Source organism: Oreochromis niloticus, linkage group LG14, assembly GCF_001858045.2.
Source record: "Oreochromis niloticus isolate F11D_XX linkage group LG14, O_niloticus_UMD_NMBU, whole genome shotgun sequence".
Classification (NCBI taxonomy): domain Eukaryota; kingdom Metazoa; phylum Chordata; class Actinopteri; order Cichliformes; family Cichlidae; genus Oreochromis; species Oreochromis niloticus.
Window position 1 is genome coordinate 189,796 of NC_031979.2, and position 72,089 is coordinate 261,884.

General features: G+C 42.3%; 2 protein-coding genes and 1 long non-coding RNA gene across 4 annotated transcripts; all 3 read right to left on the minus strand.

The window, feature by feature from the left end:
* Positions 1-12,510: 12,510 nt before the first annotated feature.
* On the minus strand, positions 12,511-27,315 carry LOC106097324 (uncharacterized). Of its 2 annotated transcripts, XM_025897940.1 has the most exons (7): positions 27,104-27,315; positions 26,944-27,035; positions 26,727-26,841; positions 26,265-26,366; positions 18,449-18,616; positions 18,171-18,323; positions 12,511-12,717 (listed from the first exon to the last, which is right to left on the minus strand). In XM_025897940.1, the coding sequence occupies exons 1-7, from the start codon at positions 27,114-27,116 to the stop codon at positions 12,512-12,514; spliced, it is 849 nt and encodes a 282-aa protein (XP_025753725.1). In that variant the 5' UTR covers positions 27,117-27,315; the 3' UTR covers position 12,511. The 2 variants fall into 2 exon arrangements, with proteins under 2 accessions (XP_025753725.1, XP_025753726.1); XM_025897941.1 differs by lacking the exon at positions 26,265-26,366.
* On the minus strand, positions 22,893-23,645 carry LOC112842093 (uncharacterized). Its single transcript, XR_003213719.1, has 3 exons — positions 23,596-23,645; positions 23,093-23,227; positions 22,893-22,955 (listed from the first exon to the last, which is right to left on the minus strand). It is a non-coding gene; the product is annotated as an uncharacterized LOC112842093 (long non-coding RNA).
* A 14,237-nt stretch (positions 27,316-41,552) lies between the features above and the next one.
* LOC106097617 (proline-rich protein 36) lies at positions 41,553-44,069 on the minus strand. Its single transcript, XM_019355539.1, has 2 exons — positions 42,616-44,069; positions 41,553-42,450 (listed from the first exon to the last, which is right to left on the minus strand). Exons 1-2 carry the CDS (start codon positions 44,067-44,069, stop codon positions 41,553-41,555), a joined length of 2,352 nt encoding a protein of 783 aa, XP_019211084.1.
* Between the last annotated feature and the right edge of the window lie 28,020 nt (positions 44,070-72,089).

The following is a 72,089-nucleotide window of genomic DNA, read 5'->3' on the forward strand; positions in this document are numbered from 1 at the left end:
GCCTGAACTTTCTGAGGTGGCTTTCGGCTCGACTTTGTCAAACTCAACATTTTTCCACAGTTTTTGTGTGCTCAAACTGTGAAATGTACACATTTAATTTTGATTCACAACTTTTAGCACTTAAATTCACCCCATCACAGACAACCGGTTCTCACTCCCGACTCGTAAAATACTGACGATTTGTCGCGTCCCTAAACTTCTCATGCTGACGCAAAAGGTACCCTTCCACGTTTTTATGAAACGTTGTGGGTTGTCATTTCATTCCAATATAAACCCGCTCGCAGCGATAAGAGGCGCTTCAAGCAGAGGCTCCAGCCATCCATTTACTCCAATAATAACCCCGTCACGGCGAAACATGACGCCGTGAAGTACAATCTAACTGGAGAACCAAGCACCCTCTCCCCGGACGTGTTTTTCTCCCTAATTTAAGGCTTTCTTTTAATGACATCGTTAACATTTCTCAACAAAAACAAATGAAAGTATCACTGATAATTCAACAATAAAATCGCTTCATGCTGTGGCCATCACACGGTGTTTTCCAAAGTGATTCACGATCTGAAAGTGCGCTGATTTAACGTACATAATCCTTTGTAAGGTTTATTATTTTCATTTCACACGTAAAACACATTTATAGATTCATTCACCACTCCTGTTAGTTTGGGATGCGCTCGGCTCCAACCAATCAGACTAATTTACGCTAACGGTGCACTAATCCCGTAACTGCACACTATCCATAATCCTCAACCGCCGTTGCTATGGAAATAAAGATAATCAACCGCTTGGTGCTACCCGTTATTCCTTTATTTATTCTAAAATAATAACCAGCAATAATTATCATCATAATACGAAAGTAAACTGGTCCAGTGTTTAATTATGTAATTACAAATTGCAAATTTTATTTTTTTTATTTAATTTAATTTTTTTTTTTACAAATTGCAATATTTATCTACAGTGCGCCTTTAGCGACATGTCAACAGATCTTAAGCAAGGCGATTGGATGGTTTTTAATGCAATGCATCTTGGGAGTCGTAGTAAATGTATCTTTCAAGTCAAGGTCCTGCAGCGAATTTTTCGACTCGACATGAGGCAGATCCTAGCTAAGTAAGTTGTGATAAACTGTGGGTAATTTGCATGTTCACTGAAATATTAATCAGCTGATATTAAACTTGAAATGTCTTCACAGAGCAGTCTGTGTACCAAGAGAACTACTTCTGCAAAAGTTTATTTAATTTTTTCTTTTGTAATGTATTCTCATGTGTAAAACACTAGCTTGGCCACCCAGCTAATCTTAGTACTGCTCTATTTTAGCAATGTATCTTTTCTGTAATTAATTCAGTTTTTTTTAACCCTATTCTAGTAATTAACTCAATATTAACGACTTTAATCTCGTAATTGATTTTTTTTCTAAATATGGTGTAATACTGCCTCGTAATATTAGTTATTTCTTTGGTCAGAAATTATTTTTGTAATCATTTCACCAAAACAGACCTGAAATAATCCCTACATGTTCCATTTTCATTTGCAGAAATGACAAAGCGAAAAACCAAACCATGCCCTTCCTGTCAGGCTCCAAACACCTGCAACAGGAAGACATGCAGTGGATGCCTGGGCAGCCTGAACGTAAAGGAGGGATTGAAAAAAAACAAGAACAGTTTAAAAACAGCAACTGGGCTGCCTCTGTTAAAAAAAAACAGAAATGCGAGCAGGGTGGTTACTTCAGCCCAGTTGTGAGTGAGTTTAAAAGTTCTGATCTAATAAGTGGTTGGTCTGCTAGACAATTCTTTATTCATCACAGTTGTCAGTGTTTTCTTGTATATCATGAAGTAAGAAACTAACAAGACATGTATATACACATAAAATATGAAAAAGTTATTCACATCAGAATAACATCATCACACTAAAGACATCAAACTAGAAAAAACTTCAACTATTTTTATTTAAGCTACTTCTGATTTTTAATTTAATCGGCTATTAACTGAGAGACAAAACATTTCAAGATGGATTTTTATGATACATTTACAGGTTTGGTCACCATAAATACTTTTTAACTATCTACAACAATAAAACAACAAAGATGTGAAACTTAAAGGTTTGTTATACATCAATTTGCTTACATGAAAGACTGGCTGCATATGTTTTTCTTTGTTGTTCTTGCAGGTTTCAAAACTACATGCCCTGGGCTACCAGCCAATTCTGTTTCTTGGACAGTTTGACCGTTAGGGTCGTATAGTAGGGGACGTGATCACTCACATCGAACCAGCGGAAGGTGCTGCACGTGACATCCTCATTAAGATGAGGAAACTTTATAAACACCTTCTGAGAAGTAAGATATGCTTTGTCCATTATCTGTAACCAGGTATCCTTATCAGGTAGCCTATCCTAGCTGTCTTTGGGTGATACTCATGGTACACCCTAGATAAGTAGGCAGATCACCACGGGGTACATACAGACAAACAAGATGGTGAGGATGAGGATAGTTAACAGTCACCAGCTATTCTATTCTATTCTATTCTATTCTATTCTATTCTATTCTATTCTACTCTACTCTACTCTACTCTACTCTATTCTGTTCTATTCTATTGTATTATTCAGCCAAGGTTCAGACCAGTAACCTTCTTGCTGTGAGGTGACAGCTGCCCTACATGTCCTGTGGCTAACATGAAAATAGTGTTATATATGCCTTATTACCTCCCCATGTGGCGTTCACATCACCAAAGCTAGCCATACTGAACCTCTGGTGTTACCCACCTTAACAATTTTGTATGTGTGTGTGTGTGTATAGTATGGTCTTTCACACTCATGTATATACAAATGTAATTGTAAAAATCTTCACGAAAACCAGACCTGATAATTCTCTTCGAGACTTTCTAGTATAACAAATGTTATATAATGTTACCAATATGAACACCAAGATTCTTAAATAACTTATATACTTCTTAAGAGGTTACCTGATTACCTCCCTGAGGTAGTTAGCATCACCATTGTACAAAACTCTTAAGTCACAGTACTAGGTTGAAGTGTCAAATGTTATGCACTACAAAGTCAGGAAAGTAGTGTCATCAGAGGAAAAAAGTCATTAGCTATCTGGATTTATAGTCACACTCATTAATTTATTAATGTACCATGTAGAAAAGCACTACAGATGTCACACTACCCTAGAGGGCACTTGTACTGAATGATTTGGGTCAGTGAGGGTGTGAGATAACTTATTTGATGGCAATATTTACAAGTTGTAACTTTAGTAAAAACCTAACTGAAAACATGCAAATAGCTACTTATTATGTGTTTATGTGTACTGTACATTTTTTCAACCCGTTTTAATGAATATTTAATATTTAAAATTTTGCAGAATTACAAGCTTCACCTCCTGCTAAAAGTTCTACACCAGCAGCTGGACCATCCTCTGCTGACACTGTCAATGCTGGACCAGTCCCAGACCCAGAGGCTCTAAATGAGGAATTTATTCTTCATTTGCTTGTTAGCCACAATGTAAGCAATGTCGCTTTGCTGACATGCACTAGATGCTGGCAGTACAAGCATTGTAGTGGTTCTTATGTTTTTGTAAACTAATTGTATAATATATCGAGCCATTCAATAGTACACAAATGTTTATAAGCTCCTTTTTGTATGCAACTTGCATGTCTCCATCCATCCATCCATCCATCTTCATCCGCTTTATCCGAGGCCGGGTCGCAGGGGCAGCAGCCTAAGCAGAGAAGCCCAGACCTCCCTCTCCCCAGCCACCTCCTCGTGCTTATCCGGGGGAATACCAAGGCGTTCCCAGGCCAGCCGAGAGATATAATCTCTCCAGCGTGTCCTGGGTCTGCCCCGGGGCCTCCTCCCGGTGGGACATGCCCGGAACACCTCACCCAGGAGGCGCCCAGGAGGCATCCTTGTCAGATGCTAGAACCACCTCAACTGGCTCCTTTCGATGTGGAGGAGCAGCGGCTCTACTCTGAGCCCCTCCCGGATGGCCGAACTTCTCACCCTATCTCTAAGGGAGAGGCCAGCCACCCTTCGGAGGAAGCTCATTTCTGCCGCTTGTATCCGCGATCTCGTTCTTTCGGTCACTACCCACAGCTCGTGGCCATAGGTGAGGGTAGGGACGTAGATCGACCGGTAAATTGAGAGCTTCGCTTTCACACTCAGCTCCCTCTTCACCACGACGGACCGGTGCAGTGTCCGCATCACTGCAGCCGCAGCACCAATCCGTCTGTCGATCTCCGGCTCCCTTCTCCCATCACTCGCGAACAAGACCCCGAGATACTTGAACTCCTCCACTTGGGGCAGGAACTCATCCCCGACCCGGAGTGGGCACTCCACCCTTTTCCGGCTGAGAACCATGGCCTCAGATTTGGAGGTGCTGATCCTCATTCCCGCTGCTTCACACTCGGCTGCGAACCGCTCCAGTGCGAGCTGGAGGCCTTCACCTGATGAAGCCAACAGAACCACATCATCCGCAAAAAGCAGAGATGAGATTCTGAGGCCACCGAAGTGAAAGCCCTCCGCCACTTGGCTGCGCCTAGAAATCCTGTCCATAAAAATTATGAACAGAACCGGTGACAAAGGGCAGCCCTGGCGGAGCCCATCACCCACCGGGAACAAGTCCGACTTATTGCCGGCAATGCGAACCAAACTCTTGCAACGGTTGTATAGGGATCGAATGGCCCGTAGCAATGGGCCAGACACCCCATACTCCCGCAACACCTCCCACAGGACACCCCGAGGGACACGGTCGAATGCCTTCTGCAAGTCCACAATTCAATTCAATTCAATTCAATTTTATTTATATAGCGCCAAATCACAACAAAAGTCGCCTCAAGGCGCTTTATATTGTACAGTAGATAGCACAATAATAAATACAGAGAAAAACCCAACAATCATATGACCCCCTATGAGCAAGCACTTTGGCGACAGTGGGAAGGAAAAACTCCCTTTTAACAGGAAGAAACCTCCGGCAGAACCAGGCTCAGGGAGGGGCGGCCATCTGCTGCGACCGGTTGGGGTGAAAGAAGGAAAACAGGATGAAAGACATGCTGTGGAAGAGAGACAGAGATTAATAACAGATATGATTCGATGCAGAGAGGTCTATTAGCACATAGTGAGTGAGAAAGGTGACTGGAAGGGAAAAACTCAATGCATCATGGGAATCCCCGGCAGCCTACGTCTATTGCAGCATAACTAAGGGAGGATTCAGGGTCACCTGGTCCAGCCCTAACTATATGCTTTAGCAAAAAGGAAAGTTTTAAGCCTAATCTTGAAAGTAGAGATAGTGTCTGTCTCCCGAATCCAAACTGGAAGTTGGTTCCACAGAAGAGGGGCCTGAAAACTGAAGGCTCTGCCTCCCATTCTACTTTTAAATACTCTAGGAACAACAAGTAGGCCTGCAGTGCAAGAGCGAAGTGCTCTAATAGGGTGATATGGTACTACAAGGTCATTAAGATAAGATGGGGCCTGATTATTTAAGACCTTGTATGTGAGGAGCAGGATTTTGAATTCAATTCTGGATTTAACAGGAAGCCAATGAAGGGAAGCCAAAACAGGAGAAATATGCTCTCTCTTTCTAGTCCCTGTCAGTACTCTTGCTGCAGCATTTTGGATTAGCTGAAGGCTTTTCAGCGAGTTTTTAGGACATCCTGATAATAGTGAATTACAGTAGTCCAGCCTGGAAGTAATAAATGCATGAACTAGTTTTTCAGCATCACTCTGAGACAGGATATTTCTAATTTTAGAGATGTTGCGCAAATGGAAGAAAGCAGTCTTACATATTTGTTTAATATGTGCGTTGAAGGACATGTCCTGGTCAAAAATGACTCCAAGGTTTCTCACAGTGTTACTGGAGGCCAAGGTAATGCCATCCAGAGTAAGAATCTGCTTAGATACCATATTTCTAAGATTTTCAGGGCCGAGTACAATAACCTCAGTTTTATCTGAATTAAGAAGCAGAAAGTTAGCGGCCATCCAGGTCTTTATGTCTTTAAGACATTCCTGCAGTTTAACTAATTGGTGTGTGTGTCACAAAACACATGTAGACTGGTTGGGCAAACTCCCATGCACCCTCAAGTATCCTTGAGAGGATAAAGAGCTGGTCCAGTGTTCCGCGACCAGGACGAAAACCGCATTGTTCCTCCTGTATCCGAGGTTCGACTAACGGACGAACTCTCCTTTCCAGCACCCTGGCATAGACTTTCCCAGGGAGGCTGAGGAGTGTGATCCCCCTGTAGTTGGAACACACCCTCCGGTCTCCCTTCTTAAAGATGGGGACCACCACCCCGGTCTGCCAGTCCAGGGGTACTGCCCCTGATCTCCACGCAACATTGTAGAGGTGTGTCAACCAGGACAGCCCTACAACATCCAGAGCCTTCAGGAACTCGGGGCGGACCTCATCAACACCAGGGGCTCTGCCACCAAGGAGTTGTTTAACTGCCTCAGTGACCTCGCCCCCGGAAATTAGCGGGTCATTCCCCTCATCCCCAGACTCTGCTTCCTCCTCGGAAGACGTGTCAGTGGGATTAAGGAGGTCCTCGAAGTATTCCTTCCACCGCCCGACAATTTTCTCAGTCGACGTCAGCAGCGCTCCGCCAGCACTATACACAGTGCAGGTAGAGCACCGCTTTCCCCTCCTGAGACGCCTGACGGTTTGCCAGAATCTCTTCGAGGCAGTCCGAAAGTCTTTTTCCATGGCCTCTCCGAACTCCTCCCACACCCGAGTTTTTGCTTCAGCCACTGCCCGAGCCGCATTCCGCTTGGCCTGTCGATACCTGTCGGCTGCCTCCGGAGTCCCACAGGCTAACCAAGCCCGATAGGACTCCTTCTTCAGCTTGGTGGCTCCCTTCACCTCTGGTGTCCACCATTTGGTTCGGGGATTACCACCACGGCAGGCACCAACCACCTTGCGGCCGCAGCTCAATGCAGCAGCTTCGGCGATGGAGACGCTGAACATGGTCCATTCGGACTCAATGTCCCCAGTCTCCCTCGGAATGCTGTTGAAGCTCTGCCGGAGGTGTGAGTTGAAGATCTCGCAGACTGGGGCCTCTGCTAGACGTTCCCAGCACACCCTCACTACGCGTTTAGGTGCACCAGGTCTGTCCAGCGTCCTCCCCTGCCACCTGATCCAACTCACCACCAGGTGGTGATCAGTTGACAGCTCAGCCCCTCTCTTTATCCGAGTGTCCAGAACATATGGTCGCAGGTCTGGTGATATGATTACAAAATCGATCATCGACCTGCGGCCTAGAGCGTCCTGGTGCCACGTGCACTTATGGACACTCTTATGTTCGAACAAGGTGTTCGTTATGGCCAAACTGTGATTTGCAGAGAAGTCCAATAACAAAACACCGCTCGGATTCAGATCAGGGAGGCCGTTCCTCCCAATCACGCCCCTCCAGGTCTCGCTGTTGTTACCCACGTGAGCATTGAAGTCTCCCAGTAGGACAACAGAGTCTCCCGGTGGGGCACCTTCCAGCACCCCCCCGAGGGACTCTAAGAAGGCTGGGTACTCTGAACTGCCACTCGGCGCATAAGCGCAGATGGCAGTCAGGACCCTTTCCCGACCCTAAGGCGCAGGGAACAAACCCTCTCATCCACCGGGAAAAACCCCAACGTACCGGCAGCAAGCCGAGGGGATATTAGAATACCCACCCCAGCCTGCCGCCTCTCACCAGGGGCAACTCCAGACTGAGACAGAGTCCAGCCCCTCTCTAGGAGACTGGCTCCAGAGCCCAAGCCATGCGTAGAGGTGAGCCCGACTATATCTAGCCGGTACCTCTCAACCTCACGCACTAACTCAGGCTCCTTCCCCACCAGAGAGGTGACATTCCATGTCCCTATTGCCAGTCTTGGCAGCCGGGGATCAGTCCGCCAGGGCCTCTGCTCCTGGCCGCCGCCCAGCACACAATGCACCCGACCCCTATGGCGCCTCCTGTGGGTGGTGGGCCTGCGGGAGGATGGGCCCATGTCTCCTCTTCGGGCTGTGCCCGGCCGGGCCCCATGGACTAAGGCCCGGCCACCAGACGCTTGCCCTCGGGCACCCTCCCCGGGCCTGGCTCCAGGGCGGGGCCCCGGTAACCCTATCCCGGGCAGGGTAAACTGTTCCCTCGATGTTTTCTTCATAAGGGTCTTCTGAATCGCTCTTTGTCTGGTCCCTCACCCAGGACCAATTTGCCATGGGAGACCCTACCAGGGGGCGAAAGCCCCCAGACAACATAGCCCCTGGGATCCCTGGGACACACAAACCCCTCCACCACGATAAGGTAGCGATTCATTTGTTTATATCATGTTTTTCAGGAAAAAGAAGAAGTTAAAGTCAAGTGGAAGCCCTGCTCATCATGGTATGTAGTAACAACTTTGTTGGACGGGAACAGACATTCATATTGTTGATAAATAGTTATCACCTCAATTTGAATTAATGTATTTGGACTAAAGTAGATTGGGAGCCAGAGCTTTTAGTTATCAAGCTCCTCTTCTGTGAGGAAGAGTAGGCATGAGACTTTATCCCTTTATAGAGCTTATAGTTAGGGCTGGTTCAGGTCAGCCCTTAGTTATGCTGTCATAGGACCAGATTGCTGGGGGTTAGTGTTCCCTCCCCTCTCTCTCTCTCGCGCTCTCTGTCTGTCTGTCTCTTTCAGGGTTATGCAGGCTCAGTATTGGTTGAAGATGCAGTCACATGTCCTTTTACTGAAAAATCTCCCCCTCTCCCTCACCATCTGTAAACATACATGTCTCAGTAATGCAGTTCATGCATGTTACTAACTAAACTTCTTCCCTGGACTTTCTGTGCTCTCTCATCCAGCAGGTTCCGATGGATCGTGGCTGCTGCTGTGGCCCTGCTTGACGTCTACTCCATATATTATTACTCTCTGACTTGATTTGATTAATTTAGATTACAATGAAGGTGTATAAAGCATGACATGAATATAGAAGATATTTCATCCTAAAAAATTGTCATATGTCACAACCTAAATTATCCTATATTGTGTGTGTGTCTGGTTGTCATTGTTGTTTGTTATGTTTTTCTCCTGACAGCAGCAAAGTGTGGGATGACACATGGGAAGCTGTGCAGTTTTACACACAGTAAACCAGGCACCACAGGTCGCAGAGATCGCACAGTTCACAGTTTGTAGTTCAGCATAAAAGTTCAAAATAAAATATTTACTATACATTTCAGCCAGTGTCAGTCTCTGTTTCACTCTCTAATTGTGGCTTAAATACCTAAATATTCATGAATCTGATCGATCAATAATATCTTCCCAGCACTCGATATCTCCCGTTTTGTGAGATATCTCATAGTTTACATATCAGCCAACATTATTGTCTACATCCTCACAAATATAGAAGTGACTAGTTAAAGTAAAACTGCACTGCACATAAAGTAAGTAACATCTTGTATGAGGTGATTAGGGTCAGCAGTACTGTCTATGGGAGCCTAAAGCAAAGTTAACTGCACCAGTACCAGCTTCAGAACATATTGTATATTATATGTTTCTACCTTTTTGTAATATGTCATGTTTAGATGCAGTGACAATTGCACATTTGGAGTTGTGGTCATATGTGGTTTTTATATACAGGGTATTATTAGAAATATTTTGACATTTTTTGCTATTTTTCTTGTTTGTTTGCACATTATTATTGTGTACATATTGCATATGTAACATTATTATTATTGTTAATATTATTATTAGATACCAAAGATACAATTTGATTAAGGGTTTTCCTATCATAATTTCAATAAAATTGTAATTACACACGTAAACAACAGGATCAAAATAAACTTTTAAAAAGTCTATTGATCAAATACTGATTTTCAAAAGATTCTAGAGGAAAATAGAGATAAAATAATCTGAATAGTAACAGTGATCTTGGATGATGATGGAGGCTTGAATGGATTATTCTGTTTCAATCAATAGGTTCGCATCTATGACAATAATTTGTTTAACAGGTTTGTTTAGGCCTGGCAATACAGCAAATATTCACAAACTTTTGTTTTTGAAGAATGTTTATCTTTTTTGGGATGAAGCTATCTGGCAAAATGACACAGCCCTTTTAACCTCATCTGTATGTCTATCATATGGCTATGGTACTGGATTTTGGTTTGACGCATATGCAGGTTACAGCTGGGGAATGGCAGTATGTTGTGGGTTGATTTGGCATGTTCAACCACTGTTACACCAAACTCTCTCACTTATACCATGATAAAGGCCTCTTACCCAGTGTCATGGATTTTCTATACTTTTGGGGACACTGGACCAAAGTTTGAGGCAATAAGTCAGATCAAAGAAGGCAATGATTCTAAAATGGGAGTTTACTCATGTCATAATAAGAATAAGATAACCTTTATTAGTCCCACACGTGGGAAATTTGTTTTGTCACAGCAGGAAGTGGATAGTGCAAAAGTTATGAAGGAAAAATTAGAATAAAATAAAATAAGAATAAATACAGTACACAACTGTACAGAATAGAATAAAATAAAATACTATATACAGTAGAATAAAATAGAATAAAATATACAATAAGATAAGAATAGAATACAAATGCTATATACAACTGAGTAAAAATACAACGATGCCAGAAAAGATTATTGCACATTAGTGTTTTTGCACATTTGTGGATGTGTGTGTTTGATCAGTTAAAGTCTTTGTTGTGGAGTCTGACAGCAGTGGGGAGGAAAGACCTGCGAAATCTCTCCGTCCCACACCGTGGGTGCCGCAGTCTCCCACTGAAGGAGCTGCTCAGTGCTGTCACAGTCTCATGCATGGGGTGGGAGATGTTGTCCAACAGGGATGACAGCTTAGCCACCATTCTCCTGTCACTCACCACCTCCACTGGGTCCAGAGGGCATCCCAGAACAGAGCTGGCCCTTGTATATATTGTATGGTCATTGTATATATCCAGGAATATGTGCCTGAGGATAGTTGTCATGAAATCAATATTAAATCAAAGTATCCTTAATTACCACAGCTGACACGAGTTCTGCATAGCTGCCTGCTGTCTCAGGACCTTTCTCCAAAAAGGACCAGGGAGCACTAACATGTTATGTTCTAAACTGATGAAGAAAATGCACATTAAACACAGTATAAACTTACTGAGTTAAGTAATGTCAAGAGGATGCCTTTAGCTCCTATTGGGTTGGTTCCTTGATCAATGCAATACAGAATCATTAATCAGGTTTGATGTAATGTCCTTAAAACGCATCAAAATGAGGCTCAGTAGTCTGTGTGGCCTCCACATGCCTGTATGACCTCCCTACAACACCTGGGCATGCTCCTGATGAAGTGGCAGATGGTCTCCTGGGGGATCTCCTCCCAGACTCCAGGACTAAAGCATCTGCCCACTCCTGGACATTTTGTGGTGCGGTTGGTGGATGGAGCGAGACATGATGTCCCAGATGTCGTCATTGGATTCAGGTCTGGGGAATGGGCGGGCCAGTCCACAGCATCAATGCCTTCGTCTTGCAGGAACTGCTGACACACTCCAGCCACATGAGGTCTAGCATTGTCTTGCATTAGGAGGAACCCGGGGCCAACCGCACCAGCATATGGTCTCACAAAGGGTCTGAGGATCTCATCTCAGTACCTAATGGCAGTCAGGCTACCTCTGCCGAACACATGGAGGGCTGTGCAGCCCCCCAAAGAAATGCCACCCCACACCATTACTGACCCACTGCCAAACCGTCATGCTGGAGGATGTTGCAGGCAGCAGAAGGTTCTCCACGGCCTCTCCAGACTCTGTCACAAGTGCTCAGTGTGAACCTGCTTTCATCTGTGAGGAGCACAGGGTGCCAGAGGCAAAGTTGCCAAACTTGGTGTTCTCTGGCAAATGCCAAACATCCTGCACGGTGTTGGGCTGTAAGCACAACCCCCACCTGTGGATGTCGGGCCCTCATACCACCCTCATGGAGTCAGTTTCTGATCGTTTAAGCAGACATGTGCACATTTGTGGCCTGCTGGAGGTCATTTTGCACGGCTCTGGCCTTTCTTTCCTACCCCACAGTACCTTCCCTTATCTTTTGTTTCCTACTCTTTTACTTATTCTTTGATCACGGTTGTCTTTCTAGATAAGCAATTTAATTTGCTCTGGGGCGAGTCACTGGCTCAGGTGCATTCTGGGACTGTCAGTTCACCAGTGTGCTGGCATGCTTCTTAATAAAACACACCACTACAGCAAACATCTCAATTGTACTTGTTGATTTCTTCGACAAAACACTAAACAAAAAATTTCCTTATGAGTGTGCTGCCTGGTGCTTTTAAATTTTGTGATAATTTGAGCAGCCCAGAAAGCATTCCATGAATTAAATATTGTTATTGTATCTGAACATGTACACTAGTCATTAAATTAGATGGGAAAGAATGATTCAGGGTAAACAACTGCACCAAGGGAATTCCATTTTTCAACTCAACATGTAAAATGTCTGTTGATGATAAGCAATTTCTAAAACAGACATTGTAAAAATCACATTAAACAGAAATGTGATTAACTTTTTATTTTACCAAACATAACATCAATGATGACACAATCAGTCTTCCACAGAAGTGCTCAAATCACTCTCAGTGGCATCGTCTGGAATGTCTTCCTCCTCCGAGTCCATTTCCAGGAGTGGTTGGTGGCTGAGGATTCTCTTGTACTTTACTTTGAGCATTTCAACTTTCAGTTCACTTTGTTTTTTTAAAACCAGGCTACAGAGTCCCTTCTGTGCATCCTCTGACATGCCAACAAGGGAGGCTGTAAAAAGAACAAAACAAACTAGAAAGCGAAAATTTCAGAAGAAATTTTATGTGTGCCTATGCCGCTGCTAATCACTGTAGTTTGCCATTCATACGGCTACAGAGAGCAAAACTCAGAAGAGCAGCCATTCTCCACCATGAACTATGGTAAAAACAAACACCGCTCACGCTTCACAGATGACGGCTTACAGTTTTGTGTAAAGATGAAGTTACTTTGTACAGCGCCGATTTGCAGACGCTGTGCACACAGGTTCATGAGCAGAAGTCCCATTGTACCACGGCAGACCCGACAATGTTTGCATGAACACACTTTGAAGCATTACATTATAGACCACTTTTCACACATGCATTCACTTTTTGTTTTTTGTTATTTTTACACAGTGTTCTGAATTATGAACAATGGTCTACAGCCAATCCTGTGTATTATTATACAAACTTTGGTTGTGAGATTCAGATAACTATTTAATAAAAGCTAAATATTTTATATGAGAGTAAGAAAGAAAAGTATATCTTTGTGTCCACCTTTCTCTGTTAATGCCCTAGCTCCCCCCCCCCCTAAAAGCTTTGCTAGATCCGCCCCTGCACAGTTACCAGCTGTCAGCTACACAAAAAAGGAGCTTGGTCTTTGTCTCTCAGAAATTCAATTCAATTCAATTCAATTTTATTTATATAGCGCCAAATCACAACAAAAGTCGCCTCAAGGCGCTTTATATTGTACAGTAGATAGCACAATAATAAATACAGAGAAAAACCCAACAATCATATGACCCCCTATGAGCAAGCACTTTGGCGACAGTGGGAAGGAAAAACTCCCTTTTAACAGGAAGAAACCTCCGGCAGAACCAGGCTCAGGGAGGGGCGGCCATCTGCTGCGACCGGTTGGGGTGAAAGAAGGAAAACAGGATGAAAGACATGCTGTGGAAGAGAGACAGAGATTAATAACAGATATGATTCGATGCAGAGAGGTCTATTAGCACATAGTGAGTGAGAAAGGTGACTGGAAGGGAAAAACTCAATGCATCATGGGAATCCCCGGCAGCCTACGTCTATTGCAGCATAACTAAGGGAGGATTCAGGGTCACCTGGTCCAGCCCTAACTATATGCTTTAGCAAAAAGGAAAGTTTTAAGCCTAATCTTGAAAGTAGAGATAGTGTCTGTCTCCCGAATCCAAACTGGAAGTTGGTTCCACAGAAGAGGGGCCTGAAAACTGAAGGCTCTGCCTCCCATTCTACTTTTAAATACTCTAGGAACAACAAGTAGGCCTGCAGTGCAAGAGCGAAGTGCTCTAATAGGGTGATATGGTACTACAAGGTCATTAAGATAAGATGGGGCCTGATTATTTAAGACCTTGTATGTGAGGAGCAGGATTTTGAATTCAATTCTGGATTTAACAGGAAGCCAATGAAGGGAAGCCAAAACAGGAGAAATATGCTCTCTCTTTCTAGTCCCTGTCAGTACTCTTGCTGCAGCATTTTGGATTAGCTGAAGGCTTCTCAGCGAGTTTTTAGGACTTCCTGATAATAGTGAATTACAGTAGTCCAGCCTGGAAGTAATAAATGCATGAACTAGTTTTTCAGCATCACTCTGAGACAGGATATTTCTAATTTTAGAGATGTTGCGCAAATGGAAGAAAGCAGTCTTACATATTTGTTTAATATGTGCATTGAAGGACATGTCCTGGTCAAAAATGACTCCAAGGTTTCTCACAGTGTTACTGGAGGCCAAGGTAATGCCATCCAGAGTAAGAATCTGCTTAGATACCATATTTCTAAGATTTTCAGGGCCGAGTACAATAACCTCAGTTTTATCTGAATTAAGAAGCAGAAAGTTAGCGGCCATCCAGGTCTTTATGTCTTTAAGACATTCCTGCAGTTTAACTAATTGGTGTGTGTTACCTGGCTTCATGGATAGATAGAGCTGCGTGTCATCTGCATAGCAGTGAAAATTTATGCTATGTCTTCTAATGATGTTGCCTAAGGGAAGCATGTACAATGTAAATAGAATTGGTCCTAGCACTGAACCCTGTGGAACACCATAATTGACCTTAGTGTCTGAAGAGGACTCTCCATTTACATGTACAAACTGGAGTCTATTAGATAGATATGATACAAACCACTGCAGTGCAGTACCTGTAATACCTACAGCATGTTCTAATCGCTCTAATAGGATATTATGGTCAACAGTATCGAACGCAGCACTGAGGTCTAGCAGGACAAGCACAGAGATGAGTCCACTGTCAGAGGCCATAAGAAGATCATTTGTAACCTTCACTAAAGCTGTTTCTGTGCTGTGATGAGCTCTGAAACCTGACTGAAACGCTTCAAATAAGCCATTCCTCTGCAGATGATCAGTTAGCTGTTTGACAACTACTCTTTCAAGGATTTTTGATATGAAAGGAAGGTTGGAGATTGGCCTATAATTAGCTAAGACAGCTGGGTCTAGAGATGGCTTTTTAAGTAAAGGTTTAACTACAGCCACCTTGAAGGCCTGTGGTACATAGCCGATTATTAGAGATAGGTTGATCATATTTAAGATCGAAGAATTAATTAATGGCAGGACTTCTTTGAGCAGTTTTGTAGGAATGGGGTCTAAAAGACACGTTGATGGTTTGGAGGAATTAATTATTGAAGTTAACTCAGAAAGATCAATTGGAGAAAAAGAGTCTAACTTAACATTGATGGTACTAAGAGTAGCTGTAGATAATATTACATCTGTGGGATGATTATTGGTAATTTTTTCTCTAATGATAAAAATTTTATTTGTGAAGAAGTTCATGAAGTCATTACTAGTTAACGTTAAAGGGATGGTTGGCTCAGTAGAGCTCTGACTTTTTGTCAGCCTGGCTACAGTGCTGAAGAGAAACCTGGGGTTGTTCTTATTTTCTTCAATCAGTGACGAATAGTAAGATGTTCTGGCTTTGCGGAGGGCTTTCTTATAAAGCAGCAAACTATTTCTCCAGGCTAAATGATGATCCTCTAAATTTGTGACACGCCATTTCCTCTCCAGCTTACGAGTTATCTGCTTTAGGCTACGTGTTTGAGAATTATACCACGGAGTCAGGGACTTTGGATTTGAGGCCTTAGTTTTCACAGGAGCTACAGTATCCAGAGTCGTACGTAGTGAGGAGGTAAAATTATTAACAAGATAATCGACCTCTGTTGGAGTAGCGTTCAGATAGCTGCTCTGCTCTATGTTGGTACAGGGCATTGAAGATGATAACAGTGGGTGGATTATATTCTTAAACTTAGTTACAGCACTTTCAGAAAGACATCTACTTTGATAAAGTCTACTCTCCACTGCTGTGTAATCAATTATTGTAAATGTAAATTTACAATAAACAGAAACAACTCATAACTTCCCTTCAACTCATTCATGTCACCTAAAGTGTAAACCTGTTTCTCCATCACCAGTTCAGCTCTGATGATTCAGTAAGGACATCTCCTGATTTCATCTTCATGCTCCAGCAAACATCAGCTGATACTAGAAATTAAAATCAAAAGAATTCTAACAACAGCTGATCAAGCTTAAACGTGCTGCTGTTGTTTAGCGCGATAAATAAGAGCGAACAGCCGATCATTGATCAGTTTCATGATTGACGTTTCAACACGCGAGAGAATGACAGGGGAGGCTTCGTAACAACAGAATAAATCATAATGTTTTCTCTGAATGTGGGACGATTCCGTTTGTACGGCACGGCAACTCTATGAACTAACCCTAATGAATAAAATAAAGTCCAACGTCAGTAACTTAGTGCGCACACAGCTGTATATAAACTCCCATGGCATTACGATTGTAAAAGGTCAACGAAAATAAATTACACCTAAACTCGGTTTATATCTGACCCAAATAGAGAGCGACCGGGTGCTGACACGAGTTTCACCCGCCTCAATATAAGCCAAGCCTGGGTGCTTTTTCACGAAGGGTTGCTAGCGGCGCGAGCTAACTATGCTAGCGGCGCTAGCTAGCTAGCCGGCTATCAGCAACACATAAGAGAACTGCTGCTAAATAAACTACACCTAAACTCGGTTTATATCTGACCCAAATAGAGTGCAGGTCATAACGTCTTACCTGAAATTCAGTTCACCTCACGCTCCTACCTTCGCTTTCCCTGATCCACGATTGACCTCCGCGTTAGCAAACACCGGTCGATCGGCGGTCGCGGCATGTCCTTTCTGTCATACACCGGTGGATAGCTGCCCACTGTTGTAGCTCCGCATTATAGCACCACCAAACAACTCAGTTATTTTTTCCACATCCAGCTGTAACTCCGATTCTGTGCGAGCATTTGCGAGAGACCGGGGAGGTGAAAGGAGAGAGAGAGTCCCCTCGCTGTCCATTTGCAGCCAAGTGCGGCAGCTAGCTAGGTAGCCGGCTAGCTGTCAGGCAGGACCGAAGGTCGTCAGAGCATTGTCGCTAATATGGGATGTCTTGATAAAACAAGCAGATATTTGAAGTTTACACACCTACATTCTCGCCTGAAAATATCTTAAAAGTTTATTTTGTGACCTAGAAACACTAATAAAAGACATATAAAACGAAGTGGTGGCCGCCATTGTTTAACTCGGCAGAGGTGTGCTATGAATTGTGGGATATTGAGTTTTCCACCAAGCATTACCGTAACTTTTGAATGATTTGCGCAATCTTAAAAATTCCAATGGCTCCTGAAAGCAGCGACGCTGTGCGCACCATTGAAATTGTCATCATTACGGTAATCCAAATAAGGGTAGACAGGCTGTACCACTCCCGGCATACCACTAGAGACAGCCAACACACCACAAATGAAGTCTGTTTATTTGGCGCCAAAAGATGAATTGGCCTAAATTTGCACTAAAATATTAATATTTAAAAAACTATAAAAGTCATGAACACCAAAAGTCATGACATAATAGTCCAGCTCCAGCCGCACAAAATGATCTAACATATGTAACCCTAATGTCAAAACTGTTCGGCAGAGGAGCGCGGGAAAATTTTCACTAAAATATTAATATTTAAAAAACTATAAAATTCATAAACACCAAAAGTCAGAGCACACCATTCCAGATCCGGCCGCACAAAATGAGGTAACATATATGAAGCTTGTCTCAAAACTGCGGGGCGAGATTCGCTGCAAAATTTCAGGCGGAAACTGGAGAATAATAATAATAATAATAATAATAATAATAAATCCGACGAATAGTAATATGTGTGCCTCTTGGCATAGGCACACATAATAAATATGAGTAAAGTAAAAAAACAAACAAACAAAAAAAACCCTCACCTCATAAACACAAGGAATTAGGATCCTGTAATTAAACTTTTTTTTTTTTAAAGGGAGAAGGCAGTGTTAGCTAGCAATCTAGATATAGCTAAAAGATCCAGTAAGACTTTAGCATCTATTATTTTCAATCGATTCATCAAAAAATTAATGGTAAATGGTAAATGAAAAATTAATAAACAAATAATGTGCTTACAGTCTGAGGAGATTGTCCCCAACACCACAGATCGCATTCGCAACACTATCCAGTGATGCCGCATCTCCCTGCAAAGGATCATCTCCTCTCTCAGGCGCCTCACAGCCATCACCTTCTCAAAGACCTTTCTCTTTGTCTGGAGGTCTGCAGCAGCTACAGTTTAACAACATCAGATGGGAAAACATAGTAGCATATTATGATTCAAGAACAAAACATTCAACTACTGCTCAGATACTGGGAGTTTGTTTAAAAAGGATATTTATAAATCAAGAGCTTACGTTCACTTGTGCTCTGCCAGGGCCAAATGTCGGTCTGCTTGAGGGCATCACTGGATACGATTTGCTTTGTTGGTTCAGCAAGCTTGTTGTAGTCGTCAACAGCAGCCGCCAAGCGTTTCTTCTCATCTAAGATGACCTTGCGAATTCTGTGTCGCCTCTTGTTGCAATCTGTAAATTATCATAAAAAAGGCACACCTTCACATAATGTATATATTTGTGTGGATGCCCTAAAGGGCTTCCACACAATTGTTTTCCTGTTTCTCTTTATTCTTTATTATTCTGGTTGCTTCCGTACGTTTTTCGGCACTTAACTACTCCCTCAGTTTTCATCCGATTTTCTCAGTTCAAACTCTAAACTGTTCTGCTCTTTCTGCTAATTCCAGCTATGACTTTTGGTGTTTATTACTATTATACTTTTTAAAATATTACACTTTTTTCCTTTAATTTGTCCCATTGAAATGAATGGGAAACTTCCACAATTCTGCTAAAACTTGCTTGTCTTTGAAACTTAACTACGTCCTCATGCTTTCACCTAGAAACTCCATTCAAACTTTAAAATGTTCTCAGATTATTGGGCTATTCCTGTCTGATTCAGCTTTTTCAGATCTTCTACCGTTTTAATCTTATCTCTCTTTAAGTTTTCAGTTGCAAAATTGTGATTTTTCAGAAAATACATGCGTTGCTATGGTTGCTATGCAATAGGGCTTTGGAGTTGACGTCACGCCGCGGAGCGCGGCACCATTTTCGGGGTCTACGAATCAAAAGAGATACAGTGTTGGAACGACGACGACAAGAATCATGCTTAAAAGCAGCTCCAAAGAAAACGGACGGTATAGAGACCGATTGCGTCCAGAAGCGAAGCAGCGGTACTTGCCGAAAATTGCGTGCATTGGAAATGTGGACCCGTATGAAACACTGCCGTGGAGTAGAAACCCTGAAGAGCAACCGCTATAGCCTGACATATTTTTGTACCTTATCTGTGGAGTCAGCGCGTACAAGTTGTCATTCAAACAAAGGTAAGTCAGCTCGAGTACTGCGTGTGAAATGCGATTTCCCTGCAAACATTCAGATTAGTGCAGCATAAATTTATTCATGAGGGGAAATTACAGTGAGAACATGTGGAGGCTGTTAGAGGGATAACATAGTGAGTTCAGTGCATTGATGTGACATTGTCCTGAAGGACTTAGTTATTCTTTATGGTTAAAGAAATTGCACTGATTTATTCATATTTATTATAAATAATTCTAATTACAGATCTTGCTTCAATATTTGTATCTTGTGTCACTAAAAATACATTTTATTTTAATTTTATACATTGATTAATGACCTGCAGAATCTCCTTATCATATTAAGTGATTCATAATTGTCACTTTATGCTTTCTCCATCTCTAAAGTGATTACATTCTTGCATTACATACTTTAGGTTCATTTTCTGCAGGCAGGTTTCTGACAGAGAACAGGCAGATTTAGAATATAACATGCAGCGTTCTATAGATGGACATATAAAGAAATGAAAAATTACATGTATGTGCTAACTTTCTAAACACTTTGTTACATTTATGATAAAGTAGATAAAACACATTTATGTCGGCCTTGGCTCATAGTTCTTGTCTTTAATTGAACTTTGTCTGTGTGTGTTTCAGGTACTGCACTCTCAAAGACTGAATGAACAGCACTGCAGCCATGGGTCACTGTGAGCATCACAGGGAAGGTTGAAGCCGCCCACTGCACCTGTATGGCCGGAGTCGTGGAGACCTGCACCCATGTCACTGCTCTTCTGTTTAATCTAGAAGCAACAGTGTTGATCCGTGGCACAAGACCTGTTACAGATGAACCTCCATACTGGGTTTTGCTGGGTTATGTGACCAAGATACAGCCAGAGGTTGGCCATAAGATAGACTTCTCCTCTTCAGCTGCCCAAAAAAAGGCTCTTGATCAAAACATAAACAGACCATCCGTAGTGAAAGGTAAAAGGAGCCGTCCTCAAAAAAGAAAAATCCCACCTGCTACTGTGGAGGAGTTGTCACTGCTATAATGCCATAATGTTTTGTCTAGGGGTCTAGATTTATACCTGTAGTGCACTGCCATGTAAATAATTTGCATTTACTGAATATGTACTGACTGAGTACCACTGTTCAAAAATTGAATAAAGAAACAAACTAATTTGCCTCTTTTTTATTATTAAAACCACTTTATAGAAAATCACATCAGTTACAGTGTAGAATCCATGTCATTTATATTTTACAAAAGACAAAATGTTTACATAAAATCATGACAGTGTTTACATGATATCACCCACTACTAACATTATTTACTGTATCTTTTGAAAAAAAAAAAAACACCCACTATTTATACAGCAAAAGACTTAAGAATATTTAACAGGAGCAAGTTTCATTTTCCCTGGTTTTACTACAACACTGTTCAACAAACGCAGCAAACCTTCACCATCTTATCCAGAAGGGTCACCTCTTCACCCTCACATGGAAGAAGTAATCTGATTGGCATGGTGGTATGTTTGAAGCAGGTCCCTTATGTAGCGCTGGAACCCAGTCACGATTTGTTTCATCCATTTCATAGGCTGGTTTGCTGCAATAATGCCAAATAATTAGCAACTCTATAAATAGAAGGTAGTTCTGCAAAATCACTCAGTAGGATGTTTGTACTAATTTGCTATGACCTCAGAGCGCATCGAAAATAAAACTAATAGGCTATAAAGAGTGATAACGAACATATTTAGAACTTACCGGAATGAAAATGTCTGGAGCACCAACAGATATTTGGAGATGGAAGACAACTGGATATCAGCTCGTCTCACAGCTGCTATCCAGGCTAGACGCCTTCGTTTGGTAACATCGATACACGAGCTGCCTCATATTGCTTCCAGGTTGGGAAAGAATGAAAAGATAAACCCTTTTCAAGCTTATTCTCTTGCCGGTCGTGCGATCGAGCATTGCAGCCGACCGCACAGCAAATACGAACCATGGCTGTTGTGTGTGCCTTCGCTCCCTTTTCACTTGCTAGACCCCGAAAATGGCGGATCGGGCCAAAATCCTTTCCACGCCCACCCCTGTGACATCACGCTCCAAAGCCCTATAGGGCTTTGGAGTTGACGTCACTGGAGGTGGGCCACGCCCCCTTTCTGCCATGACAGTAGGCTAGACACAGGATACAGCTTCAGCTATGGTTCGTACGTGTTGTGTTATCAGTTGCAACGTTTGATCACACGATCGTGAAGGCAAGAAGCTGGATAATGGGCTCTCTTTTCATCGTTTTTCAACCTGGAGGCAACGTGAGGGATCCTATGTATCCGATATTACTAAACAAAGACGTCAGGCTTGCATTGCAGCGGTGAGACGAGCGGATCGAGTTCTGTGCAATCCCCAGCTTTTTGTTGGTTTGGTCTCCGCATCTTCTTTCCGGTGAGTTCTAAATTAATTCATATCACTATTAAAATGCTTTTAGTGTTATTTTCAATGTGCTGAGGTCATAGATAATGAGATAAAACATGCTAATGTGTGATGCTGCAGAACCACGTCATGTCATCATGTCGACTGAGTAGCTTATGATTTAGCATTATTGCAGGCAAACCAGCATATGAAATGGATGTAACAAATCCAGACTGGGCACCAACACTGCTCATGGGCCTCTAAAAACATACTAAATTGCTCTCATTGTACACTAATCCGCACATAACTTCCAGATGAATCACACACCTGTCATGTGCACTAATTTTATCTTACAGGCTTTTATGCAGCTGCAGAGTCTGAAGGTGTGCCCTGTGCAGAAGTAATCGATGAAGATCTGACAGAAGAACAACAACAAAATTACAATGTCATAGCTGTGGACAGCAGTTGTGTTGGACAAGTGGAGGTTGAGGTACCACCTGTAAATGTGGACAGTGGTGATCGGACAGACAGCATCACAGAAGCTAAAGGGCAGACGAAGCATTGTGTGTGCAATGAACAGGGCAGAGCAGAAATAAACACAACACTGCTTGATAAGATTGTTAAGGTTTGCTGTGTTTTGGTGAATATGTGCCCCAGTGTGGTTGTCAAACCAGCGCCAAATGAAACTTGCTCTTGTTGAGTATTCATAAAGCTGTTGTGTTGCATGTGTAGTTCATTGTAAATAATTGTACTTTGTGTGAAGTAGTTTCAATAAAACAGAAAAGAATAGTATACATGTTTTGTTTTTTTTATTCTTGATCTTATCACATGTACTTTGCATTTCATTTCTATGTACTTGCTAACTATTTACATGGCAACACACAGCTGGCATCAATCTTGAACCACAAAATGAAACATTACAGGCTATTTAGAGCAGCACGTTGTTTGGAGAAGTATTTCCCAACAAGTTCAGGAAGACACACTTTAAGAAAGAAGTCTTGTGCTTGCTTTAAACGTGGTTCCCAGAAATCCACATCAGGGAAGATGCGTATGACAGGTCTCTCTGTGTCCACACAACGAGGTCACAGTGCAGTTTCATTCAGTCGTTGTGAGTGCAGTACCTGAAACACACAAAAACCACTTTTAATAAAAGGTCTGTAATGAACCAAGGCTAATATAGATGGTTTGGCTGTACGTGCAAATCAAAAACTGTAACAAGGAAGTTGTTTAGAAAGTTATCATGTTCAAACCGACTTACCTTTGTCTTAACGACAACGTACAGTTGTCGCAGCGTGGAGGCATAAAGATGGACAAATCTTGCACCCAGCCGTTCGTGAATTGGATGTGGGCCTCCAGGGATTTATAATTCTTAAACTGGTTTGCTGTGTATGCGCTGACTCCACAGACAAGGTATGCAAAGATCGGGATAGGACAAAGCCTGTAAGATAAAATTAGTGCACATGACAGGTGTGTGATACATCTGGAAGTTATGTGCGGATTAGTGTACAATGAGAGCAATTTAGTATGTTTTTAGAGGCCCATGAGCAGTGTTGGTGCCCAGTCTGGATTTGTTACATCCATTTCATATGCTGGTTTGCCTGCAATAATGCTAAATCATAAGCTACTCAGTCGACATGATGACATGACGTGGTTCTGCAGCATCACACATTAGCATGTTTTATCTCATTATCTATGACCTCAGCACATTGAAAATAACACTAAAAGCATTTTAATAGTGATATGAATTAATTTAGAACTCACCGGAAAGAAGATGCGGAGACCAAACCAACAAAAAGCTGGGGATTGCACAGAACTCGATCCGCTCGTCTCACCGCTGCAATGCAAGCCTGACGTCTTTGTTTAGTAATATCGGATACATGGGATCCCTCACGTTGCCTCCAGGTTGAAAAACGATGAAAAGAGAGCCCATTATCCAGCTTCTTGCCTTCACGATCGTGTGATCAAACGTTGCAACTGATAACACAACACGTACGAACCATAGCTGAAGCTGTATCCTGTGTCTAGCCTACTGTCATGGCGGAAAGGGGCGTGGCCCACCTCCAGTGACATCACGCTCCAAAGCCCTATTAAGTCAGAGTGAGTGCTGGTCCGTTCTGAATTGTCTCTTCATGTCTAAACAACTTCTTGCTACTCGCTCAATTTCCACTCAACCCCCACAAATTATACATCAAAACGTAGGTATTTTTGCTGGCTTTCAGACAATGTCACTATCTTTATTGTGAGATTTACCGTTTTTTCGCAATTTGCCTCGGAGTGACACATGGTCTGACAACTCCCCATTCAAAGTCTATGGGGAGGTTTTGAAATTCAGAACTGAAATTCTGTAACGGGAGGCATTTTCAAATCGCCATATCTCCTTAATAAAGCAAAGTTAGGACATGAGGCTTGTGCCAATATATCTTCAGACACTGCTGACACTCACAGTGGAAGCAGTTTTTACAATTATCTTACCGTTGAGCAATGAATTACGTTTGTTTGAGGGGTGGAAATCTGTCCTCCTCTCAGTTTTCAAACTCCGAAAATGAAGCCGTTTCTTCTCTCGTCATATCTCCGCGACGGAGGTACAAAGAGCAATGAAAATCGCAGTCAAAGTACACCAAAGTCCGCTGATTCACCCAGTACAAGAATTATGCCGCTAGCCCTCCTAGTTTTTGAGTTACACGACGTTTTGTAACTCCAAAAAACGGCGTTTTTCGCCTCTCACCGCGATCTAATTCTGACTCCTCAAGTCTCTGTGTTTTAGACGCCCGCCCCCTTTCCAGGTGGCGCAATCAGTAATGACACGGCTCTGCAGCTCAAAGGTCGTGGGTTCAATCCCACCTTGGTCCACATGTTTTTTTTCACTACAAATGAGTAGTGCAAAAACATACTATGTCTGCAACATCACAGTATATCTGTTATGTTATAGTATTACTACTAAGTCACAGTATTTCTGCCAATTCGTAGTATTCGTACTAAATCATACTACTCGTGCCAAATCATAGTATTCAAATCAAAATATAGTATTTGTACCAAAGCACTGTATTTGTACAAAGTATAGTATTTCTGCCAAATCATAGAATTACTGCAATTTCATAGTAATTTTGAGGAATCCCTTTTGTTATAGTATTACTTCTAAGTCATAGTATTTCTGCTTTGTCATAGTATTTGTACTGAAACATAGTATTTCTGCCAAATCATAGTATTACTGCTATTTCATAGTATTTGAGTGAAATTACAGTGTTTCTGCAAAAACATTGGTTGGTATTGGTTTTAGTTACCTTTAGCGTATGTGCTAGTTAGCAATAGTTATGGCAGCCCAGTTATTTTATTGTTTTGGGCTTGTTCCTGCTTTGTTTTTTTCCCCCTGCAAATTTATGTGAATTTGTACACTGTAATATCGCTGTATTACGTAATGGCTAAGTAGGAGGCTGACTGTTACTAAGTGCATCAGTGTACATAGGTCATCTCTTGTGTTGGAGTGCCATCTTGTGGCACCTTTTGGGTAGTGCCTTAGTAAACGTGAACACTGCAAAGAAGTGGTATCAGACTGGTTTGTAGTGGAGGAATTTGTTGCCAGTTTCTTTCATCTTTAATCCGTATTCATGTTGTAATGTAGTAACTTTTGTGGCACAAATACCACAATATGGCAGAAATACTATGTTTTGGCACAAATACTTTGATTTGGTATACTTTAGCTTCTTCACCCCTTTTCAGCAAAATTGTCATTTTTTTCACCCCATTTTAGGAGTTTTTCTAATATGGACGTCAGATTCTTCTTAACGCTCCATGGCAGAAGTACAGACAAGTACACAGCCTGATGAAGCAGACAGAGGCAGTACCTCTGATTGGTGAATTTGAGCAGAACCAGGTTGTTCTGCCTCTTTTCAGCAGAAATTCTGCTGATTCATCTCTTTTCAGCGCAACTTTCTGCTTCTTTACCTCTTTTCTGCAGAAATTCTGCTGATTCATCTCTTTTCTGCAAAATTTTCAGCCTTTTCTCCTCTTATCAGCACAATTCTCAGCAGCTTCTGCTCATTTCAGCAGAATTGTCAGTCTGTCCACCTCTTCTTTGTGAGAATGAGTTTGGGTCAGTCAGATGAGTAACTGCCTTGAGCCCAGGAGGGCTAGGTTCGAATCCTGCTCAGGGCAATATTTTTTTTTTCACCACCATACAACTCTTTGCAACTTTTCATCTTTTTCAGCTTTTCAGCAGACAGCTTCAGCGTTAAGGCATCCACACAGCATTTTCGCAGGAAATGCAAATTTTTCTAGTTACACTTTAATCTACACTCATCAATTTGTTTGCTAGAACACGCATCACATTCAGCTTAAACAAACCTGGATCTGATTTTATTCTGTTTACAAAGTAGGTGTACATGCTGTACAAACAAAGTATCAAACGATCCATTTCAAAGAAACCGTGACACCATTTTGTCTGTAAAGACTTTGTGTTCGCACTCTGATGATGACGACAAGCTCCTCTATTCGTGCCTGCAACGCTCTAAGGCTGCCATCAGTTTGATCAGTTTCTAAGTGAGAGGAATATTAATCAGAATACAGGATGAGTAACAGTCACCAAACTACAGTGGACTCTGTAATCACTGACTTGATGATATTCATTATAAGACATCTGTAGCCTTCATGTGCTGCATTATCATGAGATAACAAGTATGTCAGGTTTATAAAACCAACTAGTACGACATCATTTCAACCCAGGTCCAATCCAAGTTGATCAAACGCAACAACTCTGCCATAAATTCTGCTTTTACAACGCTTATTTTTCAATGTTTGTTGACACTGTCAGAAAGATATTAATTCTACCTTAAGTTCTTTAATGAGGCCATGGTGGGTCCTATTGTTATACACGAGTGCATTATACTGAGACTCACCTTCAGCCCATTTCTGCACATCGGCCACCCACTGCTGCAGTGTGTCGTCATCCACACCCAGCTCATTTTTGGTCACATTCAGGCTCTCCACTTGTTCTCTAAGGATCCTTATGATCTAAGAATACATTAATAAATGTCATTCATATTGACATTTTTAGAGGACTGGTGTTTTTTTGCCCATTACCACACACATTAAAATGGGTGTTGAAAAAATTACCTTTCGATATCTATGGCTCAAAGTGCGGCCCAGTTGTTCCACTTTCCTTTTGTTCCACCCCAAAGCCAGGAGGGTCAGCATGTCTGTTCGCCCTGCATTTCAGTTAGTATACAAATAAGAATTAATGAGCAGGAGACTGAGTGGAATCTCACACACAGACCTGCTTTAGACATGTACTTCGTTGTGATGGCCGCCCTAGACAGGAAACTGTTTACTTGTTCCCCCTCTTCTCCAACTGTTGAACCAGCTCCATCCTGAAACGCACCTCCCCATTTGATCTATAGAAAGGAGGTCACAATACATGACTGCTGAATTCATTCAACCATCCATCCATTCACTTCCGTATATTCTTTTCAGGGTCGCTGGAGCTTATCCCAGCTGTCATAGGGCGAGAGGCGGGGTACACCCTGGACAGGTCGCCAGTCTAACACACAGGGACAGACAACCATTCGCACCTATGGGCAATTTGGATTAACTAATTAACCTATCCCTACAAACTGCATGTCTTTGGACTGTGGGAGAAAGCCGGAGTACCCGGAGAGAACCCACGCAAACACGGGGAGAACATGCAAACTCCACACAGAAAGACCCCGGCCTGATGGTGGAATTGAACTCAGGACCTTCTTGCTGTGCAGCAACAGTGCTAACCACCGTGCCGCCCCGTTCATTCGACCTTATAACAAAATGTGCAAGGTTAAACGGCCTTTAGGAAGGATAAGGATAAATTCAGTCATGGCTCAACAAAGACATTCATTTTTTTCATGTTGTGAAGATTTCATATTGTTTTCAAAGCGGTCTGGTAAATCCAAATGACCTTTGACAGGTGCCCACATATACTGTGGGCCAAGGGTAATTCAAAACAAGATAGCAATGTACAATTTGCAATAAAACCTGCAAACACATCTGTTGTGTATGTACTGTGTATTAGCTTGTGAAACTCTGATGAAGGCTGCAAAAACCCTCCTGTTACTGCCTCTCTGTTGTGCAGGACAAAGCGTGTGTGAACTGCAATATCACAGTCAGCACAAAGGAATGGAAGAGGCAGGCAGTCCAGACACCTCACAACTACTTGTTTGCCACACTGACACACACGGTTTGACTGTGGATCCAGAGTAGCTCACATATTGTCTATAAGACGAGGCCTGGCCTCTTTCCACTTTTGCGAGGACACCATGTTTCTGATCGCCCAGTGAGTAGCAGCTGACTCAGACGACGTCTCACAAGTCATGGCTGCATCCTCTTCTCCATCCTCCAACAACTGAAGGAGCTCCTGACGAAGCACCTCAGTTCCATACACTAACAGAAAAAAAAGAAGAAGAAAGAAATAAAGAAACTCTGCCACAAAGTGAAATAAACACTCTAGTTGGTATGTTTCTTAGGACTGCACAAAAGCCCTGCCTAACTCAACTATAACAACAAATATAAAAGTAAACTTGAAAATAGAAATCACAATATATACAAGAGGGTAAAGTACCTTTTGTTGGGTTGACACTGGCAACATAACTAGGTTCTTCACGTGGACATTGATGCTGATCTGTGGACACCGGAAGAAATAAGAGATTGAAGAATATTTACTTACCGAAATTCTTTGGTGAAAACTAGTTGTGAGATAAAATCAATGGTTGTGAGAACACTGACCACGTGGCATCCAACTAGTACTTCGACTGGATGATGGTCTTTGAGGAATAAAATCTCCCTGTCTGTCACGTTTTTTCCAGCACACTGGTCTTGGCTGAGGTTCACTCTGTGCATCATTCTACGCAATTAACAAGAAAAAAAGGCAACACCTAAAATAAAGTCCTTGATTAAAGCAAAGATTATCAAACATCTTAAGTTAACCAACTTAATTTCACATAAACTTATATATACACATATATAAAAATGTATAAAAAAATTCAAATAATATAACGTTTACTCCGTACAATAAATTAGACAAGTGTGTTCCCTCTTTAACAACTCAGTGACATAAAAACATAACTAACGCAATTTAAATGATTTTCAGTCTTGGCGCTCCGGTTAACATTAGCAATTAACGTTAGCATCATCAGTTTGTAAAGAGCTAGCAGAACTCTTAGCGCAAAAACTGCTTTACACACCATGTGCGGCTATTTTGCAACACACAAGTCCTTTAATGTTTGTAATAGATTTAATCCATCATCGTTGGATTAAATGGCTAATGCTACAGTAGCCACGTGTACTTGTTACCGTACTCTACCTAGCAAGCATGCTGACGGTACCTGTAGCCATTTTTAAATGCATTAAACCGTTTCCGAGATCAGTCACCTCTGTTTGTTTGAAGCTTTTATGAAAAACAATCTTTGAAACACGCATCAAGCTATTACTTTAAATATATGACTACAAAGTAGTCATATATTTTTTACATACCTGCATTACAATCAATCAATTCCGCCTCCTTTTTCTTATTCTTATAAATGGGTCTCTCCGTTCTCCCATCATTGCTTTGCTTACACAGGTTGCGTCTGATTGGTTGGAGCCGAGCACATCCAAAACTAACAGGAGTGGTGAATGAATCTATAAATGTGTTTTACGTGTGAAATGAAAATAATAAACCTAACAAAGGATTATGTACGTTAAATCTGCGCACTTTCAGATCGTGAATCACTTTGGAAAACACTGTGTGATGGCCACAACATGAAGCGATTTTATTGTTGAATTATCAGTGATACTTTCATGTGTTTTTGTCGAGAAATGTTAACGATGTCACTAAAAGAAAGCCTTAAATTAGGGAGAAAAACATGTCCGGGTAGAGGGTACCCGGCTCTCCAGTTAGATTGTACTTCACGGCGTCATGTTTCACCGTGACGGGGTTATTATTGGAGTAAATGGATGGCTGGAGCCTCTGCTTGAAGCGTGTCTTATCGACGTGAGCGGGTTCATATTGGAATGAATTGACAACCCACAGCGTTCAGTAACCATCCCTTTGAGCTGTCTGAACATTTGCATGATGAAGAGTACCTTACGTGCCTAGCTTATCTGTGTGATATATTTTCTCTTCTGAACGAGCTCAATATCGGATTACAAGGCGTTTCTGCAACTATATTCAATGTTCAAGAGAAAGCTGAGGCCATGATGAAGAAGTTAAACCTTTGGAAGAACTGCATGGACACAAACAACACAGAAGTCTTTCTGTCTTTTCTTGCTGCATGATTTTTCTGTTTAGTGTGATCTCACAGTATCAAACAGTGTAAAGCGCAAATCTAACATGCACCTTGAGGAGCTGGCGGCGCAGTTACGCTGATACTTCCCAGAGACAGATGGCTCAAATGATTGGATAAGTCACCCGTTCACCACTGTGCCTACTTCGTTATCACTGTCTGACCAGGAGAGCCTAATTGAGATCACCACAGATGGATCTCTAAAAGTTGAATACGCTCAAAAGACCCTGGCAGATTTCTGGATAGGACTGCGAGCTGAACAACCTGCGCTGGCTAAGTGCGCTGTCAAGGCTCTGATGCTTTTCGCCACCACATACTTATGCAAAAGGGGATTTTCTGCTTTAACAAACATGAAAACAAAATATAGAGCAAGACTTTGTGTGGAAAACGATTTAAGACTCAGCCTTTTCCAAATTGAGCCAAACATTGAAGAGCTGTGTGCCTCTGCCCAAGCACATCCATCATATTAAATAAAGTTCTGTTTAATGAAAGTTCACATCTGGCCTTTATGCTCTTGACAAAACGGTGAATTCTAATAAATCTTTTGATAAACTGCTAGTATTAAGTAGTAAAGTTTATTAAAATTCTGTCATTACTAAAATATATTAATAAATTCATTTGGTGGTGAGAAATAATCGACTGTGCAGTATTTATTTTTATGCATGCGGTATTGCTGTCAGGGCTCTGTGTGCAGGCGGATGGAGAGGTGGATCCAATCGCAGGACTCAGACACTGAATTGTAACTTAAACCTCAGCTTTATTGCTGGCACGAAAACAAAACATAAACTGAGCAATGGTAGCGAATACTGAACACTAACATGGAAACACACAGGCATAGTCTGATGGTACGACGCGACACCGGGTTGAGGAAAACACAGGGCTTAAATACACAGGGTAGTAATGAGGGAATGGGCAACGGAAGGGAGACACAGCTGGGAGAGATCAGGGCTAACGAGACGGGGGAACCAAGCTGCACACACACTAACATAAGACAAAGACTTTCACAATAAAACGGGAAACATGAATTACTGAACAAGCACGCAGACTTAACACTGAGAGACAGAAAATACCACATGGAACTCAAACAATACATGAAACCACAGATCCTAAAGCACGGAATAAACAGAAACATGAACTCTAATAATAACCATCATCACCACCACCACAAGAGAATGAGAAAACAATCCAAAACACCAAGATAACTGAAACACAAAGTACCAGAGAAACAAAGAATAATCCATGATGCAAAAGTAAACCAAAACATAATAAACTCAAAATACTGGGTCCGACGGACCCAGAACCGTGACAGTTGCATTGTATTTATAGACACTAATTAAGAGTCGTTGGTAGCAGCAGGTATGCAGCTGAGGCTGACATGTCTCAAGGGGTACGTGGCTGGAAAAAGTTTGGGAACCACTGCTCTATAAGAATCTAAAATAGTGTTAATCATACTCAACACAAAATGATCTTTAATCAGTTCTATGACTTGTGGGAGTGTACACAACAACTGAAGTTTAGCATAAAATTAAAAAATGGGTTTAAAGTGGTTTTAAAGGGGGACAAACTCAAGTCTCAAAACTCAGAAGTCATACCAATAATGTTAACTGCTGCCACTTACAGAAAATAATGTTATATTATTTCTGGATGTGAATTAACTAAATCAATCTAACTGAAAAAAGATTAATATTTGTAATATTTTACTGTCTAACAGTTCTGCTTGCCAGATGAGGAATGGTATCACATCCTGTGGTCAATAGTGTCTTTGATTAAAATTGTCTTCAGAAATCTGATACTGAGAAACTCAAGTGTTTGATGTTCTTTTGCAGTGATGTGAAATAAATACTGGGAACTTATTTATAGCTGTCTGAAAATGACTAGAGAGCAGGTGATCCCAAAAGGCATCAGAATACACATGCTGTATATATAGATGCAGTTATCATCACATTATATCGTATCATTATCCAAAGAGTGCGATGTTCCACCAAAATAATGGCAATATGCTTTTCTTTTATTTCAATCTGTTTGTGTAAAATAGGGCAAAATTAAATGTATGAAATAATATGGACATTGTTCTTGCGGTCACCATTCTTATTATAGTTTATAACCGTTTCTTTCAATCAATCAATCAATCAATCAACTTATAAGCAAATTTAAAAACAACAGACATTGACCAAAGTGCTCTACAAAGGAAAAAAATAAATAAACACATGCACACACTCAAATAGACAACAAGAGCTAAACAACTAAAAGACGTGTCTCCAGACAGACGAGATTCTTATTAATAATGTTTTCTAACCATTTTCAAGATTCAAAGCGTTTATTGTCATCTGCACAAAGAAAAGCATTTTTCTGTGCAATAAAATTCTGTCTTTGCTTTCCACACACAGTTGCCCGGCTAATATGTACAAATAGAACAGATAAAATACAAATAGTATAAATAAATGAAGGCAAAATTTCAGTGTGAGGTAGATATATGTATGCAAAAGAGAATGCATGAAGCACCTTGAGGCAACTTTTGTTGTGATTTGCCGCTATATAAATTAAACTGAACTGAATTGAATTGAATTGAAAAGAGCTATGAGCTTAATATGTAAGATGACCTGATGTGCAAAAATTATTACCGTTAAAAATTAGTACTGTTAAAATAGGTCAGCTGTTCAAGAGTCTGATAGCAGTGGGGAAGAAGGAGTTGTTGAGTCAAGATTTTTTGGATTTCACACTTCTAAACCTTCGTCCTGAGGGCAGAAGTGTGAACAGTCCGTGTTAGGGGTGTGTGGGGTCTTTGAGGATGGAGGCAGCTCTCCTCCAGAGTCTGCGATGGTAGATGCTCTGCAGAGACGGCAGCAGGGTCCCGATGATCTTCTCCGCAGGTGTTATCACTCTCTGCAGGCGTTTGCTGTCCATAGCAGTAGTGCTGCCGTACCATGCAGTGATGCAGCTTCAATCCCCCCGGATAAAATTCTTCTTCTGACGAAGTTGTGTTTTTGTATTTTCCTACTCAGTTGTATATAGTATTTGTATTTCTATTTTATTCTATTGTATATATTATTCTATTCTATTTTATTCTATTGTATATAGTATTTTATTTTATTTTATTGTATTTTATTGCATTCCAGTGTTTTCTAATTTCTGCTACATAACTTTGCACTTTTGCTGTAACAAAACAAATTTCCCACCTGTGGGACTAATAAAGGCCATCTTATTTTTATTTTTTATTTTTTTCTTATTAAACAGCTGCTGGTGAGGCCTCTTTCTCTTCCTCGTGTCCACTATAATCTCCTTTGTTTTATCAGTGTTGAGGGTGAGGTTGTTGTCCTCACACCATGACACCAGAACGGCCACCTCTCTCCTATAAGCCACTTTGTCCCCTCCAGTGATGTGACCAATCATGGCAGTGTCATCCATGAACTTCAGTATGATGTTCTCTTTGTTGGAAGTGACACAGTCGTGGGCGAACAGGGTGTAAAGGATTGGGATGAGGATGCAACCCTGTAGGACGCCAGTGTTTGTGATAATGCTGCCTGAAGTCCGGTTGCTGATCCTGATGGACTGAGGCCTGCCAATCAAAATTGATAGCAGAGCAAGCAAATACGTCTGCCTCGAGGGGCGCCATGATGTTGTGACCATGCAGTTAGTTCATTCAACAAGAGTCACACTTGTTAAACAAAGTATATAATATTTGATATAACAAGGCAAACTTTGGTTGCTCTGAAGTGTTGGGTTAATGCTGATTAAATTAACACAAATATTTAATTTAATATTTGTCATTCAGCTCACAAATCCATGTCCTCTTCATATAAGATAAATTAGGAAAAAAAATTTGTAGTAATAATTTCCACATAAAAACTAATTGTCTCCCTGTGCTCTATTTTCCCCCTTTTTTCTTCTTTTCTCCATCAGCCCCAACCAGTCACACCATTCAGATCCCTGCTCCTTGATTTCACTTCTTCAAACTTTTAAATTTGCTTAGGTTATCAGTTCTGCTTGCCAGAATAGGAATGGTATCGCTTCCTGTGGTCAATAATGCCTTCGATTAAAATTGTCTTCAGAAAACTGATACTGAGAAACTCAGGTGTTTGATGTTCTTTTGCAGTATTGTGAAATAAATACTGGGTACTTATTCATAGCTGTTTGGATAATGGCAAAAGGTGTGCGATAAGCAGAAACGCTCATGACTAACAATAGTCATCCATTTATTTTCTGCCACTTTTCCGGATCTGGGTTGTGATTCTTATGAGATCTATCTTCCTTATGACATCCTCCATTTCTTATTGGAGTGACCTGAGCCATCTTAGTATACCTCAGGAATAGAATACCTTTGTGTGCTCACACAAAAACTGTAGAATTTTTATATAGTTGATCACTGTACTTATTCATAAAAAGCCGGCAAATAAAGAATCTTACCATTAATGAAAACTATAGTTCTCTCCCACTTTTTTGCAATGAAAAATCTATCTCAGGCATAAGATCTAATTTGTAGCTTACTGGGGTTACTCAAATTGATAGCTATGTAATTCATTACTTTTCCCATTCCTTTTAGATACAAAAAAATCAAAAAACATAGATTTGATGTTAAATAATATCAGCCTTTTCAAACCTTTGTTGGATCGAGTAACAAGCTCTTTTAGTCATTTTTGTCTGTTTGTTTCTTATCCATAGTCTGGATATTATACATAAATATTTTCAATAGTTGCACATGAACCATGCTATTTCTTATCAAAGCGTTGACAGTCGACATTCAAGGGGTACTTAGATCAAAGCATGAGCAACGGAAAACTACCTGACGATAGACGAGTGCCTTGAATATTATGTGTGATACTCCACTTCCCATTTTATTTAATGCACAAAAATGTTTTTAAAGAATTAGCATGTATGCCTCTAGTATACATTTAAAAAAAAAAAAAATAGAACACAAATAAAGCTTACAACGGTATGAAAAGAACACTCAGCATTTCAGAGTCTAATGGTTCAATCAAGCAGTGAATGTGTTTTTGTGGTATAACAGAGCTGGCAAGTTCCTGGAATAGTAATTAGGGAATGGAGCTCAGAGGGGGAGGGAGAGCCCCGAGCAGTCACTAAAAAACATTTAACATGTGTGAGACTCAGGTCGGTGAGCACCTTTGTGACAGGAGCTGCTCAGCTGTGACTTTTCTGCCTTTAGCCAGATTTCTCCTTTTCACATTGATAGGAAAATTATTAAAGGTATACGACACACTTTTTGGTAAGCTGAAAGAATGAATCTCTCTCTCGACCTGTCCTCTTTTCAGGCCTTGTTGTGGCTCCTCTGCTATCTCTTATCCACAGTACAACTCAATTCATGCACTAGTACACCATGTAACTGAGTGTTTCTCTGAAAAGGTGTCACACACATATATCTGTTCCAAGGGAAACATTAAAAGAACTGTATAAATGAAATTCATGGGATTTCCCAGGCAAGCAATTGGATAGACATTCAAAATGTGTGCTTTTGCTTCCTTGAAAGTAAAATAAATGTGTTGGTGCTCACTACTCTGTGTGTTTCATTTTATAAGGGAATGTTTCTAACAGTTTGATCCTTCGAGCCGAATTTCAACATCTGTCCCATTAATTTTTTGCCAAAGTTGACCGATAACGATCAAGTGGGAATCTGGGACTCTTGTAAGACCTCTGTCCCTTCACTCATGAAGTTTGGCCCGTTTGGGAAGGTGAGGCCAGCTGTTTGACCCACATAGCAAAACTGGTATGGCCCAGATCCGGCCCACACAATTTGCTCACACACGGCCCACATACCGCAAAGAATGATGGCCCTTAGGTGGCCCAGATTAGGTTTGCCAGAGGTGGTCCACACATGGGCCAGCACAAGGCCGGTTGCAGACACACTGCTGGCCCAGAACAGTTTTAGCTCTGGCCCCAGATGTCAGCCTAATGCAGAGGTTCCCAAAGTGTGGGGCCCGCCCCTAGGGGGGAGCAGAGCCATTGCAGGGGGGGGGGCAATATGAAAAGAAAAAAAAATACTTGGACACTGCTAGCATAATGGACTGGTTTTTGACGGGGCTCCCACACAAATGCAAAGCAGGAGATGAAGCATCGCCAAATATGTTTCCAAACCAACTTCATTCTAAGCCAAAGACTAGAAAATATGATGAAGCCTATCTTCCCTTTGGCTTCACCTGCACAAGTGCCAAGGTAGGTCTCCCCTGCAGAATTGGTTTTCCCTGTCGGGAGCACGCACTAGGCTGTCCAAATCACAGACAAACAGTATCCCACATTCTTGATTTTTAGTTCACAAACACTTCTTGTAATGACTAACTGCTCCTGACATTTTAGAGATGTTAGCTCTTTATACAGTAAAGTTACAGTGGGATACAAATAATATCACGTTGATCGTAGTTTGTTTCCCCTGTCCAAACTACGGATAAACAGTATGCCACAGTTGTTTATGTTTTTGAACCCATTTTGCACAAACAGACATTTAAAAAAAAGGTATTGATAACAATGTTGAATATTATTACACAGGAGAAAACAACTACAAGTAAAATAATTACACCATGATTAGGGATGGGTATCGTTTAGGTTTTATCCGATACCAGTACCAAACCGGTACTTCTGAAATGGTGCCGGTGCTTAAACGGTGTTCGAACCGGTGCTTAAAGAATGGAGAACACAAAATTGGTCCAAAAAACTCTCATGTTCAGCTGTTTTTTGTAAAAAGATAACAATGTTAGCCTTTTCTGCAGCTATAGGGGATTTATGGTATCACTCTTGGCTGGAAGCAGTGCTTAATCAATGGAAAAAACACAAACTTTGTCCTAAAACTTCTCATGTTTAGCTGTTTTCCACTTTTTCTTTGGTCATTTTAGCCTTTTTGGCCAGGGTGAAGGGAGTATCTGCCATCAAACAAGGAGACAGCCGCATGTAACTACGGCGGTGTTTGCTAATTCACCTTACATGCATTAATTTAATAACGTGGTTAGCCTACTCAACGTAAATTACACACGAACAACATGAAGCTACTCACGCAGAGGAGAACGGCTGCTGCTGCCATCATCATCCGTCATCATTTCTGCTACACTGGCAGGGCTAGGTGCCAGGACTCTACTCTTCAGGTTTTTGGGGGATGTTGCTAACTCTGGGTGCGATAATAGGCAACCCACCCGCAGTAGATGTGCACGGTGTGAGGTCTCGCAGCAAGCTATCAAATACAGTGCATTTCTCGGCTTTTAAAAAAACGCTATGCGTCGCCAGGTGTTTCACCAGATTCAAGGAGTTACCTTCTTTGCACAGTATCACAGTATCACCTTAAAGCACTTGTTGCAGGCTGCTGAGTTTGCAGCTTTTGCTGTGAAGTACAGCCAGACTTTGACCGCTTCGCCTTGGGCATTTTTAATCTGTAGCTCTGCTCTAAAAGAACGTACGTACCTGGCCCGCCTACTACGCTTGCAAAGGTAAAATGATTGGCTAGAATCCAAAGTGTATGACATCTCAGGAAAAAAAAGCACTGAAATAAAGCACCGAAATATAGCTTTTCGGTCTGGTTACTACCGTTTATGTCAGAACAGGTGCCATAATGGCACCGGATACCGGTACCCATCCCTAACCATGATGCCTCTGCCTTTCTAAATGGAGGAACAGTAACTCCATTTGTAGTCTATATGTAAGCATGTAAAAACTGAAGATATTAAGATTAACAGTAACAGTATTTTGTCTCTATCTGCCATTCTGCAATTCATCTCATGTAAACAATGCCATGGCACACAGTAAAAACTTAAAAACTTTAAAAAAAAAAGGCACATACCATTGCCTTTGCGTGACGAACTCTGTATTCCTCGTCCACATGTAAACGCAAAAACTGAGTTTTAAAAAAATCTCCATTTTTGGTGATTCGAAACGCCGTTTATGTGTGGACGAAAGGCCCAAACGCATAGAAACAGCTGCGTTTTCAAAAATACCCATGTAGGTGTGGACGTACCGTAAAAGAGTTAGTAGTTTATTTTATTACTACCTGTAATTTATTGCAGTTTACACTTATTTGTTTAATCGTTTACTAAATGTTTGAGGTGTGAAATAAACCACAATGGAGTTTGAAAACAAAACATGGGTGTGTGTGGTTGGAGGATATGTGTGCGGGGGGGGGGGGGGGGGGGCGAACCTAATGTGTACCTTAATCAAGCCATGTAATAACAACACGTGGTGGAACATAATAGCGCAAAAGTAACATGCCAACACTCTGTTCACACATTGAATTGACTGATTCTTACATAACCCTCTTTTCTCTACTGTCCCAGATTACTCTGGGAGTGCTGTATACAACATTCACCCACTCTCTCTAAACGGAGTGTTTCCTAACTACATTCACACTCTTGACATGCAGACTGGAGGACCCAGGGATTGAACCACTAACATTCCGATCACCAGGACCTGCTCTACCTCCTGAGCTACAGCCACCCAGTGGAAAATGTGAGTAAACCCTCACTAGGTTTTTGGATAAAGTGTACACTCACAAACCTGTCAAACCTGCATTTGAAACGTTGGCTACTATTGCAATATACTATTGCAACATGGCATTTGGGTCTTCTAACTAAAATAGGAAAATAGGAACATAAATATTGCCATCATTGCCAGACCTCATTCCCACATGTGGCTGACATACACCATACCATGACACCAGTCAGTCAGAAGTGTCAGCTTGATGGCGGATCCGGACCAGACCTGTTTTCTATGAGCCTGGGCCACATAAACCAAACCACAGTTGGGGCAGGTATGGCATGCCATCACATAAACAATGTCATCTACGCCAGGCCTGGCCGGTATCTGGATGACATACATCTTATCATGCCAGAAGTCAGCCAGCATACTTCCTCTTCCCCGTATCCCTGGACTCTTCCTTCTGTATATGGGCAAGAAAAGGTATTAAATGTTTTTATGATTTTTTTTAAACACTTCTCAGCTTTAGTGACCTGTCGTCTTTGGTCACTGGTGTTCGCTCTCTCTGCGGTAGAGTATCACTTCCTGTTCCTGCTCAAACACGTGGTGTTTTTGAGTAGCTTATCTGCTTAGCAATTTAATTAAAAACTTTTAGATACCTTCTTTTATCATAGTATAATCTTCATGTGCTTCATCCGAAGCGCACCCTCTGTGTACTCACTACCTAATTTATAGCCAAAGTATTCACTCACTGTGTCTTTACTGTTTCGCTAGCTTAGCTCATAGCCGACTCGCTAGCAGCATGGCCTCTTCACCTGTCCCTCCTGCACTTTCTTGCTCATTGTGTCAGATGTTTAGTTACTCCTCGGCCTCCTTTAGCAGTAGTGATACTTGTAACAAATGTAGCACATTTGCAGCTCTGGAGGCCAGAATTACTGAATTGGAGACTCGGCTTTGCACCCTTGATACACCCGTAGCTAGCCAGGCCCCTGTAGCTGGTGCAGTAGTGATGTGTCGGTCATGAACAAAACGGCTCTTAGAGCCGGATCTTTGACGTGAACGACGCGAGCCGGCTCCTTATCGCGAGCCATGGGGTTTTTTTTTTCTTTCTCTCACCCTCTCTCTCGCACTTTTTTCCGCTTCACTCCGCATGCGAGCGGTGTGCTTTGCGCTGGGAAGAGGGGGAAGGGGCCGTAGTTACACTCGCAGTACCAGAGGAACAGAGCGGGAGGGAGAGACAGAGAAAGACAGCCATGGACAACAACGTCACATTAGAAAAGTATAGTAATAGTCCACAACTATTTTCAGTTGCAGATGATATAGGATTCAGAAAGTTTATTCATGCAGGCCCATATGACAGAGAATATGCATCTTCTTTTTGTTTTCATATTTTAACTTATATTTAATTGTGTTGTGGTTTGCAGTGTTTTGTGTTGTTTCACTTTAAATTTGTTTAAAAGGAAAAAGCTGAAAATTTAAATAGTTAAAAGTTGAAATTTAAATAGTCGGTTTTTGTATCATATGATTTATTTATTACATTTTATGTGGAGTGAATAAATAAAAGTATATTTACAGTGGCCCCTAGAGACAAAGCACATAAAAACTCCAAAACACGTAAAAACTCCAAAACACGTAAAAACTCAGAAGCACGTAAAAACTCAGAAGCACGTAAGAACTCCAAAACAAGTACAAAATACAACAGAAGTGCTCAAGGATGCTAGACGCAGTGTTGAGTTTTTGTTACCTAGTGGCTACACAAGCCAGCAAGTACCAACGACCGGATTTGGTGTGTGGTAGTAACAGGTAAATGAACATTTTTTTTAAATTATTTGAATATATATGAGTGCTTGTGTATAAATACACAAACAATACACATATGCTTTCAATTGTGTAATTTAAGTGATCTAGGTAGCTTTGTTTTGGACGTTCAGTTAACGCTAGAAATGTGTTTTGGAGTTTGTACGTGCTTTGGAATTTGTATGTGTTTTGTCTCTAGGGGCCACCGCATATATTTATATATAAACATATATAAATAAAACCACTTTTTTTTACATTAGTAATTCCTTTTGTGCATAATTTTATATTATTGTTAATAATAAATTAATTAAAGCAACAAAACAACCTGAAGAGCTGGTTCGGAGCCGAAAGACCTGGCTCTTTTTAGGGAACCGAGCCGAAAGAGCCCGTTCTCTAAAAAGAGCCGGAAATCCCATCACTATGGCGCAGCCGAAGCTAGTGTAGGCCCCGCTGGCTGTTCCCCAGCAGACACCAAGCAGCTGGGAATAGAGTCTTTGAAAGCTTCCTCCTCACCTGGGTGACGGTGAGGAGGAAGCATAGTCTTAAACAGAAGCCCCAGGTACACCACCAACCTGTTCATGTGTCTAACCGTTTTTGCCCACTCGGCGACACACCCGCCTGGGGTCAAACTCTGGTAATTGGTGATTCTGTTCTCAGACATGTGAAACTGGAGACACCGGCAACTATAGTCAATTGTCTTCCAGGGGCCAGAGCAGGCGACATTGAGGGAAATTTAAAACTGCTGGCTAAGGGTAAATGTACATTCAGTAAAATTACAATTCACTTCGGCAGTAATGACACCCGGTTACGTCAGTCGGAGGTCACTAAAATCAATATTTAATCGGTGTCTAACTTTGCCAAAACAATGTGGGACTTTGTTGTTTTCTCTGGTCCCCTTCCCAATCAGACCAGGAGTGACATGTTTAGCCGCATGTTCTCCTTAAATTGCTGTCTGTCTGAGTGGTTGTCAGGGGTGTCGTGTGTGGAGGCGAGGAAAGGATGACCCAAACGCTGGACTCACGGTGCAGGATGATCGGGGTTTATTGAAAGCAGGCTGGATGAACAGAACACGAACTGAAATGGCTGACTGAGTGGACGACTGACTGAAGAACTGAATGGCTGACTGACTGATCTGAACATACGACATTAACATCACAGGAACATCAATGACACGACACTGGACTGGTTGAACTGAGGAACATAAATACAGAAACCCTGACAGTACCCCCCCCGTCAAAGGCCGGCACCCGACGGCCGAAAGAAAAACCGAGACAGGGCGGGCGGAGGGGGCCGAGGACGGAGGGACGGAGTCCAAAACAAAGACAGTTCTGGTGGGCGGCCACGCGGCTGGTGGCCGAGACGAGACAGTTCTGGTGGGCGGCCATGCGGCCGGTGGCCGAGACAAGACGGTTCAGGTGGGCGGCCACGCGGCCGGCGGCGACGCTGGAGGTGATCTGGTGGGCGGCCGCGAGGAAGACGGTGGCGGCCACTGAGGAGGTCCGGTGGGCGGCCGCGAGGAAGACGGCGGCGGCCACTGAGGAGGTCCGGTGGGCGGCCGCGAGGAAGACGGCGGCGGCCACTGAGGAGGTCCGGTGGTCGACCACGCTGGCGATGACGTCCAGCTGTTGGCCTGGAAAGTGGCCAGCGATTCCGAGGTGCAGGCTCGGGCGGCGGCGTGGCAGCCGCAGGACCAGGCGAAGCTGAGTCTGGACCGGGCGGAGCAGAAGCCGAGGCCAAGGCTGTGCCAGGCGACTGCATGGGAGCCGGCGGTGATGGAGCAACAGCTGCAGAGTCAATAGGTGCGGAAGCCTCTGGCTTGAGACAGGCCGGGCCAGGAGGCGCGGAGGCCCCTGGCTGGAGACAGGCCGGGCCAGGAGGCGCGGAGGCCCCTGGCTGGAGACAGGCCGGGCCAGGAGGCGCGGAGGCCCCTGGCTGAGGAGCGGCCGGGCCAGCGGGTGCGGAAACCCCTGGCTGCAGACCGGGAGAGCTCACAGCTGGCTCTGGACGCTGTGGCTTCGGGTCCGGGAACTGGAATGGATGGTGAATCAGTGACTGGACTACAGAAGATTGGACTACAGAAGGTGAGAGAACGGGTGACTGAACCACAGGGTGCTGGATGACAGACTGAACTGACTGGAGGACGGGCGACTGGATGACAGACTGGACAGGCTGGAGAGGACAAGACTGGAGGACAGGAGACTGAGCTACAGGGGCCTGAGGAACAGGAGCAGACTGAGCTACAGGGGCCTGAGGAACAGGAGCAGACTGGACTACAGGGGCCTGAGGAACAGGAGCAGACTGGACTACGGGGGCCTGGAGGACGGGAGCAGACTGGACTACGGGGGCCTGGAGGACGGGAGCAGACTGGACTACGGGGGCCTGGAGGACTGGAGGAGACTGAACTACAGGAGACTGGAGAACGGGAGGAGACTGAACTACAGGAGACTGGAGAACGGGAGGAGACTGAACTACAGACTGGACTGGAGCCGCCTGAGCTGCAGGTGACTGGAGAACGGGAGGAGCCGCCTGAGCTGCAGGTGACTGGAGAACGGGAGGAGCCGCCTGAGCTGCAGGTGACTGGAGAACGGGAGGAGACTGAACTACAGAAGACTGGAGAACGGGAGGAGACTGAACTACAGACTGGACTGGAGCCGCCTGAGCTGCAGGTGACTGGACTGGAGCCGCCTGAGCTGCAGGTGACTGGACAGGAGCCGCCTGAGCTGCAGGTGACTGGACAGGAGCCGCCTGAGCTGCAGGTGACTGGACAGGAGCCGCCTGAGCTGCAGGTGACTGGACAGGAGCAGCCTGAGCTAGCCTAACCAGTGATAATGCGAGGGCGTGAAAGGCTGGATCAGGAGGTGGATGAAGAGGTGAAGTAGCAGATGGAGAGGCTAGCTCTTCCGAGACTCTAGGGAGGTCAGGCTGGGTTTTAGCTGCCTTCAGCCTAGGCGCTGGGACAGGCACGGGAGGTGGCTGGACACCAGTCACCCCCACCCGAGAAACAGGAGCGGGTGTGGAGGTAGACTGGGTCGCAGCTGCCCTCCTCCTGGGAGCTGGCACAGGTGTGGGTGTAGGCTGGCTGATAGGAGTGGAAATAACAACTGGGTGAGTGACACTGACAGGTCTAACGGGTTTTAGTCTGGTCTCTCTGCCATCACTATTTACAGAACAGAAAAAATCTTCCCAGTCCACAGAATCCTCCAGGAGGGAAACATCCCATGAATCAGAGATGGGTTCATCGGTGGTTTTAAATGAGGAATCGAATGAGGGTGGAAAACAGTCACTGGAACTCACCACCGGGAATTGCTGGAAATAGTCCATTTTATGGCGGCGTGTGCGCCGCTTTCTCCGGGAAGAGGAAGCGGGCGGGGTACACATCCGAGCCTCTGGCGCGGGAGCCTCTGTTGAGCCGAGGTGGGAGGCGGAGCCGCTGTGCCGTGGCGAGGTTGAAGGTCCGGTGAATGAGGCAGATGGCGCGTGAGCGAGGAGCGGACCCGCGAGAGGGGAACGGCCGCAGCGCGGCGTGAAACGTCCACTCTCCGCGGCGAATGCTCCGGTGCAGGTGAGGCAGCAGGTGGGGAACGCGGCATCTCCGAGGCCCGCCCAGAGCCAGGCGAGTTCCCTCGAAGATGTGCTCTTGCTCCGCGAAGAGCCGCTGTTTCCCCTTGAGCTTCTCCGTCCAAATGGAGAGCGCTGCCTCCTGCCGCTCAAAAAGGTCCGAGTCCGCTGGGTCAAAAGCGGTCGTGTCATTCTGTCAGGGGTGTCGTGTGTGGAGGCGAGGAAAGGATGACCCAAACGCTGGACTCACGGTGCAGGATGATCGGGGTTTATTGAAAGCAGGCTGGATGAACAGAACACGAACTGAAATGGCTGACTGAGTGGACGACTGACTGAAGAACTGAATGGCTGACTGACTGATCTGAACATACGACATTAACATCACAGGAACATCAATGACACGACACTGGACTGGTTGAACTGAGGAACATAAATACACAGGCTGAGTGAGGAGTGATTAGAAACTGGTGAGTACACAGCTGAACATAATGAACTAACGATAAATGGGAAGAGGACTGAACATAATGCACATGGACCAAGGTTAACACAATAAAACAGGAAGTGAAACAGGCAGAAGATAAACAATGAGGACGAACTGAAAATACTGGGTCAACGACCCAGAAACCCTGACAGTGGTGTCCAAAAAATGATGTGGGCTTCATAGATAATTGGCAAACCTTCTGGAGGAAACCTGGTCTTGTTAGGAGAGACGGCATCCATCTCACTTTGGATGGAGCAGCTCTCATTTCTAGAAATATGGACAAATTTATTAAACCCCCCAAAATATGACTATCCAGAGTTGGGACCAGGAAGCAGAGTTGCAGTCTTACACGCCTCTCTGCAGCTTCTCTCCTCCTGTTATCCCCCCAAAACCCCATCTCCATAGAGACTGTGTCAGCTCCGAAACAGACAAAAAAACAAACTAAAAACCAGCAAAAAACAACTTAAACATAAAAAAAATCACAAAGAAAGAACAATACAGTATCCACATCTGAACCAAAGAGTAAAGCAGTGAAATGCAGATTATTAAATATTAGGTCTCTCTCCTCCAAGTCTCTGTTAGTACATGACTTAATAATTGATCAACAAATTGATTTACTCTGCCTTATAGAAATCTGGTTGCAGCAGGATGTGCAGCAGGATGACTATGTTAGTTTAAATGAATCAACACCCCCGAGTCATTCTAACTACAGCAATTTTTCACACCAGCTTATTAATCAACCAAAGACCCAGACAGACTTTTAATTCATTTTAAAGTCTAATGCTTATCCTTGTCCATCGCAGCTGTAAAAGTCAAAAACCAGTTTAATTTTTATCATCTATCTAGCTTTCCAACCCCCTGAATCACGGGGTGCCACAGTTGGGAAGCTCATCTTGTAACCGGAAGGTTACCGGTTCTATCCCCTGCTCTGTCTGTCTTGGTCGTTGTGTCCTTGGGCAAGACACTTCACCTACCGCCTACTGTTGTTGGCCCGATGGCGCGATATGGCAACCTTGCTTCTGTTAGTCTGCCCCTGGGCAGCTGTGGCTACAACTGTAGCTTGCCTCCACCAATGTGTGAATGAATAGTGGAATTGTAAAGCGCTTTGAGTGTCTTGAAAAGCGCTATATAAATACAATCCATTATTAGCTGCTAGATATCTAAGCTGGAGAGGAAATGGTGTATCACAAATTAGAAAATCATCATTTAGCCTGGAGAAATTGTTTGTTGCTTTATAAGAAAGCCCTCTGTAAAGCTAGAACATCTTAATATTCATCACTGATTGAAGAAAATAAGAACAACCCTAGGTTTCTCTTCAGCACTGTAGCCAGGCTGTGCTTGTCCAGCTAGACCTCAGTGCAGCATTCAATACTGTTGACCATAATATTCTATTAGAATGATTAGAGCACACTGTAGGTATTACAGGTTTGTATCATATCTATCTAATAGACTCCAGTGTGTTCATGTAAATGGAGAGTCTTCTTCATACACTGAGTAGTACGGCAAGATGGCGCCAGTGTGTACGGTAGGCCATCCTCGTCTCTGTTGTCGATCTCTTTTCTTTGATATTTGTTTGTTATTTGCCATTTTTCTGGCACTATGCCCCCCCAGATGGTTATGCATTAAGCACCTACAACCGGGATACTCTGTTAAACCTTCGTCTTCCCCCCTATGCTGGGTCGGATCAAGGCTGGAATTTGGGAGACACTACCTTTCCACGTATCATCTCTTCCACTGGCTCATACGGTTTGCCTCTCTCCTCCCGGCCTAAGAAGCATTATAGGAAGTGGGGCAAACGGAGTGGGTTTCAGGTTTGCTTCAAGGCTTACCTTAAAACATATGCTGCAACTAATTCGATCACCACCACGGGGGATCATGCGACTACCATCTGCTTGGGATCCATTATCCTTCAGGCTGCTCAAATGGTAAATGGACTAATTCTTATACAGCGCTTCTCCTTGTCCACCCCAGCTGTAAAACTCAAAAACCAGTCTTATTTGTTATCATCTATCTAGCTTCCCAACCCCCTGAACCACGGGGTGATCCCCTGGTTCACCCAGTACCGGAGTACGGTCACACCCATTCTCACAAGCACTTTCTCAATACTTAGTGCTGTCTAACTACATTCACACACATTCATAGTCACATGGATGCATCAGAGAGTATTAGGGTTAGAGGGTTAGTATCTTGCCCAAGGATACTTGACATGCAGACTAGAGGAGCCAAGGATCAAACCACCAACCTTCCAATCAGTTGGTGACCTGCTCTACCTCCTGAGCTACAGCCACCCCTACGCCAGCCATCCCTGGATTTGTCCGGTCAATAAACAAGCCTATCCGGCTTCTCCAGTAGTCTCTCTGCCTATTCGTTTCTGGATTGGGTCCCCCAGAGATGGTGTACGGCACAGGTATTTAAGCCAACTAAGACGTGCTTCCAGCAGAGATAAGATGTCTATCTCTCGGATGGCCATATTAAATGCAAGATCGCTGGTGAATAAAACCTTCATCTTAAATGACCTCTTCCTCATGCTCTGTTCCTGACTGAAACTTGGATTCGTCCTGGTGAGTCCTCTTCCTTCTCAGAGCTACTTCCCCCAGATTGTGTGTTCTTCAGTTCACCGAGACTCTTGGGAAGACGTGGAGGCATATCCTTGGTTTTTAAAAACAAACTTAAAGTTCGGCAACTGCCCTCTCCTACCTATTCTAGTTTTGAGGTTCAATTATTGGAGCTTGCCAATGATCCTGTGTGCTGTGATTTATTGACCACCTAAATATAATAGGTCTTTTATCTGTGAATTTGCTGACTTTTTAGCAGAGGTGGGTCGAGTATCCAAAAATTGTACTCAAGTAAGAGTAGCATTACTTTAAAATATTATTACTCAAGTAAAAGTGAAAAGTAGCCATCCAAAAACTTACTCAAGTAAGAGTAAAAAATTAGTTGGCAAAAAGGCTACTCAAGTACTGAGTAACTGGTTGTATTGTCTAATTTATGTTTTTAGTTTGTTTAAATAAATGCTCATTCAAACAAAAATACATAAATGTACAAAATTCGGTATTTTCAAATAGAAATTATGTAAAACTGTTAACAAAATAAGGCACAACAATTCTAATTTCCAGATTTCAGTTTTTCACAACGTAAAGCTTTTTTCAAGCAATACCCACAGTAAATATATTCGCATTTACAGCAGCCTCAGAGAAAACATTAGAAGGAGGCAACTTCAACATAACACACTACAGCTGATGCGCCAGAATGTCATGCTAGGGGTGGTTCTTTTAAATACAAGGAGGGATGAAGTAAATAAGAAACAAAGGACACAGAGATGCAACAGGTATAATTAGGAAATGTTTATTCCCCAAGGCGAACAACAGGAATTAAAAAACAAAACAAACAAACAAAAAAACACATTTGTGCTAAAATTCCACAGGAATAGACAAACAATTCTAACAAAACTATAAAATGTTCTTTGTATACTAAAATACCCTAAAGTATAGACAGTGGATTAACACAATGTCATATAAAAACACTAAAAACATGCGATACAACTATCAGAATAAAATAATTCAAATAAAAACTACACTCACAAATAAACACTGAAGTCAGAATAAAACCAATTATAAAAGACAAATACAAATTTCCACTATTTGGATGTACATATGTGTATGGCTCACTTTACCATAAATTGTTCCTTCACTCAGTGAAATGATGGTTAAGCTTCAGCAGCAGTTGGCTCTCGAGGTTCTTTCTGTGAAGCTGTGACCGTTTGGCAGTGAACAGGAGTCCTGCCTGACTAAAACGTCTCTCATAGGCTGCAGATGCAGGAAGAGCTGTGTTGACTTTGACTGACAGCTTCTTGATGTGAGGAAAGCTACGCAATAGATCCATACCACCAGTGAATGGACATGAAAGGTACCTCTCCAGCTCCCCTCTTCTGGATATCCTGACCCCATGGACCCAAAGAAGTTATCTTCATCAGATAGGCTGCTGTTTGTGCTGGCCTGACCCAACTCTGTGTCTAGGTGATGTCTGATGAAGGTCAGACCTGTGGAAAGATGTATGGTTAGGTCTGTGCATTAATGTGCTGTATAGACTGCTGAGCTGCTGATGATTGCCATGAAATTTTTCTTTATCACACCAGAGATGTTTTTTTCCTAACTTTTGTCAGCCTTTTTTCCCCCAACTAACACTATAATCCCAAATCACAGTAACAAGAAAAGTCATTATAAGTCAAAATCTAGTGGCTCACAATTAATGGATAACATGCACATTTGCCAGCTTTTAAGATGCTCTCCTCTGTGATGTTCCATGATGTTCTGAATCTTGGTAGAAGTATTGCAGATGCAATCAGCTCAGGGTCTGTCATTATTTCTCCAAAACGTTTCTGGATCCCATCCCGCAGCACATCAACAAGAGGTCTACACATTTTGCAAGATGACTCCAGCCTCCTCAGCTTCTCCAGCAACTGGTAAAGTGTTGGCAGCAAGAAGCCCATGTGCACAGATGATTCCCCTTGGAGGATGTTAAGGGCCATGGCAACGGGCTTCATCACAGCAGTGTGCTCAACCAAAAATCCCACTTCAGCAGAATTTAACCTAAAAAAGGTGTAGAAACAGAAATAGGTCATAACCATTTCTAAAGCAATGTAATAAATGTGCATTTTCTGTAAAATTTGCAAATAATTGCAAAATAAGAGCTCGAACGAGTTTGACTGGGTCGAAAAAACTGCAACTTGCACTCATGTTCCACTGTTTCATAAGCCATGATTGACCTGCTGGTTTTATTCCACAGAGCATGACATTTTGCAAAAGCAGACCGAGACAGTCTCTTGATTGATTGATTGATTAATAATACTTCATTCATCCCTAGGGAAATTGGGTTAAGGCTGCCAGCCGTGCCAGCGCCATCTTACCCTTCCGACCATACATACATTACACAAACATCACATGGGGAAGACAGGTCAGAGAGGTATAACAATGGAAAATGCACAACATGAGGAAAGATGAGGAGAAAAAAAAAGAAATCCCCCCAGACTGAGCTCCAACAGGGAGATCAGTTTGAGAACAGAAAAAAACACCTCAGCACATAGAACATGAATCATCACATCTCACAACATAGAAGACATAAGCTTCGAAGGCATTTGGAGGCGGTGGGGGGGGAAGTGTAGGTCTGTGTCATTGTACATGCGTACGTGTGCGTGTGTGTGTGTGTGTTCGGTGTCAACCGAGAGAAAGTGTCCCTTCACCCAGTTAAGCAAAAGTCAACAATCTTCGATCAACGCGGATGGCCTTGAAGGAGGAAAAAAGAGTTCTGACAACAATCCTGTTATCATGGAGATTTTTGTTGTTCCAGTCAGCTTCGACTTTGGCAGGCCTTCAGCTGGCGTCAGTGGGATAGCCGCATGAGTGAAGATGGTGAATGTTTGGGTTTAGTGCGAACAACTGCATCCAATTTTTACAGTTGGTCCAATGTCCATCACTGGTCACCAATTCTCTCAGTTCCCGTTGTTCTTCTCCAAGATGTTATCCATATTGCAGAGCCATGAGCTTCTCCAAGATGTTATCCATATTGCGTTCACAACACAGTCTGAGTACTCACAGCCCTGCCAATCGTATATCATGTCGGCCAGCCTTGTGGGATTTTGAACAGCTATAGCCGCTTCTTGTACTTCGATAAGCCAGGTCCGAGCCAGCTCCAATCAGGCAGAACTCTGTTATCGTGGTTCCGAATTGGTAGATGTCATTCAATGTCCTCCATCGAGAGTGCCGCCAGACACACGATGCAACCGACCATCGAGTATCCGGCGGCAAACGTCTCCCCAGGACAATCGGGCTCTCCCAAGCCCAGGAAGGTGTCAGTTCTGTTACGGGACCAGTTGATCAAATCCATAATTCTTTAGGTTTTAGAGAACAAGACTGAGAAACTCTCTGAGGGTTAGAGTTAGACGAGACTATACAAAAGACATGAGAAGCCAAGCAGGAAAGATAAGGGAGAGGGAGAGGGAGAAGGAGAAAAGTGCAACCGCCTCTGTCAAGAGCCAAGAGAGAAGGATGTATGTATCATTGGTAGCTTCTGCAGCAGTGGCATCAACTGTTGATATAAGATTGAGTAGATGACATGCACACTTTTGGTGCCTTGGAAGCTGGTACTCCAGACCTGTGTTTTCATCCAAAACGCAAACACACCTCTAACTCACTGTCTTCTTCTGCATCATCAAGGATAGACCCACTATCCTCCTGCCAATTGGTTGTTTCTTCCTCTTTGTCCTCACCATATAATCGAAAGGCTTTCAAGAAGTTTGAACCATTGTCTGTTGTCGTCCGGGTCACTTTTTCTCTGATGTGATACTCTGAATGGATTTCTTCTAATGCAGCAGCAAGAACATCCAATGTGTGTGAACCTTTAAGAGGTCTACAAACCAGTGCAGCAGAATGCCTTTCTAAAGAGATGTCATCTATCCAGTGACAAGTCAGTCCTAAGTAGCTATGCTGTCTGGCAGACCAGCAGTCTGTTGTGGTAGCAACATAGTTCACAGTGCTCAGTTTTTTTGATGATTATGCTTTTCATGTTCTTCGCATTGTATTTTTGAGCACGTTTTCCTTGTAATTACTGTACACTGAGGTTGCAAGGTTTCCATCATAGTCTTGAAGGAGGATATCTCAACTGTAGAAAATGGTTTGTTGGCCTCACATACAAACGTAAGCAGAAGCTTGTCAAACGTTGCTTGTGTTATCCGCCTAGAGCCAGTGAAAGAGTCTGTAAGTTTTGCATTCTTCATAGGTGGCTCGGTAGAAAAGGATGACTTTCGTTTACTGTGGCTGTCCATTAATTCTGTATACATCCTCAATTTGTTGGAGTGAACCCTCTGTTGGCAGAAAAAAAATAGACCATGAAATGACACGTGACTAAGCAATTTCTATACAGTTCCTAAAAACAACAACAACAAACAAACAAAAAAAGATGCTCCCATATTTTTAACTCTCCTGTCATGTTCAACCCCACCACCACCACCTCCCACCCATTGACTGAACGACCCACTGAATGACCAAATGAAAGACCCTCTGAAAGACCCATTGTCGCATCCACGGAACTGAATTTGGTGGTGAAAACTGTTTGTTATGCTAATTTAAGAGCTGTTAAAACAGACCAGTCAATTTTGACTGGGAACACTAAAGTAAGGGGTGGGGAATGAACGCGACCGGAGGGTTAAACTAGAACAAAAAACATTTTTCACCACCAAATTGAGTTAAGTGGGCCGTTCAGTGAGTGGATTCCAATTCATTTCCGGGAACACCACAGGTGTAACAATGTTGATTAAAACACTCAAAATTCAATGAAAGAGGTGATCATCACTTTGATATGTTCAAGTGCATAGTGTGGAGGATATCATTAGGCAATCTGATGTAAAACACAATATTTATGAGTGCTTTAAGGTGTGAATCACATAGATTTGACCCGAAGACTACAGGATGGGAAGAGAAACAAAGTCGTGCCTATATTACATGGGTTTTCGCTTAAAAAAAGAAATTCCAGATTAAGTTCAAAACAAGAACTTATGCAAGGCTTAGCACTGCTAGTCAATAGATTCTCCTTCAAAAAAAAAAAAGGTTTAGCTTTTCCTCTTTATAAACTTCTACACCTTATAACTGTACTTCTCGGAAGCAAGAGTCAGGACAAAAGATGACAGTCCAGACCAGGAGGGGGTAAGTGACGGAAGTGACGGACAAGGTAAGCGACTCATGTTGTAACTGACGTCAGACGCCGGAGATTTTGGCGGAAAATTAAAGTGAATGGTAGCTTAGAAGTGAACAAATTCCTTTAAGCTTATGATAATACTCTTATCAATTGTCTTACAACTAACAACATTTGTCTAAATCATCGCAAACACCCTGGAGAACAATGGGGAGAGTTTAGAGGCTCTCCAAGATTACATCGATCAGTGCTTCCAGGATCTCGTAATGAAGAAGGCTCAGAGTGCATCTTCCCCGGCCAAATCTGAGACACCGTCATCGAAAAGATGTTGCCCGGCAGATTCCCCCGGCACAACATCGCCAGCCGGCAAAGATATTGCAGACATCCTTGAGTCAATCGACAAACGATTGTCCAGTTTTGATGCAAGGCTGTCCTTGGCGGAGATTCTACACCGGGAATTTAAATCCTTGCGAGAATCCCTGGAGTTCAGCCAGCAGCAGGTGGAAACGCTCTCTGCTGAAAATGCAACGCTAAGGGAGTTGGTGAAATGTCTCACTGAAAATGTTACCCAGCTAAATAGAGAAAATAAAAAAATAAAAGAGACAGTCATTGATCTGTTTTTTCTGGTATTCCAGAAGCCGCTGGAGAAGATGCGGAGACTACGGTGAAAAGCTTCATCAAAACCCACCTGACGCTGCCGGAGGATACCGTAAAGAACATCGCCTTTAATAAAGTGCATTGCATCGGCCCCATGCGGGCAGCGGCTGGGAGACCACGTCCTACTGTGGCCAAATTCGACCACTTCAAACAAAAGGAACAGGTGAAAAGTCGCGGCAGGGAATTAATAGGAACGGACTTCAGTGTAAACGACCAGTTCCCAAAAGAGATCCTGGAACAACGCAGGGTCCTCTTCCCCATCCGACGCAGCTTCATCCAGAAGGGCTCCCGCGCTGTCATTGCTGTGGACCGGCTCTACGTGGATGGACAGCTTTACCGCGACCCTGGCATCACCCCTTGGCTGTATTAACTTCACACCAGATAAGAATCCGCTACACCCTTTCCCTATCCACTCACACTAACTTGCATTAACATCTGTTTAACTTACCAATATCAAATCGCAACTTAAGTGTGATATCATAACAGAATTAACACCGTCACTCTCCGTCAATGATTTAATTGGAATGTTTCCGGGGTTTTTTTTTCTTCTCGTTTTTTTTCCTTTCCCCCCCTCTTTTTTTATGCTGCTCACCCTTGTCGTTGGTGTCTTTCTTTTTATTTTCTTTCACTGCTTCGATCACCTGGTTCCAGACTCATCCACAAACAACATCCTTTATTTCAGGGGTGTCCAAACTTTTTTCACTGAGGGCCACATACATAAAAATATAGGAGGGGCTGGGCCACTTACTAGAAATTAGTTATATAACCTTAACTGTAATTTTTTCAATTTTTTTTTTCAATTTAATTTAATTTATATAGCGCCAAATCACAACAGAAGTCGCCTCAAGGCACTTTATATTGTACAGTAGATAGCACAATAATAAATACAGAGAAAAACCCAACAATCATATGACCCCCTATGAGCAAGCACTTTGGCGACAGTGGGAAGGAAAAACTCCCTTTTAACAGGAAGAAACCTCCGGCAGAACCAGGCTCAGGGAGGGGCGGCCATCTGCTGTGATTGGTTGGGGTGAAAGAAGGAAAACAGGATGAAAGACATGCTGTGGAAGAGAGACAGAGATTAATAACAGATATGATTCGATGCAGAGAGGTCTATTAACACATACTGAGTGAGAAAGGTGACTGGAAAGGAAAAACTCAATGCATCATGGGAATCCCCGGCAGCCTACCTCTATTGCAGCATAACTAAGGGAGGATTCAGGGTCACCTGGTCCAGCCCTAACTATATGCTTTCGCAAAAAGGAAAGTTTGAAGCCTAATCTTGAAAGTAGAGATAGTGTCTGTCTCCCGAATCCAAACTGGAAGCTGGTTCCACAGAAGAGGGGCCTGAAAACTGAAGGCTCTGCCTCCCATTCTACTTTTAAATACTCTAGGAACAACAAGTAAGCCTGCAGTGTGAGAGCGAAGTGCTCTAATAGGGTGATATGGTACTACAAGGTCATTAAGATAAGATGGGGCCTGATTATTTAAGACCTTGTATGTGAGGAGCAGGATTTTGAATTCAATTCTGGATTTAACAGGAAGCCAATGAAGGGAAGCCAAAACAGGAGAAATCTGCTCTCTCTTTCTAGTCCCTGTCAGGACTCTTGCTGCAGCATTTTGGATCAGCTGAAGACTTTTCAGGGAGTTTTTAGGACATCCTGATAATAAAGAATTACAGTAGTCCAGCCTGGAAGTAATAAATGCATGAACTAGTTTTTCAGCGTCACTCTGAGACAGGATATTTCTAATTTTAGAGATGTTGCGCAAATGGAAGAAAGCAGTCTTACATATTTGTTTAATATGTGCATTGAAGGACATGTCCTGGTCAAAAATGACTCCAAGGTTCCTCACAGCATTACTGGAGGCCAAGGTAATGCCATCCAGAGTAAGAATCTGGTTAGATACCATATTTCTAAGATTTTCAGGGCCGAGTACAATAACCTCAGTTTGATCTGAATTAAGAAGCAGAAAGTTAGCGGCCATCCAGGTCTTTATGTCTTTAAGACATTCCTGCAGTTTAACTAATTGGTCTGTGATACCTGGCTTCATGGATAGATAGAGCTGCGTGTCATCTGCATAGCAGTGAAAATTTATGCTATGTCTTCTAATGATGCTGCCTAAGGGAAGCATGTACAATGTAAATAGAATTGGTCCTAGCACTGAACCCTGTGGAACACCATAATTGACCTTAGTGTGTGAAGAGGACTCTCCATTTACTTGAACAAATTGGAGTCTATTAGATAGATATGATACAAACCACTGCAGTGCAGTACCTGTAATACCTACAGCATGTTCTAATCGCTCTAATAGGATATTATGGTCAACAGTATCGAACGCAGCACTGAGGTCTAGCAGGACAAGCACAGAGATGAGTCCACTGTCAGAGGCCATAAGAAGATCATTTGTAACCTTCACTAAAGCTGTTTCTGTGCTGTGATGAGCTCTGAAACCTGACTGAAACTCTTCAAATAAGCCATTCCTCTGCAGATGATCTGTTAGCTGTTTGACAACTACTCTTTCAAGGATGTTTGATATGAAAGGAAGGTTGGAGATTGGCCTATAATTAGCTAAGACAGCTGGGTCTAGAGATGGCTTTTTAAGTAAAGGTTTAACTACAGCCAGCTTGAAGGCCTGTGGTACATAGCCGATTATTAGAGATAGGTTGATCATATTTAAGATTGAAGCATTAATTAATGGCAGGACTTCTTTGAGCAGTTTTGTAGGAATGGGGTCTAAAAGACACGTTGATGGTTTGGAGGAATTAATTATTGAAGTTAACTCAGAAAGATCAATTGGAGAAAAAGAGTCTAACTTAACATCGATGGTACTAAAAGTAGCTGTAGATAATATTACATCTGTGGGAGGATTATTGGTAATTTTTTCTCTAATGATAAAAATGTTATTTGTGAAGAAGTTCATGAAGTCATTACTAGTTAACGTTAAAGGGATTGTTGGCTCAGTAGAGCTCTGACTTTTTGTCAGCCTGGCTACAGTGCTGAAGAGAAACCTGGGGTTGTTCTTATTTTCTTCAATCAGTGACGAATAGTAAGATGTTCTGGCTTTGCGGAGGGCTTTCTTATAAAGCAGCAAACTATTTCTCCAGGCTAAATGATGATCCTCTAAATTTGTGACACGCCATTTCCTCTCCAGCTTACGAGTTATCTGCTTTAGGCTACGTGTTTGAGAATTATACCACGGAGTCAGGTACTTCGGATTTGAGGCCTTAGTTTTCACAGGAGCTACAGTATCCAGAGTCGTACGTAGTGAGGAGGTAAAATTATTAACAAGATAATCGACCTCTGTTGGAGTAGCGTTCAGATAGCTGCTCTGCTCTATGTTGGTACAGGGCATTGAAGATGATAACAGTGGGTGGATTATATTCTTAAACTTAGTTACAGCACTTTCAGAAAGACATCTACTTTGATAAAGTCTACTCTCCACTGCTGTGTAATCAGTTATAGTAAATGTAAATGTTATCAGGAAATGATCAGACAGCAGAGGGTTTTCAGGAAACACTGTTAAATGTTCAGTTTCTATGCCATATGTTAAAACAAGATCTAGAGTGTGATTAAAGTGGTGGGTGGGTTCTTTTACATTTTGAGAGAAGCCAATTGAGTCTAATAACAGATTAAATGCCATGTTGAGGCTGTCATTTTTAGCATCCACATGGATGTTAAAATCACCCACAATAATTATTTTATCTGAGCTGAGCACTAAATCAGATAATCAGAGAGAAACTCTGTGTAAGGCCCAGGTGGACGATAGATAATAACAAGTAAGACTGGTTTCTGAGTTTTACAGCTGGGTTGGACAAGGCTAAGCATCAGGCTTTCAAATGAATTAAAAGTCTGTCTGGGTAAATGGCCTGCATTTGTATAGCACTTTTCTAGTCCATAGGACCCCAAAGCGCTTTACACTACATTCAGTCATTCACCCAGTCACACACACATTCACACACTGGCGATAGCAAGCTACATTGTAGCCACAGCTGCCCTGGGGCGCACTGACAGAGGCGAGGCTGCCGGACACAGGCGCCACCGGGCCCTCTGACCACCACCAGTAGGCAAACATGGGGTTAGTATCTTGCCCAAGGATATTTGGCATGCAGCCAGGATGCAGCCTGGGATCGAACCACCGACCTTCTGATTAGTGGCTGACCTGCTCTGCCACCTGAGCTACAGCCACCCAATATATCTTTCGTTAATTAATAGACTGGTGTGAAAAATTGCTGCCACACCGCCCCCTCGGCCTGTGCTTCGAGATTTCTGGTAGTTAGAATGACTCGGGGGTGTTGATTCATTTAAACTAACATACTCATCCGGCTGCAACCAGGTTTCTGTAAGGCAGAGTAAATCGATTTGTTGATCAATTATTAAGTCATGTACTAACAGAGACTTGGAGGAGAGAGACCTAATATTTAATAATCCACATTTCACTGTTTTACTCTTTGGTTCAGATGTGGATACTGTGTTGTTCTTTCTTTGTGATTTTTTATGTTTAAGTTGTTTATTGCTGGTTTTTGGTTTGTTTTTTGTCTGTTTGGGAGCTGACACAGTCTCAATGGAGTATGGGTATGTAAATCGGGCCATCCAGCCGCGGTGCTCATCGTACGCCACTCATGCCAAAAATCCGGACAAATGTCACTTGATCAAGGAGCAGATCTGCATCAGATGAGATCAGCTGACTTTGCGTGTGCGTGCGCTGTGCACAGCGGTGTGTACTCTGTGTGTTAACAAGAAAAACGCATATAAGAAAGTGGTGCGCAAAAGCAGGGTAGTGACAGAATTGATGCGCATTATTGATATTTGAAGCATGTGTACCTGCACATGCATGCTTATTAACACACGGGTACTGTGGAATATATTTTTTACTCACCTAAAGCGCTCGTGCTCTCGTCCACTCCCCGCAAAAAACATTAGCAGCTGTGCGGTGTCTGTGGCATCGGTGCTCTCATCGCATGCGATGGAGTAAAAATCAAAAGCACAGCTTTATCAGACAGCTGCAGTTTAATGTTGGCTGACGACTCTTCAATGCGTGGCACAACTGGATTTCTGGACATGCTGACGTTGTTGAAGTCCTGCACTTTTTCCGGGCACATTATTTCGGTGACTTTAACGAGGCCGTGTTTTATGAGGTCTCCATCTGAAAAAGGCTTGCCATGTCTTGCCATGAGTTGGGCGACCTCATAGCTGCTATTGTAGCCTTTTCCTGGACAATTTGAGCACGAAAAAAATACTGTTGCTGACCCCGCAGGATAGCTACCCTTTGCTTTAATTTCTGCTCTCGCTCAACACCAGTGTAGGATGCATAGGTCTGATGTTTGGTTTCATAATGACGTCGTACATTATACTCTTTCATAACTGCCACAGTTTCAGTGCAGATCAAACAGACACACGTCCCCTTGAATTCTTTGAAGAAATATTCACTCTCCCACCGTGTCTGAAATTTTCTGCACTCACTTTCTACCTTTTGCTTCTTTGGTTCTGCCATGTTTGGTAACTTGGGGTAAATTTCTTCTGTGATTGTCCTTTTTGGTAGAGCAACTGCCTTGATCAACAGTAGCTCCCCCTGGTGTTAAAACTAAGAAGTGCAATACACTCCAGCAAAAGTTGAAGTGCGGGCCATATTCTATTCTATTTATAAAATTACTTGAGAGCCAATTAAAAATGGACGCGGGCCGGGCTTTGGACACCCCTGCTTTATTTGGACACATACGCACAGCACGATCACGCACAGTCATGCACTCAACGGCAGCACATTTACATCAATCAGACAGCGCACACAGACGTATAGGATACACACACTTAAATCAAACGTACTCATATTAGTAAATATACACACACAAAGTCAGACTCAGGGAGCATCTCGCAACACATTTTTTTTCTCTCTCTCTCCTTCTGATGTATTCTCTCCACCTGTCTAAATGTTGCCCCCCTGGTGTGACAGGTGCCTGGGAAGGGTGCGATCCTAGATCCCGCAGCTGTGTATTGAAATAAAGAGGCACAGATCATGAACTTGTTTACGATTCCACGACAGGGGAACAAGTCATTAATCGCCTCTCATAAGAACCAGCAATTCTTTGTAACATGTGGCATAACAACTGTCAGCGCATTGTCAAAAGTACAGGAATAACCTGGGCGAGTATACATTAACCATCATAAATATAGATAACATTGGTTCGCAGTGACCAGGGTACCTCAGCCTTTGTTCCGGTTACACATACATATCACTTGCATCAAGAAATACAATGTACTGTAACTCACAGCCAGTGAATAGCAAATAACCATTCATATACAGCACACGAGCGGCTATGCAAGCGTTAGAATAGAATAGAATAGAATAGAATAGAATTCAACTTTATTGTCATTGCACATGTCACAGGTACAGGGCAACGAAATGCAGTTTGCATCCATCCAGAAAGTGCTTTAGTCGTGATATATTACAGCCTTTGCATCCTGTCTTACCTCAACAAGACATATAGAAAACACACAACTGAGAACGTGCATTAGCATCGCTATGGTACTTGAAGCTCACTTCCCCCGCTAGCCAGTCCATTAGCCTAGCACGATCACGTTCACATCACGATCTCATTCAAAACACAATACTTCAGCAGTACTTAACTTATAACTTGCTGTGACCCTCTGCAGGCAACTCTCCCCATCATGATGGTTCTTATGCTCTTAAGTGTTGAATTGTATGGAAATAAAATATTGTTGATTGAGCATTTATACACCGAGTATTGTCCTTCCTTCAGCCCAAAGATTAAAAGAACTGGGAGTTTTTAACAACTTGGTGCCGTGACCCGGATCTTTGGCGTGCTGAGGAGGGGCAGATTTGGCCTGTGGTGAGATCGTGGGGCGAGGCGAACAGAGGGCCGGCCTAAACAGAAAGGTAAGCACAGCCTGTTGTATTATAAATACCAAATGTGCATATTGGGCTTTCCAAATTAATCTGTTCGCTGAGTTACACGTATTTTCACATTAAATTTGTCGGTGTCTGGTTTTTGGCGCAAGATACTAACAACATAAGTTGAGGCTAAATTCCAGTGTGTTAAATGAACTGCTTCTAGCAAGATACTAATTACATACTACGTTGAGTCTAGTTGCAGCCCACTTTACCTTCCACATTTAACTTTGCCTAAGACTGGCTTCTGTAGCAATAATACATTAGAATCTTTGGAGACGCGGCCATATGTCCAGTACATTGAATAGAGGTTTTGAAGTTCGGTTATGGTGTCGGATATAAGCCCTCGTTGATGCGGTCATAAAATTAGTACAGAATTAAGGTTAAGCAGATACTGGCTTACGGTGTCGGTTAAGCGCTAGCAACGCGTAATGCGAAACACGTCCGTAGGTTTTGGTTTATGATATGGCCGTGTTCTGGTGATGCGGTCGTAAGTGCAGTAGTGAGGGGTTGCTGGTTTCAGCACATTGAATAGAGGTTAGACGGTGGTTTATGGTGTCGGTTAAGCCTCGAGGGTTGCGGCCATAAAATTATAAGTAAAATATTTACTTCACCCCGATTAAAGGTAAAGCAGACCCTGGTTTATGGTGTCGGTTTTGAGCCTCGGGGACGAGCATCACTTTTACGATGCGATTTTGCCCCGTGGTGGCGGTCATAAGCGCAGTGAAAGGGGTACCTGGTGTATGGTGCGGTTGTGCTTCGGAAGAGTTCTAACAGTTGAGCTTAAGAGGTTTCTGTGTAAATTTCCGCTGATGAAAAGCGCTCTCTGTGGGTCTCACTGCTGGTGAGGCGCGCTCTGGGCGTTGTGTGTGTGAGGCGCGCTCTGGGTGCTGCTCTGTGTGTGAGGCGCGCTCTGGGTGTGTTTCCGTGTGTGAAGCGTGAACACAGTGACAGTGGCGGTTGATGTGTGATTAGGAGGACACTAGAGTAAAGACACATTTTAGGATCAAAGGTTGATACCTAGTGTACCTGTGGAAATTAATTTTGCCCTGGGGTTGGCTCCCCCACCGTACGTTGGACGCGGCGTACGGACCAGCGGCGTCTGGAGGTCCAGGCTTATCACCTGAGAGCTGAGGGCCCTCAAACGATAACAGAATAACACTGGAACGGCCGTGTAATCACGGGTTCACATTTATTCTGGACTAGACCAAGACACATTTTGCGATCAAAGGTTGAGCTCTAGAGTAGTCAAAAAGAAAACCGAGGTTAGAGTCCTCATTTCTTAAAATAGAGGTTAGAGTCCTCGTTTCAGTGACGTTTCAGTGGTTGAAATTGTTGTGTGCCTGTCCCCTGATAGCGTGAAATTAAATAAAGAGGGAATTTGGAGCCACATAGAGACAGACGGGCATAATTGGGTGTATTACTCTGTGGTGTAATCTTAATAAAAGAAAAAAAAAAAAAAAAGGAGTGAGAGATAGTAAGAGGTGTGTAGTGGAGAATTATTGAGAAGCAGAGAGAGGAATGTGTTGGGAGACTGACGTGCAGTTTGCGCTGTCAAGGTGGGCGTGTTGCCTGCTTATCTGTTTAACAATGATGACAATGATATTAAATAAATCTCTTAGTGTGTTAATACAGGAAGCTACGGACCTGGACCAACTGCCCCCACAAGCACAGCGGCCGAAGCAAAATTATAGTAATGGGAACCACACCCAGCACGAATCAGCAGCTGTGAAACAGACAGCAGCGAGGAGAGAATTAGAGGAGAAATTAAGAGAAGTTTTAACACAAAATTGGGGCCAACAGACTTGTGGAGGTTGGGAAGGCGTCCGGAGCATCACAACAAAAGGTGAAACAAAAACACACACAAGCAGAGAAATGTGAGAGAAAGGCTCCTTTTAAGGTAATGCCTAGTTTGAGAAAAAGTTAAAAATTAACCTGCCTACAAATGCACACACATGCAATGAAAAAACAGCTTACACTCATGAACATGTGAAGATTTTCCAGCAAGGTTAAAGCAGCAAAAATTAACATACTTTTGTTGTTAAATGATGAAGTTTATCTATTACTAACAAATAAACCCTCTGGGTTGCAGGACAACAATTTACCTTCAAAGAAAAAAGAAAATAAAGAGACTGGTATGACCAACTAGTGATGAAATAACAAATTTAGTGGTTAACAGTCAAATTGTGAGATGTTTTCTGATGATTGAACAACACAAGTGATTAAAGAAAATTTCTCTTTTGTGAGTTTAAAAATTTGAACATGTGCATATTGTCCTGTCAACTTGGTGGGTTATCAGTTGATTATAGTATGGGGAAAAGAAAAAAAAAGAAGAAAGAAAAAAAAAGGGGGAGAGAAGGCTGACACAGGGCCTGGCCCGGTGTTTCTCCCCTCTCGTAGTAACACAGCCAACACAACATCATTTTCCTGTTCGTACACTTCTGTTTGTTTTTGGTTTGTTTTGTTTTTGTTTTGTTTTGTTTTGTTCTTTGTTTAATTACAGGCTGCTTTGCCGGCCCTGAAAGCCGAGGCTGACCTGGACTCCTGCTCTCCCCTCTATGTGACCCTGACCAAATGCTGCAACAGCTGGACCCACAACAACAACCTGAAAAGGTCAACAGTGCTGCAGGAATGCGATCTCATGCAGCAGAGACGGAGAGCACTAAAACCTAAGGCCCGTTTCACTACACGGGGGAAAATTCTCAGACAGCTTCAGCTGACAGAGCTGTGACGAGACGCCCGCCAAGCCCGAATGAAAAGTAAGGCCGAGCAAAAGGATGCTGATCTTGATAACTCTGCATTAACACTGGGCAGGACAGTGATGGACCAACACGGCAGCGAAATGGGAGTGACCGAGACTGAAGGAGCAACTGAGGTCAACAGGCACCTCAGAATGGACAAAAAACACAGAAGAAGATGCAGGTTTCACCTGCGGTGAGCATGGACATTGGAGAAAGGACTGCCCCAATTGGGGTCGGAACCAGGATGGACAGAACTTCGAGCAGCAGCAGCAGCAATGGTCACAAACAGACTGAAAAGGAGGAGGGCAGGACCCCAGGGCATGCTTCAGGCCGTGGTTTACCCAAGACACCAGAACAGGAAAGTGATGAGCACAAACACACACACACACACACACACACACACACATCTACATACACTGATGAAAAGAAACACACACATGAACATATGTGCACTCGTTGATTGAGTGAAAAATGACACACACACACACACACATCAAAATGCTGATTCAATTCACTGAGAAGTGATCCACACATACACATGCACACGCTTGTGCAATAAAGAGTGATGCACACACACACACGCTGATGCAATGAAGAATGCTTTGCTAACAAATGCTTATGCTGATATGCAAAATGCTGCACACAAATATCCCAATACATAATTTTTATGAGGAGCCATTGATTACCATTGATTACTTAAAATGTGTCTTATGTCACCCAGAGTACATTTATGTAGATTTAAGGGGTAAGGTCTGAAACAGTTTGGTTATGAAAACACTGTCTGTGCGTGATGTCTGTTTATGGCTCAAGGCCTTGACTGAATTCTTTGCTGTGCTTCACACAGCCCTGGTGAGAAACAGAGGCACAGAGTGAAAATGATGAATTAATAGTGTAAGTTTTAGGTCGAAGTACTGCATTTTCTGTGATTGAAATTTGATTCAAGGAGGAACAAAGGTGCTATGGTACCTGAGGTTCTCATTCCTACACAATATTGTCCCGGCAGGAAGTAAAACGTTCCTGTGAATTTCTGGTTGATTTTGATTTTGCTTAGCGCTAGCTTGATTTTATCAGTGAGCTTTGGGTTGTGTTCTTTCTCTAACTAAGAGAGAGATGATTTTATGTTTGGACATGTCTGCAATGGGCCCTAGTTTGTGTTATTTTTATTAGTATTTTGTTGGTTACGTCTGTTTTTGTTTTTGTTACAGTGCACTGAGGAAAATCTGAGAGGTGATCCACCGGTGGTGATATTTTGTGAGTTCATGATTTAACAATCAGCTCTTTAAACCAGGCCTGAAAGATTGAAATGGAAAGCGCTATAAAATATTATTACTGTAAACAGTTGCAAAGTGTGCTTCTCCATGATTGTAATTGGCTTGGGAGAAATTCACTTATATGGGACACTGATCACATAAGATAGTCCTGAGTCTAAAAGGATTGCAGCGAGTCAATCCACTCCAAAAAACAAGGAATTGTTTTCCTTTAAAATGATGACGTCATCTTGCTGGTGATGGATGCTCGAATAGGTCGCGCGTGAGACTCCATTATCAGCAACATCTGGTATGAATGGGTGTGAATGAATGCATGTGACTGGACTGTGATGGACTGACTTGATACTGAGACAAAGACTGCACGAACTTTAGGATTAGTAAATGCTGACAAACAATTCACCCAGCCGGCAAGAGAAGGGTGGATGCTTCGCTTTGTTTTGTTTTGTTTTTGCAGGAGCAGGAGGATAAGAGAGACTGGAGGAGGAGACGGTAGCTTCACATGAGAGTGTGGAACTGCAGATTTAACCCGTTGGTTGCTAATTTTGAGTTCTGAGATATGATGTCACTAACCTTCTCTTTTAATTTTCTAGCTCCGATGAATTGACACATGGGAGTGTGTCAAAAAGGGGGGAGTGGAAGTTGAGTGTTAACATCAAACAATGGTTTTATGAACATTTTATGACTTTGTGTGTTTAATAATTTAGGTATGGTAAAACTTAAGCTTATAGTGTGTTAGACTTAGAAATGGTTCATTAATTTTTGATTTTTTTTACACACACATAGATTATGATTAGAATGAGTTCATTGGTCAGAGAGTCCTGAACATAATATTTTAAACCAAATTTGAATCATTAGAAGAACAATGGATAACAATATTAGATTATCAAGGATAGGGAGAGAGGTGTTTTGGTTTTCTGTCTCTTACAGAGAGAGGAACAGACACCAGACGGGGACACGGAGATATGAGGACCCTTCACAGCAGAGCCGAGACAGCAACTGGGGTCAAGTGTCCTGGCGTTTGGGCTCCTCGAGAAGATGGATCCCATAAACACAGCAATAACCATGAAGGGGTTGGCGAAAATTTAGGAACACCAGACCAACGAGGTTCGAGAGGATCTTGGTAAAAAGGGGGACACAGCTGTGACCCCAGAATACACAGATCTTTGTTTGAAATCGGGGCAGAATAATCCCCTGATCTGTGCAACGACTGAAGGGTGGTCTAACCCCGGAGGTCGAAGAAAGAAGCTGAGAATCACCCAACTGGAAGATACTGGTAGCTGCAGCAATAAAAATAAAGGTTAAAAGCTCCTTAGACAGAGGTTCTAGTCTAAGTACATTTGAAAGGTATAAGGTGGCATCAAAATGGGGGTGGGAAACTGTAGCACCAAAATAAAGCTGTGGGAGAACTGGGAGTGATGGGAGTGTCATCTGTAACTGCTGTTATGGTTGTAAATCTAATTTTTCTTGCATCTGAACTGCGTAAACACAGAGGTCATCCCACATATGGTCCACCCGTTAAAGGGGGACAGAGGGCCTCAGGACCAAGAAGAACTGGACCTTGTAACGCTGGAGTGTATGTTATAAGTGATCTCTTTTTTAAGAGATCAAAAGGGGGAATTGTGAGATTATTCTGTTATCATATGTTACCTTATATTTGTAATCAAAGTAGTTGAATTATGATATTGCTGTAGGTCATATTATACCCCTTAATATAGAGTGTGTGATCAGTATGTAGTTTTAGTTTGCATTATACTTCTGACTTAAAAGAGTGTGAAAATCATTAGATCTATTTGAGTGACCTGTATTATTCGACACTGTTGAATGTGTTACACTGTTTCTTGACATTTCATACTGCTGAATCATGAAGAGAATGTTGTGTGCAGGAGACCTTGTGTCTAGAATAGAAGAAGAGACGACCACATTCCATACCCCCACCTTTACAGAGAGCAGAAAGACAGGGAGCCGAGGTCATAACTTAGGCGCCGTAAGAGAGAAAGAATGTGAATGTTTAGGCTTTTACGACTAGGTGGGGGCTACTAGAGACTATAAAAGGCTGACTAACCCGTCACCATTTTGAGACTTGCTGTGACCCTCTGCAGGCAACTCTCCCCATCATGATGGTTCTTATGCTCTTAAGTGTTGAATTGTATGGAAATAAAATATTGTTGATTGAGCATTTATACACCGAGTATTGTCCTTCCTTCAGCCCAAAGATTAAAAGAACTGGGAGTTTTTAACACAGTATACATTCATTCACAACTTCACAACAGTCTTGTTGCTTCTACTGTGTTACCTATTAGTCATTTTGAGGACTAGTAACCCACCTGTGTATTGAAATAAAGAGGCACAGATCATGAACTTGTTTACGATTCAACTGCAGGATTTATTCTGCAGATTTGCCTCCCAGGGGGGTTTACGCTCCTCCTGAGCGCTATGCGCCACCTAGTGGCATTTTTAAGTAATGCCATGGAAGATGTAAAGTGTAATTAGAAACTAGAAAGCGAAAATTTCAGAAGAAATTTTATGTGTGCCTATGCTGCTGCTAATCACTGTAGTTGCCATTCATACGGCTACAGAGAGCAAAACTCAGAAGAGCAGCCATTCTCCACCATGAACTATGGTAAAAACAAACACCGCTCACGCTTCACAGATGACAGCTTACAGTTTTGTGTAAAGATGAAGTTACTTCGTACAGCGCCGATTTGCAGACGCTGTGCACACAGGTTCATGAGCAGAAGTCCCATTGTACCACGGCAGACCCGACAATGTTTGCATGAACACGCTTTGAAGCATTACATTATGGACCACTTTTCACACATGCATTCACTTTTTGTTTTTTGTTATTTTTACACAGTGTTCTGAATTATGAACAATGGTCTACAGCCAATCTTGTGTATTATTATACAAACTTTGGTTGTGAGATTCAGATAACTATTTAATAAAAGCTAAATATTTTATATGAGAGTAAGAAAGAAAGGTATATCTTTGTGTCCACCTTTCTCTGTTAATGCCCTAGCTGCCCCCCCCCCGTAAAAGCTTTGCTAGATCCGCCCCTGCACAGTTACCAGCTGTCAGCTACACAAAAAAGGAGCTTGGTCTTTGTCTCTCAGAAACAACTCATAACTTCCCTTCAACTCATTCATGTCACCTAAAGTGTAAACCTGTTTCTCCATCACCAGTTCAGCTCTGATGATTCAGTAAGGACATCTCCTGATTTCATCTTCATGCTCCAGCAAACATCAGCTGATACTAGAAATTAAAATCAAAAGAATTCTAACAACAGCTGATCAAGCTTAAACGTGCTGCTGTTGTTTAGCGCGATAAATAAGAGCGAACAGCCGATCATTGATCAGTTTCATGATTGACGTTTCAACACGCGAGAGAATGACAGGGGAGGCTTCGTAACGACAGAATAAATCATAATGTTTTCTCTGAATGTGGGACGATTCCGTTTGTACGGCACGGCAACTCTATGAACTAACCCTAATGAATAAAATAAAGTCCAACGTCAGTAACTTAGTGCGCACACAGCTGTATATAAACTCCCGTGGCAGTACGATTGTAAAAGGTCAACGAAAATAAATTACACCTAAACTCGGTTTATATCTGACCCAAATAGAGTGCAGTTCATAACTTCTTACCTGAAATTCAGTTCACCTCACGCTCCTCCCTTTCTTTCCCTGATCCACGATTGACCTCCGCGTTAGCAAACACCGGTCGATTGGCGGTAGCCTCACCGCCTCATATGTCTCCTTCGCGGCATGTCCTTTCTGTCACACACCGGTGGATAGCTGCCCTCTGTTGTAGCTCCACCACCAAACAACTCAGTTATTTTTTCCACATCGACATCAGCTGATACTAGAAATTAAAAGCAAATGAATTCTAACAACAGCTGATCAAGCTTAAACGTGCTGCTGTTTGTTTAGCGCGATAAATAAGAGCGAACAGCCGATCATTGATCAGTTTCATGATTGACGTTTCAACACGCGAGAGAATGACAGGGGAGGCTTCGTAACGACAGAATAAATCATAATGTTTTCTCTGAATGTGGGACGATTCCGTTTGTATGGCACGGCAACTCTATGAACTAACCCTAATGAATAAAATAAATTCCAACGTCAGTAACTTAGTGCGCACACAGCTGTATATAAACTCCCGTGGCAGTACGATTGTAAAAGGTCAACGAAAATAAATTACACCTAAACTCGGTTTATATCTGACCCAAATAGAGTGCAGTTCATAACTTCTTACCTGAAATTCAGTTCACCTCACGCTCCTGCCTTCGGTTTCCAGCATCATCGGCCCATATAAACGAAAAATAAGTCCAGCTAAAACACATGCTGTCGGCGAGCGACCAGGTGCTGACACGAGTTTCACCCGCCTCAATATAAGCCAAGCCTGGGTGCTTTTTCACGAAGGGTCGCTAGCGGCGCTAGCTAACTATGCTAGCTAGCTAGCCGGCTATCAAGACATGGGATGTCTTGATAAAACGAGCAGATATTTGAAGTTTACACACCTACATTCTCGCCTGAAAATATCTTAAAAGTTTATTTTGTGACCTAGAAAGACGAATAAAAGACGTTTAAAACGAAGTGGTGTCCGCCATTGTTTAATTCGGCAGAGGGGTGCTATGAATTATGGGAAATGGAGTTTTCTAACAAGCATACAGATTTTCAGCCGTACTACTCCCGGTATACCACTAGAGAGAGCCAACACACCACAAATAAAGTCTGTTTCTATGGAAATTGGCCTAAATTTGCACTAAAATCTAAATATTTCAAAAACTATAAAAGTCATAAACACCAAAACTGTATACCATACTAGTCCAGCTCCAGCCGCACAAAATGATCTAACATATGTAACCCTATTTTCAAAACTGTTTGGCAGAGAAGCGCGGGAAAATTTTCACTAAAATATTAATATTCAAAAAACTATAATAGTCATAAACACCAAAAGTCATAGCACACCATTCCTGATCCAGCCGCACAAAATGAGGTAACATATATGAAGCTTGTCTCCAAACTGCGGGGTGAGATTCGCTGCAAAATTTCAGGCGGAAACTGGAGAATAATAATAACTAGAAAAATTTGCATTTCCTGCGAAAATGCTGTGTGGATGCCTTGACGCTGAAGCTGTCTGCTGAAAAGCTGAAAAAGATGAAAAGTTGCAAAAAGTTGTTGTGGAGAGACGGACAATTCTGCTGAAATGAGCAGAAGCTGCTGAGAATTGTGCTGATATCAGGTGAAAAGGCTGAAAGTTTTGCAGAAAAGAGGTGGATCAGCAGAATTTCTGCAGAAAAGAGGCAAAGAAGCAGAAACTTGCGCTGAAAAGAGATGAATCAGCAGAGTTTCTGCTGAAAAGAGTTTTTTTTTCTGAAAACAGCCAAAAAAGCTGGAATTTGTGCTGAAAAGGGGTGAAAAAAATGAAAATTTTGCTGAAAAGGGGTGAAGAAGCTAAAGTATACCAAATCAAAGTATTTGTGCCAAAACATAGTGTTTCTGCCATATTGTGGTACTACTACATTACAACATGAATACGGATTAAAGATGAAAGAAACTGGCAACAAATTCCTCCACTACAAACCAGTCTGATACCACTTCTTTGCAGTGTTCACGTTTACTAAGGCACTACCCAAAAGGCGCCACAAGAGGGCACTCCAACACAACAGATGACCTATGTACACTGATGCACTTAGTAACAGTCAGCCTCCTACTTAGCCACTACGTAATACAGCGATATTACAGTGTACAAATTCACATAAATTTGCAGGGGGAACAAACAAAGCAGGAACAAGCCCAAAACAATCAAATAACTGTGCTGCCATAGCTATCGCTAACTAGCACATACGCTAAAGGTAACTAAAACCAATACACACAAGTAGCAGGGTAAACATCTTAAGCATGGAACATTAACTCACGTTTATGTGACACACACCATCCCCAACAAATACAGGATGGGCTATTTGCTCCCCTTCCCAGCAGCTCTCTCCTCAATCGTTAGCCCAGGAACGAAGGAAGACCATCTAGCTCAGAAGTCCCATGAATTCCCTCACTGCTCAGAGGCTGCTGGGTAATGTAGCTCACACTAACACAGGTTTTTCTACAAGCACAAATACTATAACATAGCAGAAATACTGTGATTTTGTTGAAATACTATTCTTTAGGACAAATACTATGATTTGGCAGAAATACTATGTTTTAGGACATATACTATGATTTGGCTCAAATACTATGATATAGCAGCAATACTATGTTTTGGTACAAATGCTGCGCTTAGGCACAAATATTATGATTTGGCAGACACTATGATTTAGCAGAGATAATATCATTTGGCAGAAATACTAAACTTTGGCACAAATACTATAATTGAGTGCAAGTACTTTAAGATAACAGAAATACTATGATTTAGCAGAAATACAATGTTTTTGCAGAAACACTGTAATTTCACTCAAATACTTTGAAATAGCCGTAATACTATGATTTGGCAGAACATAACAGAAATTCTACGACTTAGTAGTAATACTATAACATAACAGAAATATTAATTGGGCACAAATACTATAATTTGGCACAAGTACCATGTTTTGGCAAAATCCCATAATTTGGCATAAATACTATGATTTGGCAGACACTATGATTTAGCAGAGATAATATCATTTGGCAGAAATACTAAACTTTGGCACAAATACAATAATTGAGTACTTTAAGATGAGAGAAATACTATGATTTTGCAGAAATACAATGTTTTTGCAGAAACACTGTAATTTCACTCAAATACTATGACTTAGAAGTAATACTATGATTTGGCAGAAATACTATGTTTCAGTACAAATACTATGACAAAGCAGAAATACTATGACTTAGAAGTAATACTATAACAAAAGGGATTCCTCAAAATACTATGAAATTGCAGTAATCCTATGATTTGGCAGAAATACTGTACTTCGTACAAATACAATGCTTTGGTACAAATACTATATTTTGATTTCAATACTATGATTTGGCACGAGTAGTATGATTTAGTACAAATACTACGAATTGGCAGAAATACTGTGACTTAGTAGTAATACTATAACATAACAGATATACTATGATTTTGCAGACAGTCTATGTTTTTGCACAACTAGCACAATATGGCAGAAATACTATGATTTGGCACAAGTACTATGATTTAGTACAAATACTCTTATTGGCACAAATACTATGTTTCAGTACAAATACTACGATTTGGCAATAATACTGGGTTTTAGCACAACTACTGAGATTTGGGTGAAATACTATGATTTAGAAGAAATACTATGTTTTAACATAAATAATATCTTTTCACAGAAATTTCTGCTAAAAGGTACTATTTCTGCTTTTTAGCAGAAATACTGTAATTTTGCATAAATACTATGATTTGGGATAAATACTATGATTTGGCAGATATACTATATTCAGCATATAAACTATAACATAACAGACATTCCTGCACTTAGTAGTAATCTCATAACATAAAATAAATATTATGGTTCTGCCCCCAAACCATGATTTGGAACAAATACCATGATTTTTCAAAAATACTATGATTTAGCAGAAATACTATGATTGAGCAGAAGTACTAAGATGTAGTAGAAGTACTTTGATTTAGCACAAATACTATTATGGAGGAGTAATACTTTAACATGGGAGAAATATTGATATACACACACACATACACAGAGAGCAAAGTGTACAGGGGCTGTTAAGAGTCTGGGCTTGGTATATCTAGGTCAGCTAAATTGGCTGCACCTGCTGTAATCAGCACTTACACACACAGACACAGAGACAGCTATGAGTTTTCTGCAGTGTATTTCTCACATTCAGGATTCCCCTCGAACAAATGGCCATAATTTCCTAACCATAGGGGCTAGAACGCTCATTCTGACACCGATTTGTTCAGAAGAGATGGGGAAAACTTCAGGCCTTCATAATTCAGAGATAAAATATAAATTATTGAAGATATATGACTTGTAATACACTGTAACTGAGTAGAGGCGAAGCAAAACTGCCTTGACTTGCCCTCAAACAACGTTTTGTAACTCTAAATCTATATGGAGCATCAAAATCATTCTTTCACCGTAAGAAACAGCAGGCTTTGGTGAACAGTCATGGAAATTTTCAGGTCTCTGTTGAAATCCATCAAAAAGATATGACGAGAGAAAAAAGTGCCTCATTTCCAGAGTTTGAAATCTGAAGAAATCTGAGCGAGGGACAAATTTCCTACCCTCAAACAAGTGTAATTCATGGCCAAACGGTAATAGGTGAGGAAAAAATTCTTGAATTGTGAGCATCAGGGATGTCTGAAGATATATTGGCACAAGCGTCATGTCTCAACTTTGTTTCGTTAAGGAGATATGACGATTTGAAAATGCCTCTCATTAGAGAATTCCAGCGCTGATTTTCAAGAAACTCTCCATTGAGTTTCTATGGAGAGTTTTGAGACTTTATGTTAC

What these genes read in the sequence shown, in the direction of transcription:
- LOC106097324 (XM_025897940.1), bottom strand. An exon ending in TGAGCCATAGATATCGAAAG is followed by an intron (nt 26,842 to 26,943) that starts GTAATTTTTTCA and finishes ATGTATTCTTAG; the next exon opens with ATCATAAGGATCCTTAGAGA. An exon ending in GGGGACAATCTCCTCAGACT is followed by an intron (nt 12,718 to 18,170) that starts GTAAGCACATTA and finishes TTCTTTTTACAG; the next exon opens with CCTCCCTTGTTGGCATGTCA.
- LOC106097617 (XM_019355539.1), bottom strand. Translation starts at nt 44,069, where the DNA reads ATGACACGACCGCTTTTGACCCAGCGGACTCGGACCTTTTTGAGCGGC. An exon ending in CAGGCCCCCGTAGTCCAGTC is followed by an intron (nt 42,451 to 42,615) that starts TGCTCCTGTTCC and finishes CGTCCTCCAGTC; the next exon opens with AGTTCAGTCTGTCATCCAGC.